The 60,948-nt window shown below is 34.0% G+C and overlaps 2 protein-coding genes across 2 annotated transcripts; one reads left to right on the top strand and one right to left on the bottom strand.

Annotated features, from left to right (window-relative positions):
- The first annotated feature begins 13,129 nt into the window (after window positions 1-13,129).
- On the top strand, window positions 13,130-13,865 carry LOC148780155 (uncharacterized). The gene has a single exon (XM_088848772.1). The coding sequence runs from the start codon at window positions 13,297-13,299 to the stop codon at window positions 13,549-13,551; it is 255 nt and encodes an 84-aa protein (XP_088704898.1). The 5' UTR covers window positions 13,130-13,296; the 3' UTR covers window positions 13,552-13,865.
- Window positions 13,866-24,703: 10,838 nt separating this feature from the next.
- On the bottom strand, window positions 24,704-40,808 carry LOC18446716 (aminoaldehyde dehydrogenase 2, peroxisomal). Its single transcript, XM_006856826.4, has 15 exons — window positions 40,605-40,808; window positions 38,278-38,420; window positions 34,845-34,925; window positions 34,600-34,748; window positions 33,160-33,252; window positions 32,926-33,049; window positions 32,733-32,798; window positions 30,478-30,544; window positions 30,030-30,106; window positions 27,026-27,139; window positions 25,952-26,029; window positions 25,719-25,870; window positions 25,554-25,614; window positions 25,188-25,294; window positions 24,704-25,108 (listed from the first exon to the last, which is right to left on the bottom strand). The coding sequence occupies exons 1-15, from the start codon at window positions 40,711-40,713 to the stop codon at window positions 25,018-25,020; spliced, it is 1,512 nt and encodes a 503-aa protein (XP_006856888.1). The 5' UTR covers window positions 40,714-40,808; the 3' UTR covers window positions 24,704-25,017.
- Between the last annotated feature and the right edge of the window lie 20,140 nt (window positions 40,809-60,948).

The raw sequence follows: 60,948 nt of genomic DNA, 5'->3' as shown, positions 1-60,948 counted from the left end.
TGAGTCCAACGGTCTAGATTGAATCTGAGCCGATCTAATGATCACGATTGCATTTCGTATTTTTAGTTTTCTCTATAAATCTAAATCACTTCAAATTTTGGATGTATATTCTTTAAAAATAAGAGAGTCTAATAAAAATTTTAAAATAATTATTTGTAAAAAATAAATTAACCAAAATGCCTTTGATACTTTTGAAAGTATTTTGGGCAATTTATATTTTACAAACTATTTTTTAATATTTTTATTAGGTGGGTCTTGATGAGAAGAACAAATGCTTAAAATTTTATATGATATAGATTTGTAGAAAAAAAAAAATTAAAATACGATCATGATCGATCAGTCTAAATTGAATCTAAATTATAAGCTCATAACTCATATGTAGTTGTGATGTAATGGGCACGCGCCAAAATTTTCCCTATTAAAAATATATAATTATAGAGAACCGGTCTCGTACGCTTTTTCAAATAAATTGGCGGGGTAGTGTGCTGGCATGCACGCTGACATAAGGCATTAGCTCAGGTCCACGAGAATATCGTGATGGTCCTGCAAATCTCAAGGCTACAGAGGGTATTTTAGTCATTCTCTTTTCCAACCGAATGGCCAATTGCTCTACAGATTCAACGATTTCTAGAAGTGCACAAGACTATTAGCGTAAAGAGCATGCTCCGTAGGAGCAAACTGTGCATATGCCACCTTGGAAAAGTCATGCTCACGAGGACTTTTTCCATACAAGATTTTGAAAACCACTTTATAATACCGAATATTTGTAAAAATTAGAATTTTTTTTTTAGTTCTCAAAGGTCTAAAATTTGATGATCTTTATATAGACTAGGGCATTATTTATCTCCGACACATGCATAAGGGAAAGTTTATATAAGGTTGTAATGTTATGATATAAAAATTAGGTGGATCTCAAAAATCTAATAGAAAAGAGTGTTTTTAAGTTAATGCGAAGTATAAAGAAATAAAAAAGAATTTCAAGTCTAAATATTAAGTTTATCTTATAACAAGTTATTTTGACATCTATTTTCAAGATTATGAAATGTTTATAGATCTGTTCAACTGCACAATTTTTTAAAATTTTAATATAATAATAAAGTAAAAACATAAATTTTCAATCAATTATGAGATTTTCAACATCAGAACTACACATTCTCATAGTTTTAAAAGAATACATTGTTTGTACAGTATAAGACATGCACCTTATAGAAACCTTACACCCCTTCTTTTTAAGATCGATGAGTAGAGGTTATATCCAAAATGAGATGTTGTGCCCGGGGACCTACATAGTGGGCTGGGCTTGCCCTAGCCTAGCCCAACCTATTCCCCTAAGAGCCGGCCTCAGCGGCCAAGCTAGTTCGGGTCAGGTAAAGAAAAACAAATCAAAAATGATGGATGAAAAAATAAGAGCAAGGCTGGGCCGGGGGCTATATTTTGTAGCCCATCCCCTACTTTTTAAGGGCTAAGCGGGCCGGGCCACGAGAACATTTACCAACCCTACAACGATTATTCTAGAAGTTGGGTGGAGGAGAAAGAAGCTACAGAGCATAGGGCCCATGACTTGCTTGGAAAGTGAGAAAAGAGGGGTTTGATTCTTTTCAACGCGAGAGGAAGGAAGGGACAGCGAATACACACTGAAACACGTTTTCTTGAGCATCTTTCTCTCTCCACTTTTTTGGGTCGTTTATTTTCTCTCTCTATTTATTCTTGTTCTTGCAACGTCTGCAGTGTACCTGGACAGTTTTCTCTGCAAAATCTCCTCTCAAATAAGCCATCTGCAAAATCTCCTCTCAAATAAACCATCCTGAAGCTCTGTTTCTTGGGATTTTTAGTGAGAGAAAACAAGCCTATATCTCTCTCTTGTGTTGCTTTTCTCTTTGATTTTTAGTGAGAGAAACCAATCAATCTTGTTTGTGGCCATGGCAAGGGAAGAGATGACATGGGCTGATCAGTGGGATTACAGCAATCCGGACCCAACTCAAGAAAAGAAAGACGAGAAGAAGAAGGGTGGTTCCTGGTTTTCATCAACTGATGCGAAGAAGAAGGTTGGAGATGGGTTCGAGAAGAGCAAGACTGTGGCCTCTGCAGGTGCGAAGAAGGCGAAAGAGGGCACCGTTTCTGGTATTCAATGGATCAAAGATCGCTGCAGCAAAACCAACAACCCTAATAAATAGAGTGGAATTTTGGGTCACCCCATTTTCTCACTCATTTGTTTACCCCTTGTTTCATGGATCATCAACTTTTCTCATGATATAGAATGTTGAATTCTTTTTTTCTTTTTGTAAATGGGGGGCTCTCTCTCTCTCTCTCTTTTGATTGTTTTGTTTTTGTTTTTCATATACATGATCATTTGTCTGTCTTTTGATTTCTCTGAGTATGTGAAATTTCTGGTTCTTTCTATGCTTCTTGTTTATCTGTTTTGCAAGAGAGTGTTGCTATGTAGCTTCATATGAAGTAAGTTTCAGTCTCTCTTTTCCTCGTGTTCCTCTTTCTTGGTCGCCTTTGAGCAATGTGATGAGCTCCTCCAGTCTCGGGCCATTTCTCGGGGCAGAGAAGGATGTGACGAAAGGGAATGACTACTTGCATTGGTTCCAATAGCCTCCATCTCTCGAACTCAAAAAGTATGCACATGTTTCCAGATCTTTGCTCTTTTAACCGTTTTTAGTTCCTTGTACTTTTTCATAACGATTGATTGCCTCATAAGAGAACCATCCGCATATTCTTTCTCATGCTTCTTGTGCATGCCTTTTGCAGTTTTAATTGCCTCTTGCTTATAGAGCAACAAAATAAGATATGCCTAACAATCATATTCTTATACTTCCATGAAGCGTATGCATCTGTTGTAGCTTGAGATGAATCGCTTCTAGGATGATGAGAATGGTGCAGAGTTAATATCTCATGCAAACCCTCTTCATAAAGCACATAGCCAATCTTGCGTTTTCATAAAGAGTAGTTTGTTCCATCGTACCTCTCGGTCCTCAAAATTTCAGAGATAAAAGTGTGTGCAGTCATCTTTATTTTCCCAAAACAAATACAATCTCAAATAGAAAAAATAAAATTTCTTAATGGCAGCAAGAAACCTAAACCCTAATACTAATGAAAGTTGAACAAGGTATTGAGGTGGTCTACTAAGCCCAATTGAGGTAATCTTCTATCATTTTTACTTTATGCGTTGTAGAATTTTATTTCTTATATCTTTCTTATTCTCAAAAGTATTGTGTTAATCCTATTTGTTAAATAAAAAAGTTATAATTAGTAGCAGGAAGTGAGAACCACTTTTATTTATTTATTTGCTTATTTCAAATGAGTTTTATTGTACTTGGATCTTTGTAAGTTTTCTATGAGAAAAAAAAATATAATTAAAAACTATATACATTGTGCTAGATCACCTTGTCCAACTTTCACCAGGTGTTGGACTCGGACCCGAACTTGCGAGTCCAAAATTTGGACCCATACCTGGACTCGAGGTCGAGTCTACCTGTCGGGTCCCAGATCAGGTCGGATCCATTGCCACCCTATGACTATGAGCTTCTTTCTCCTCTTTTTTTGCCATTTTTTTTGCCATCATATATCTATATTATTAGCAACATTTACAATATTGCACAACATTTATGAATCTCATATATACATACATTTCTTATTGTTGTACGTAATAACTGGAAATTCCTAAGAAACAAACATATAGGCAACATTTATGAATGCTCACATATACCTATAGTATTAGGGTCGGATCTCTTCGTAGTAAAAATAAATGGTCCCTTTGCATACTTCTGAGCAATGGTTTAAAAAACGGATCGGTGACCCGGATCGGGCTTCCAAAAAACAGATCCGGATCGGCGAATCGGCGATCCGGATCGGGAATCGGGTGAATCGGTCAGAATAAAGCTTAAAAAAAATTCGAAAAAATTATTAAAATTCATCATAAATATTGGTTTTTAGGAATTCAATAAAAAATGAGGGTACTCCATTAAGAATTTTCATATTTTGGAATGAATATGCGAATATTGATATGTTCTTTCCCTGCATGAACCGCCATTCAGCATTTAATTTACAGTATTTCGTGCTCATCCCTACACTGTTGCTGTTGGGACTCGATATGTGAATAATATGGCTGGGATAGGGTGGCCTCAGAATCATCATCTCTCTCGTTTTCTCTTTGAATAATATGGATTAAAAAAAAAAAAAACAAATTTTCAAAAAAATCGATCATGGATTTAAAAAAAAATCACAAATTTTCAAAAAATTCTATCATGGATTACAAAAAAAAATTCGATCAGGGATTAACAAAAAAAAATCACAAATTTTCAAAAAATTCAATCATGGATTACATAAAATTCGATCATGGATTACATAAAATTCGATCATGGATTACAAAAAATTCGATCATGGATTACATAAAATTCGATCATGGATTACAAAAAAAAACAAACAAAAAAAACAAAAAATTCAATCGTGGATTACAAAAAAAGAAAAAAATAGTTTGATCATGGATTACAAAAAATTCAATCATGGATTACAAAAAACTCTATCATGGGTTACAAAAAAAGCAAAAAACAAAAAATTCAATCATGGATTAAAAAAAAAAAAACAAACATTTCGATCATGGATTACAAAAAAAAAACAAACATTTCGATCATGTATTACAAAACATTCGATCATGGATTACAAAAAATTCTATCATGGGTTACAAAAAAAAAAAAAAAAACAAAAAAATCAATCATGGATTACAAGAAAAGAAAACAAACATTTCGATCATGGATTACAAAAAATTCTATTATGGGTTACAAAAAACCAAAAAATTCGATCATGGATTACAAAAAAACAAAAAAAATTCGATCATGGATTACAAAAAAATCGAGCAAGTATTACAAAAAAATCTATCATGGATTACCAAAAAAAAATAAAAAAAATAAAAAATAAAAAATAAAAAATAAAAAAAAAATAAAATAAATAAATAAATAAATTCCGTACGGAATCGCCGATTCACTGTTCGGACTCGCCGATTCCGTACAGTGAATCGGCGATTCACTGTACAGAATCGTCCGGTTCTCTCTAGAACCGGACTATTTCCGTTTTTTGGGCGATCCGGTTCCTTTTTCACTATTTCCGAGTCGAACCGGGCGAGTCCGGTTCGACTCGGCGTTTTTTAAAACGCTGCTTCTGAGTAAGGGTGGCAATGGACCCGTACCCGACCCAGACCCACCCGGTATACCGGACATGGGTCCGGGTATGGGTCCAACATTTGGACCCGACAGGTCGGTCCAGTTCCAAAACTTGGACCCGAACACTATTCGAGTCTAGGTCCGGGTCCGATTGGTCCCGACCCGTACCCAACCCATACCCATAAATCGTTGGAGATAAAATACTTTAAGCCCTATTCATTTGGGTATATTAAGGGTGGTATACAATACGACTCTCGGTGTCCTTTAACAATTAAATGAAAAATTAGATGGTTTGTTAGCTATTAAATAACAAAGTAGACGGCTTGAAATCTAATGGCGGGTGGTTGTGACCTTCTTGCCAATAATGCGGACATATGATGGTAAAAAAAGGGCAAAAGAAAAACAAAAAAAACTCATAGTGAGGGTAGACCCGACAGGATAGACCCGGGACCTGACAGGATAAACCCGACAGGTATGGGTATGGGTCCAATTATTGGACACGACCGGTTGGGTCTAGGTCCGAGTCCAATCGGACCCCATCCATACCCGACCCATTGCTTACTTCTGAGTAAAATTGCCGTGTTCTTGTGTTTGTGGGGGTAGTGTGCTAGCATCGCCCGCTGATATTTAGGATACAAGGAAGAGTATTGGAGGGCATTTTAGTCATTCTCTTTTTTAACCCACTGCCAATAGGGGTGGCAATGGGTCTGGTCTGCCTTGACCCGGACCCAGACGCGAATGTATTTGGGTCCAAGTTTTAGACCCGAACCCGACGCGTTGGGTCCCGATTCTGGTCGGGTCCATTACCACCCTCACATGAGCTTTTTTTTTTTTGTAGCCTACAATGGTGAACAACAGAGAACTGATTTTGAGGGGTGGGCGATTATATAGAGAGATAGACATTCAAAATCCAAAGATAGGGGTGAGTGATTAGATAGAGATAGACATTCAAGATCCAAAGAGAGCACTATGTCTCCGAGAGACTGAGAGAGGGACAATTGCAGAGAGGGAGGATGACGATGGAGTTTGGCCATTTAGTTATTATCATAGTAACAAGAAACTAAAAAACCAGCTGCTCTCTCTCTCATAGCATCTTGAGTTTGAGGGGGAGTGTGAAAAGAAAGTATATATTGTCTACCAAATTAAATGGAAGGTGCATATTGTAATCTATATATTTGAGAAGGGTTGATGCAATATTTTTTTGTATTTATGGTAAGTCTGGGTATAGTATAGGATCTATTTCTATTATTGTCTTCTGTAATTTGTCTATAAAAAATAAGGCTGTATATTCATATGTTTAATGAAAGCTGAGTCTTTTCAGAGAAACCTGAGACTCTTCACTGATGCAAGTATGTGACTTACGTTTTAGTCAAAGAATAAACCATAAAAACAAGAAACAAACTCTCGCTCTCTTTTGTAAAGGAATCCATTAATGCTCTCAAACCCAATTATCTCTCTCTCCAACCCTTCATTAAGAGTCTCAACAAAAGCATAAAAATAAGGGTACGGTTTCCATAAGGTTGCAACCTTAAACAATCCAACTAAGGTACACATTCAAATTTTATCATAATATATAATTTTGATATAAGATGTTATTAGGATTATCTCAAAATCTATTTTTATATCTAATTATAAAATTTTAAATTCCAAAAAATAAAATCAAATAGATCGATAAACATATGAAAATCTTGAAAATGGACGGTATAGATAATATGTTGTAAGATGCACTATTTTTAGGACTCAAAATCTTTTTATTTTTTATAATCATACATCTCGATGTCGAGATGATCAATCACAAGATTTTTCAACATTAAAATAACCTTTTCCGGTGGATTTTTGAGGTGCATCCGTAGTTCTACATTTTAAGGTTGCAATTTTAAATAAACTTTTTCCTAAAAATAATCACCCAAAAAAATGTAATATTTGTCATTGAATCTATAGTCCAATAAGCTCCTCTAGTATATCGAATCTGCAGAAAATTTTATGAATCTGCTCGAGTAGATACCACTACCTGGATCTTTGAGAGATGGAGTGTTGTTTTATCAGAGGCCACTGAATTACAACCCATAAGAGATAGAGAGTACCCCATATGAACATAATTCATATAGAATTATGTTCAATTTATGAAAATAGAAGTAGATTATTTTATATTCACGTATGGAACATAATTCATATAGAATTATATTCAATTTATGAAAATAGTAGTAGATTATTTTATATTCACGTATTTTAAATTCTCTACTTAGCAAATCTCGAAAAACACAGCAAAATTATTTTTTGTCAAATAATTTAACGTATAAACTCTCTGTCTCTGTCTCTGTAAATTACAACCCATAAAGAGAGACATTATGGAAACATAGTAAATTAATTTTTGTCATAAGAGAGATGAGATGAGATGAGGGGGACTGTGGTATATGTTACAACCCAAGAACAAACATGGCTATTCTTGATGATGGAAGGTGAAAGGGAACCCAGCTGAATTTACATTGGGAGCTATGTTTGCTCTCCTCCATATGTCGTCAAGAAGTGTAGTTGACTCCATGGTGTGTCATTACGATATAACACTGGATTATGATATGCTTACTGTTTTTTATTGCGAAAATTTTAATCTCAATCATGAGGATGGTTTCTGAAAAATCAGGATGGCTTGAAACCAAATTTCCAAAGTTAACTCTTATTACTCTGATAATAACTAAATGTAAATAGTTAATTCTTATTACTCTAACAATTCGAAATATAATAACAATAACACGTATAAATCCAAAAAATAAAAAAAATAAAAAATTCTTTTGCAACTAATAGATCATAATTCAGTTATCATGATAATTTGATACAGTCAATAACCAAAATTATAACTGCAAATATGTTATGACAATAAAAACAAAATAAATATTCTAATCACAATAAAAATAAATTGAGATGAACAAACACATAAATACAAAAACAAAAAGCATTTTAAAAAAAATTAAATTTAGCAAAACTATACCAATATAACAAAACCACAAAATTAACGGAGGAACACCCAAATCAAACCAACATATATACATGAAAGAAAGACATGTGTGATCTTTTACCGGGGAATACAATTTTTTTTTTTTTTCACCCCTTTCTTTTGGCAAAAGATCACTTACAGGTGGTCTTTATTATAATAAGATAAATTTTAAAATAAAATCAACATAACAATAAAACCAAAATCTTAACCACTTGATGCCATTGAAACAACTATGCACCATGCTTGAGAATAAAATATAAGATTGCAAGAAACAAAAGGAAGAGTGCTGGAGATTGTGTCAATCGGGTTTATTACACCCCACACCGAGTCACCACCCTTCGATGGCGCGAGATCAACAGTTTAGCTTCAATCTCGAATCGTGAAAGCAAATTTCGACTAAGCCACACCAATGGAACATGAACCCCTTTGATCACAAACTCAAACCCTAGGTGAATTCTCTTAGCAACCTAATTTGATAGAGATAAATTCTCTTTTTGGGTAAACCCTTAGCCATAAATCTATATTTGAGAGACAGAAGAGAAAAGAACTCCATAACCTAAACCTTTAGGTTCTTTCACAATATGGGAGAGAGAGATCAAACATGAGAGAGAGAAACTTTTTTAAGAGAGAGAAATAGAAAGATAAGGTGTAGAAATTTTTTGGTAGAAACAATCAATTTTTATAGGCTTCGAATAATATTAGGGTTTCTTAGGGTTTTCTCTGGCTTGCCTCTTGTTGTGATATTGAACATAGAAGAGGTTTTCAAGGGTGACTTGTGGGGTGAGATATCTGAGTCATCCAGTCCATAGATCGGTCATCAACATTATGGAAGGTGCACGAACCATTATCCCCCTTTCCTAAACTTTTTTTCCATCAATAGAAATTAAATAAATTAAATCTAATCAAAATATTGTGCATACCATAGAATAACACAAGTCTACTTAATCTTTCCACAAAATCTTTTAAAGATATATCAAGTCAATATTTAGTCAATATCTTTCAACCATATGGCCACATGTCATATCACCAAAAAATAGGAAAGAGAATAAGGGTGGGACGTGCCACCCAAGGGAAGCACTCATAGGCCCCACCTTCTAAAAATATGGCGGACCCATTTGTACAATGGGCCCTCATGATATTTTTATATATATAAAATTAATAAAAAGATTTTAGAATATTATTTGAATATTTAAACAATTGTAAAATCAATATCTTTAATTTTATAAATATAAAATTATAAATAAGATATCCAGAGGTTCATAAAAATTCAAATAATAATCTTAAAATAATTTCCATCATAAAACAAATACAATTAAATTAATTTAATGAGAAAATGATCCATATGGTTTAGGAATCAACAATCATGGGGCACTCTACCTTCAACTGTGGACTACGGACCACACTTGTTTTATCAGACCGACCCAGTGTTTCCCATGACCCACAGTCTAAACATGGGCTCATTAGCGGGTCACCAAAGTCCGGTCAATAAGCCAAAAGATCGCAATCTCAGTCTGTGGATTTCAGGTCCTCCCATAGAGAAAGTCAAGGTTACCAAGACATTATGCGACCACAGCTCTATGGCGCATAAGGGTATCTCTCGCACATTCATACGCTTCACCCTAAAAGATGGATTTCTGGCTTTTCCGAACGATCTATCGATATGCACGCCATGTGATGACACATGGATGAGGTTTTGGCCCTATCTCTATAAGCCACCATCACACGTAAGGGTCACACAGTCCCTCGGCTCACTCATCCGGGCAAATGCTCCAACCTCATCAAAGGTTAACTCATTAGAACCCTTTTCGGTTTGTCTTTTATGCTCAGGTAACATGGGTTTTTTCCAACCGACCGCCCTAGATCGTCAAGCACAGTCCGGTATCTGCAACCATCGTTTGTTTAGTATGACCCACGAGGGATCACACTCCCACTGAGTTTATGTTCCACTATATCATTTCATTTTACAAGCACTCATAAGGCCTTTAAAGGCCACATGAACCCAGCAATACACACATAAACAGGGAGAGAGAGAGAACGAATCACACCTTATAGCATAAAAAATAAAAAATAACGTACTTATTTTGAGAGGTTGAGAGGGGCACGTGAATATATGACTTCTAAACCTAATTAGGATATATAATATAGAATCTCTCTTAGCATGAGAGAGATATTTTAGGTAAAAAAATAGTAGGTATAGATTTGAAGATATAGGTGAGATATAAATTGCTCCTTTTCCTTAAAATATACGTGCACCTATCTATCTCCCTCTAATACGCTCTTTCTCTCTGTCTTATGCATACTCTCTCTCTTCCCTCTCTTACTCTTCCCTATTTTAAAATATATGCTATGTTCAGATATGGATTTAATATGAGAAGTTAGGAAATTACTCTTTCTCTTTTCCCCCTACAATTTATGTGTACTCTCTCTTTCTCTTCCCTTTCTTCCCCTAAAGTATAGATACTCTCTCTTCCGTCTCTCACTCTTTACTATTTTAGAAGATTGAGCATGAGACTCTCTTCCGTCTCTCACTCTTTACTATTTTAGAAGATTGAGCATGAGACTCTCTTCCGTCTCTCACTCTTTACTATTTTAGAAGATTGAGCATGAGACTCTCTTCCATCTCTCACTCTTTACTATTTTAGAAGATTGAGCATGAGAGAGATATTTTAGGTGATAAAATAGTAAGTATAAATTTTAAGATATAGGTAAGATATAGATTGTTTTCTCTTTCCCTAAAATATGCATACACCTATCTATCTAATATGTACTTTCTATCTCTTATACGTACTCTCTCTCTCTCCCCTCTCTCACTCTTCCCTATTTTAGAAGACATGCTATGTTCAGAATCTTCAGATAAATAATGATATAATATGATAAGTTAGGACATTACTCTCTCCCTTCTCCCTAAATTTTATGTGTACTTTTTCTCTTTATTCCCTTTCTTCTCCTAAAGTATAGGTAATATTTCTCTCTTCCTTATTTTAGAAGATATGCTATGTTCAGATAAGGATTTAATATGATAAGTTAGGATATCACTCTCTCTTTCTTTCCCTATCAAATTTATATGTACTCTCTCTCCCTTCCCTCTTTTACTCTTTCTTATTTTAGAAGATTGAGCTATTTCTTTCTCTCTTCCCTTAGAGCTATGAATGTGTCCTACAACCTCTATACAATTAGGGACCGTTCTTATTTTCGCCACATGTGTCCACCTCTCAACTTTGGCTTAATAATGTAGTATAGACTAGGACATTATTTATCTGTGAGACATGTATAAGGGAAAATTTTATATAAGGTTGCAACGTTATACTATATAAATTTAAGGTGCACCTAAAACATTTAGTAGAAAAGACTGTTTTGAAGGTGAAAACATTTTTTATTGGTCATTTGGACCTCGAGATTTACGGTATAAAGGGAAAAAAAATTTCAAGTAAAAAAAGCAGTAGTTCATCTTATAACATGTTATTTGGACCATCTATTTTCAAGATTATAAAGTGTTTATAGATCTACTCAATCGGCACTATGTTTAACATTTTAAATTTAATAATTAGGGTTGAATATAAAAATTTAATTTATCATAAGGTTATAAACACCGGAACTACATCTTCTGATAAAATTTAAAGATACATCTTTTGATAAATAGAAGGTAAATGTTCCCTAGAAATTGGAAGTTTTTTTTGGCCAAGAAAAAGGAAATTATTTAAGGAAGTTTTGAGTGTATATGTTTGACAACTTGCTGGGATGTTAAGGAATGTTAAAGAAATTCTACGTACCTGTATTTGACAACCTGTTGGAACATAAAGTCATTATTATTTAAATATATTAATAATTTTAATATAAATATATGATATCTATAACGTACTATAGCATATAATATAATGTATTTTATATTTATTTCATTGATATATAATAAAATACATCATATTACATAAAAATATTGTAATATATATATATATATATATATATATATATATATATATATATATATATATATATATATATATATATATATATATATAAAATGTATAATTATAATAATTTAAATAAATATATTATATATAATATATAATATCATAAATTATTTTATTAATATTTATTTGTATGATATGATATAATATAATATAATATAAATAAAATATAAATTAACAATATAAATATAAATATAAGGAGGGAGGCATAATACGGTTTGAGGAACCAAATTTCTATTTTAAGATCTATTATATTTTAGAGAACTTTTTTCCTATTATATTCTAGAAAACTTTTTCCCTCATGCACAAGGGAATAAGAAAGTTCTAAAAGGAAACTTCTTTACTGTCTAAGTTTTGTGCATCGAGCACGGAACTTGTACGTACACTAATAGGGATGTTCCTTCTTCCTCCCACTAAGTTCTTGTTATCAAACACACCCATTAAGTATAAGGTAGGCACCTTATAGAACCCTTATCCCTTTTTTTTGAGGTTTATAAGGTCCCATGAGACCCTATAAATTGGGGTGGGCCTGCCCTACCCCAACCTATTCCCCTAAGTGTTGGCTTTGGCCCTATCAAGGCCAAGCTAAGCCACGTGAGGTAAAACTAAAGAAAAATAAAACAAAAACAACAAAAATATAAGAGCAGGGCCAAATTGAATCCTGCCCGGGCCGGGCCAGTCGCTGAATCCAAGCCGGCCCTGTCTCAGCTTAGCCCAGCCCGTCCCTCGGGCCATTATTCCCAGACTCGGCCCTACATTTTTAGGGCTAGGCAGATCGGGCCAGGCGGGGCGACCCTCGAATCTTTGAAAAGATTATTCTAGAAAGTTCGGTGGATGGGCACCCTTTAAACGCCGACCAATGTTAAAATAGACTAAAACACGCTTTGTTAAGCATCTTTCTCTCTCTACTTTTTTTGGACATTTATTTTCTCTCTCTATTTATTCTCTACTTTTTTTTGGACATTTATTTTCTCTCTCTATTTATTCTTGTTCTTGTACCGTCTGCAGCTGTTTCTTTGTACCTAGACAGTTTCTCTGCAAAATCTCCTCTCAAATAGACCATCCTGAAGCCCTTCTCCTTGGGGATTTTTAGTGCGAGAAAACCATCCGAAACCTCTCTCTTGGGTTGCATTCTTCTTTGATTTTTAGTGAGAGAAACCAATCTTGTTTTGTGGCCATGGCAAAGGAAGAGATAACATGGGCTGATCAGTGGGATCACAGCAATCCGGACCCAACTCAAGAAAAGAAAGATAAGAAGAAGAAGGGTGGCTCCTGGTTTTCATCAACTGATGCGAAGAAGAAGGTTGGAAACGGGTTGGAGAAGAGCAAGACTGTGGCCTCTGCGGGTGCGAAGAAGGTGAAAGAGGGCACCGCTTCTGGTATTCAATGGATCAAAGATCGCTGTAGCAAAACCAGCAGCCCCAATAAATAGTGTGGAGTTTTGGGCCACCCCATTTCCTCACTCATTTGTTTATCCCTTGTTTCATGCATCATCCTCTTTTCACATGACACAGATCATTGGATTTTTTTTTTTTTTTTAAGTAAATGGGTGTTTTTCTTTTTGATTGCTTTGTTTTTGGTTTTCATATACATGGTCATTTCTCTCTCTTTTGATCGTTTCATGGATCATCATCCTTTCACATGATAGAGAATATTGGACTTTTGTTTTTTGTGTGTAAATGGGTGGTTCTCCCTCATCTGATTGTTTTGTTTTTCATATACATGATCATTTCTCTCTCTTTTGATTGCCCTGTTATGTGAAATTTCTGGTTCTCTTTAAGCTACTTGTTTCTCTGTTCTGTGAGAGACTCTTGTTTTCTTTATCCTTTTCTGGTTCTGTTTACATAATTTATATTAAATGTTTTTCCCTCTCTCTAGCTTTGCTAGGGAGTTTAGAGATGTGGAATAAGAGCACCTTAAACTTTGGGAGATTCAATTTTAACTGATCAGAATTGTTGCAGCATTTGCAGTATTTTTAGGAAATTTTGGCCCAGATTTATGCAATCGATTAAAGCAACCCGAGAAAGGGAAAGAAAGAAAAGAAAAGAAAAAAACAAAAGATAATCAAAAAAATATGATCAGGAATAATTCAAAATTACGTATAGCAATATATATTGATGAAGAAAAAATATATATTGATGAAGAAAAAAGAGTCGGGTAACCGAAATGGTGGAATTTTGAGGGAAGAAAGTTTGCATTGAAATTGTCAAAGAATGGAAAGGTCAAACTCGAATGGGAATTGTTGGAAACCGAAGCCCCTTCGGCTAATTAAAAATGGTAGGACCTAGGGCACAAGAAGTGAACTAGGCCCGGGAAATGGCTCGGCCATAAATAATTAAAACCTAGGGCACAAAAAGTGCCCTTAAGCTTGAAAATGATTAAAAAATTAGGGCTTAGAGCACAAGAAATGCCCTAAGCCGAAAAATGGCTCACAAGACATGGCCTAGCCTAGGCTTGGGCCGCGATTGGGCTGGTCTAAGCTGGCCGTTTTTTTTATTATTATTATTCTATTTTATAGAATTGTATTTGGCTTAGCCCGATTTCATCAGGCTAGGCCTCTACAGCCTAGGTAGGTCAGGGCCTATGTATCTTGCCAAATACACTAGTATACTTTGCCAAGAGGTAAACTATTAGCCCAATCGAAGCAAAATATACAACTATAGTAGTATATTTTGCCAATAAGAAAACCATCAAGGCTTAGGAAAAAGCGCTCGGGCTTAATTGATTAACGTTTGATGATTTGGAATGCTATGTCCGAGGCTCAATTCTTATAAAGCTCTATCCCGCATTGACTTAAAAAAGAAAAAAAAAACACCAAGGGTTCCTAGACCAAATGGATTATTACAATGTTCTTTGCCAATAGAAAAAGTAGAGGGCCTCTCCCTCGTTGACTCAAAAGAAAAAAAAAAAAAAAAACATTAAATGTTCTTAGACCAAATGGATTATTACGATGTCCATTGCCAATACGAAAAGTATTAGGTGGCTCCTCTGCACCAAATTATAAGGTGGGTCCATCACGTTGTTACAGGGATTTATTGGACGCAAAAACGCTCAAATCATCTCCATGGCATCTTAAGATCAATTAGTTAAAGAAAATGATTTGGGGGTGTGCAATGCATCCAATCCAATCAAAATTCTGTTGAAGACTGGATCATTCATTTCTATGGCTCCAACAACGCATGGAATTTTGAGAACAAAGCTACTTTGCTTGAATCATTGGTTACTTGACAAGTCCCAATTGATTGGGTGGTTTATCTTAGGCTTGGCAATGGGTCGAGTCGAACCCCGACATGGACCCACACTGACTAGGTCCCCCTTGGAAGCAGACCTGGATTTAACCTAATTGTACTTGAATCCTGGTTTAGAAATTAAAAATATATATAAATATATATATTATTTAGTAGGGAATACTTTCTATGTTTCCTTTTACAACATAGAAATTTTATCCTCCCTTATATCTAACCATCCATTTTTTAATGGAGGGCTAAGATTGCCCCAATCCTAATGTCACGTCTCTATACTATTTTATTTTTAATTTTTTTTCTATAAATTTTTTTGACATCAAATTTTGAACGTTTATTCCTCTATTAAACTCGCACAAACGAAAAATATAAAAAAAATATTTTCAATAAAATAAAATGACCAAAATACCCTTGAAATTTTTAAGGGGTATTTTGGTCATTTTTTTAATGAAAAATTGTTGTTAAAATTTTTTATAAGTGAGCCCTAATGAGAAGATGGCACGTACCAAATTTAATATTCACAAAAAGTGTATTAAAAAAACTAAAAATAAAATACTTTGAGACGTCGGATCTAAGATCAAACGGTGAGTGACTCTCTTGATAAACAAATGGACGGCTTGATGATAGGGGCAGGCTAGAACTTCTATGTTGTAGGGGGAACATAGAAAGCTTTCCCTAATTAGTATATACTTTATGCTAGGTCGGGTCGGATCGGGTCCACTTGACCCAACCCTATAAGGTCCATGTCGGACCTGGACCCAATGGACCCAGACCAAACCCAAGGCCAAAAAATAAATCTGGACCCAAACCTGGCTGGTCGACCCAACCCGGTTGCCACCCCTAGTTTACCTGCTCATGGGGCCGAATGAGACAACCACCAGGCATTACATTTCAACAATGGATGGCCCGAGCATGGGTTTGGGCGATCTAAGTGAACGCTGGGTTGGAAGTGCATAAATCAATTGTTAGACATGATAGGCGTGGGAGGAAATGGGGCTAGTAAAAAAATCAACTTGCTCTTTGAATTTGAAAATTAGTGAAAAGAGATCTTGTACTTAAAAAAAAAATTTGAAGAGAGATCTTCTTGTTCATGTCAATGTACTATTTCATGATAATATTTTACTTCTTACTGATGAAAATCAGTGTAAATAAGGCCCTTCAAGTAAATTTATCCTCAAGATACCTCAAGACAGAAGATGAAAACTTTATCTTGCATGTTTAATGCACAAGAGCAGCAAGATTACAAAGCACCAGAGTCCTCTTTTTGCTATAGAAATAAATTAAATTGAAGTGAGTAATCATGTGTAAGATCATGTGTATAAAAAGTGGGATTCAAATATGATTTACAAAGAAAGTATCCTTGCAAGTTATGGATTGTGAATTTGATGCCATGTAATTGTTCATTTCATGTGATTTAAAACCAACATGCCTATTGATTCTTTAGTAATCATGTAAATCATTTTTCTATTATAATTGTTTATGTAAGTCATTTGACAGTAGTCAACAACGATTAAAAAGTAATTGTCTCACAAACAATTATTTGCCTCTCGATTGTGGGTCACATTCCAAGCAACATGTGACTTTGCAACAAAAATAAAGTAAATAAAAGATCACAAAGCACCAGACTCATCTTTCTTTTTTGAGATAAAGTGAATAAAAGAGAGCCATGGTGTGCAAAATTATTTGTATAGAAAGTGGGATTCTAAGTTTATTTTATGGAGAAAGTGCCTCTTCAAGTTATGGATTTTGACTTTTTGATGCTTTGTACAGTACATTTCATGGCATTTTGAACAAACATGCCACTTGACTATTTAATAATCATATAAATCATGGATCAATTATAATTGTTTATGTAAGTAGTTTAATATATTCACAACGATTAAAAATAATCATCTCATAGAAATTTATTTGCGTCTCGAATCTCGATTGCATGCCATATTACAAGAAATATGAAACTTTTGCAACATCACATTGGTTGACGAGCATGCGAAAGAATGCTAGTCAAGCATGATACAACACCTGGCATGCAATAGCATATGTGCTCTTGCGATGCATAAGATACGACATCACATGATTTCAACTATTATAAGCGACGCTAATTGGTCAGTAAAATGGTTAACAGATTTGCAATAAAAATGAAGGGACCTTTCCTTTATTTTTAGTGTAAGACTAAAAATCCACTACTTTACTAACTATAATAATATAAAGTTACACTTTCAGTATTTTGAAATTATATCCAGTATGTTTTTTTGAAAAACATACTAACAAGTAACATGAATCATAGTACAAGACTTTGTGGTCTAGCCGAAGTACCAAAATAAGTGGTCTAAGCCCCCAAGAAACCTAGTTACACTTATCCATTTTTTATAAATATCTTCATGCCATATTTGATTACTTTTTTTGTCTAAAATTTTTCATGCCATCTTTGATTCACCTTATGAGGAAACAAATTCCTTTGAGCTTTTGAAACCCTAAATATGTCATCTCTTAAATGGAATAGAAGGATGTTCAAAGTCAGTCTTTAAGAATGAACTGATATGGACAAATATTTTTTAGTTATGTTCACAAGTGAATTTGACTTCACTATTAAGCGAGTAGGTCTATTTGGGAATTGAAACTTTTTCATATTCTGTCATAGAAAGAAAACAAAGTTTATATGAACTTAACAAAGAGAATCCAATCAAAAGCATCGAATACATCTCTATATTCACATACTTACCAATTTGGTGTGAATGCATGTTTCCCTATTTCAAGAAACCTAACATATTTGATAAAAAACTATATTCCCTAGATTTATGAGATCCTACTTTAGGGATTGTGAATTTGAGTTTGGATGGCCATGGAGTCTACATGAGATAAACTCTCTCCTAAAATAAAGAGAATAGATAGGTGGATCTCCAGTGGGTTGCGTCTTGGCTTTTGTTTATGAAAATATATTTGTAGAGAGAAAAAAATATGTATGAAGAAAGAGAGAGGAAAGGATGAGTTCTTGTAATTCTTTAGGTAGGTGTTGTAGACATAGAAAAACCTTGTTTTAGGACTTATAAGAGAGCTTGAGAACTTTTGTATTATATATGCTTACATGGCATTTTTTTAAATAGTGGAAGAGAAGTTTGTTGCCTTGTGAACGTAGGCAATTGCCAAACTATGTAGATCTTTATGCTTCACTCCTTAGATTTGCTACATTGATTTTTTTCCCTTTATTTTTTCCCAAACCTTGGTTTTTATGTTCTATAATTAGTATTAAAGCAATAGGGTTTGAGATTCTTGTTAGGCACAAGGTTTGTGGTAGATTGCAAATCTTTAAAGATAGTTGAAGTTCAACCAAATATGAAATCCCAAAATTTGATGGTTTGAATTTCTCAACTTGAAAGTTGAAGATGCATGTGATGTTGGTGAAAGATGGTTGTGTAACAATTTTAAATGAAAGAAAAAAGAAACCTGCAAAAATAGATAAATAGGAGTTTGATGAGAGGTATCCGTTGACCAAGGCAGATATTTTTCTAGCCTTGGAGGAATCTACTTTATTCAACATCTCATCTATTAATGGGCAAAAGATTTATAGGACAGGTTGGAAAACTACTTATGAAGGTAAGTCCCTTCCTAGTAAAATTCTTCTTTGTTGACAACTTTATAATTTCAAAATGAAAGACAATGCTTTTTTTACCAGGGCACTTCAATGAGTTTAACGCCTTAATAAGCAAGTTTATGGCGTGAAAATTGAGAAGATAAAACAATCATATTACTTTGTTATATGCCATAATTATAGGATGTGTTGATCATGAATCTCAGTAGCGGAGTCTCTTGAATTTGATTATGCTTTTTCAACACTTTTGCAAAGGACTCTAGGCAAATATTTTGGTCAGAAGTCATCTGGGAATGTTTTTATAGCATAGGGTAGATCAATGGAGAGACCTACATAAAGGGTTCATCCAAGTCCTGAGGGCGTAAGAAAGTGGAGTGTTGGGGTTGTAGAAACTTAGGGCATGTAAAAAAATATTGTACGGCACAAAAGCAAAACTAGGATGCTCCTAATCTGGTTGTAATCTCTCAAGAAAATCTAGTATAAAAAGTTAAGTTTTATGAAGATGGAGAAGTTTTGTTTCTGGAAAAGGAAGAGGTTTTGTTACTTGATTTAAGTGCATCTTTTCATATGACTTTTTATAAGGATTGGTTTTATAAATGCCAACCATGTGATGTAGGCATTGTTTACATGAAAAATAATGACTCGTGTAAAATGGTGGGAATTGAAGATCTATGAATCTAGATGTTCAATGGAGTAGCATGCACAATCTCATGTGTCACACATATTTTAAGGCTCAGAAAGAATATCTTATCCTTCGAAACTTTTGATGAGTAAGGTTGCGAGTTTACGGGTCATAATAGATATTTGAAATTTTCAAATGAAGCACTAGTGGAGCAAAAGGACAGTTAATAAGAAATTTTTAAGAACTTGTTGGAGATATGAATAGGCCGATATTGCATAAGTGAAGTTCGTCATAACATAGCATGCGTGTGGGCCACATTGATATGTTCGGACTCAACGTACTTCGCAATAAATACCTCCTCCCAGGTTCAAAATCTCTTAATTTAAATTTTTGTGAGTCATTCGTATTTGGATAACAAAATCGCTTATAATTTGTTTTATCCACCACTACAAGTAAGGATATTTTGGAATTGATTCACTCAAATATATAGGAATCGCATGTTGTCTCTAAAAGGGTGCTACATATTTATCAATTTTATTGGTATTTTTAAGAAAAATTTGGATTTATATATTGGGAAAGAAATTAGATGCCTTTCAATTATTTCAAGAAGTTTAATGCCCTAGTAGAAAATCAGAAAGGCAAAAGAGCATTAAGTGCCTAAGAGCTAACAATGAGGGAGGATTTTATTTTCGTAAATTTAATAACTTTTATAGTAAGCATGGTATTTTTAGGCAGTTGAGAATTCCGGGGATACCTCAGCAAAATGGAGTTCTTGAGAGGATGAATTGTACTATTATGGAGCGTGCTAGTGTGTGTTGAGCATTGCTGAATATTGCAATGTTCCTGGGCAAAAAGCAGTTCATACAACTTATTTCCTAGTTAACAGGTCTCCCAGTGTAATGATTGACTACAAGACATTAGAAGAGGTTTGGAAAGGCAAAATAGTTAATTGTTCTTCCCTTCATATTTTTTGGTGTGATATATATTCTTTGATTCAAAATTAGAAGAGAACTAAGGTGGATGCGAAATCCAAAAAGTATGTTTTTCTTGGTTAAGTAATAGTACAAAGGGGTATAGTCTACTTGCTGCAATAATATTATTAATTGAGATATTAATAAAAATTATATGCAAAAAGAAAAAAGATGAGCTAGATGCAAAAATTGTAGAGATAGAATGCACCCAAAAGTACCAGTGAGATGGTTCAGGACCAAGAGCCTAAAATTGTTCAAGAGCTTAAAGAATATTTAAGTGCGTTTGAACTAAGAAAATCTGAAATATTTAAATAGATTCATGTGAAGCTTAACAACTATGCATTGGCCTATACTTGTCTAACAGAGGAGGGTGAATCAATTTCTTCTCGCAAGGCATGTAAGGTCGAAGAAACTAATCAATAGAAAACATCTATGTAAGAGAAGATAGCCATGCAGAAAAATTAAACATGGGACCTCTTTGAATTATTGGAAGAGAAAAATGCAATTAGTTGCAGGTGGGTCTTCAAGAAGTAAAAAAGTCTTAATGATGATATTGAAAAATATAGAGATTGATTGGTTGTAAAAGGTTATGTTTAGTAGTCAAATGTTACTTTTTAATAAAATCTCTCTCATATGGTGTACATGAGCGTTGTTAGAGTTGTTTTGGCTATAGATATTGTTTTTGAATTTTCCTAGATGTGAAGCTAACTATTGTACATATTTTCGTGGTAGTGGTGATTGAAGCTTTATTATTTTATTATTGCATGTCGAGGATATAATTATTGCAAGAGAATATTGCAATACTTAAAGCTTAGTTGGTTAGAGAATTTGAGATGAAAAATTTGGGAGCTATTAATCAAATTATTGGGATGTGTGTATTTAGAAATAAGAAGAACAAAAAAATCTAGTTAACTCAAAAGAGTTATGTGAAAAAGGTGTTGCGGTGCTTCAATATATAGAATGTTAAACTATTTAGTACCTCATTTCTTGTGCATATGAAGTTGTTTTCATAACGATGTCCTACCTCTGTGCCTTAAGTGGCATAGTCATCTACAGTAGGGAATTTTATATTTTATGGTTAGCACCAAGCTGACATAATACAAGTAATGATAGTTGTGAGTAGACACATGGTAAATTCTAAGCATGATCATTGGAATGATGCGAAATGAATCATTTGTTATTTGAACGGAACTTGTAACATTGGTATTTATTACAGCATGATGGATTTGAAAGTTGTTAGGTATGTTGAAAAATCAGCCCAGTCAGCTCACACTCAGTCGAACTTACTCAGACTCAAGGAGCAGCCAAGCTCGAGTTGGGGGTCCAACTCAGAATCTTAAAAAAAAAAATTCAAAATTTTATAAAAACTCCAAAAAATAAAAAATCTATTTGAACTTCTTATTTATTTTTATGTTTTCTATTATTTTGACAAATATTGGAAAGTATTTTGGCCATGAATACTTATTTTTATATTTTTTCATCTTTTTGGAAAATTTTAAAAATACCCCCATCGCAAACTAATTTTTTAAAATCTATTTTTTCACTACTGTTTGTAACCACATCTAGACGTATTTCCTTTCATTTTTACATTTTTGTGCTGCTACAATACCCGGCCCCGCTCGGGCCGCTGGGGCATGGGCCGAGGATTTAAAAAAAGGTCCTAAGCAGTGGTTTAGAAAAATGAAATCTTCTAGAGGAGAAGACTTGCAAATGTAAATCATTCTTACGTATTATATCTAAAGAACGTTAAATTACCAATCAAAAAATATTAATAAAAAATTGCACTCATTTTATGCTGGGGTTCCATACCCAATATGCAAATGAGGGACCTCTTGGCAGCTTCGCACCTACCTACACTGGTACCATATCTGACTACCTCCAGCAGTACAAAGAGGTCATAATCACTATTGATCATTAGATTTAAAACCAAGTGATTAGGAGTGTATCATTAATTGAGCACAAAATTCAAAATAAAATTTCTCAAACTATGCAATACACCCAATCCATCGAACTTCACATCCGATGGATAGGAATGATTGTGAACCCTTGTACTAAAACCAAGTAGTATAGTATTCCATCCTTTTACATTAATGATCTATCTTTGCAGTTTTCACTATGATCAATAACATTTTAGCCCCAGCTAATGCATTCTGTCTTTGAAGTTTTGTATAAATTTGTAACTGTACATTCTCATTGTTCATGGAAAGAGTAGTGATGAAATTTTAGTTAACATACCAAAAAAAACAGGTGCTCGTGATCATATCTGTCTTATAAGAACATCTCACCGTTGACTAACACTCACTCTCTCTAAAAGCTCGTCCCTATCTAGTAAACTCTAATTACATTCAGTCACTCGTATTTCATGTGTACAAGAAAAAAAGAAAAATAAAAGATGAATGCAATATGGGTATTTTGTACTTCAGTACTTTGCAAGCATGAAAGATTCCCATGAAATACTAATGTTTCTACTACCCATTGTCATTTGAGCAACCGTTAGTTCCTTTTTTTTCTGTCTTTTTTCCTTTTTGGATTTTAAAAGATGAGATATTATTTTGTCGCGACCAAAGTTCGAAGGTAGAGAAGTACCTCTTCTTTAAAGAAAGTTTTAGGTTTAAATACCATGACTAGTACATGCATTTTTAAAAATTTCCTAGGGCAGCTTTGGTATACATGAAATATTTTCGTGAAATTATTTTCAAATGAATGAACTGCCCCATATCGTTAAAAGTAGGATTTCTTCACATCAATTAGTCACAATGCATTTTTCACACCAATTGGCAGCTAATAAATGTGAAAAAACTCCTAAACCTAATCATATGGGAGAGTTCTTTTATGTGAAAATACTTTTACGAAAATATTTTCACGTGTAACATGTCCCTACAAAATCTACGTCCCTACAAAATCTTCGATGAATTTACGAGCTTGTCCCAACAATTAGTATGATTTCATAAAACAATTAGCATATGTTTCTTTTCGAACATACATTGTCACCTGTTTCTTGTATTTTGATACGGTTTCCTTTAAAAATTGCCCAAAATTGGTTTCATGCCAGTACCTAGACAGCTCCAATCTCCAACTGTCGTCATCAAATTCCAGAAATGCCCATCAATTTAAAATCATTAAAAAGTATTGCACTATTCATTTTTTAATCAACAATCAAAATGTTATACCAACACTAATGCACCATATCCCTGAAGTTCAAAGTTAAACATGTTTGGGACGAAGTAGTACTAAGATGGGTGATCTCCTGAGAAGTCCTTGACACCTTTACAGGTAGGGACCACTATCCCCCACTAATTCACACAAAAGAACAAAAAAAATGCAACATGTCACACTGGGATAATATCCAGTGTGGATACATAAAAGGAATAGCCTTTATGGAGTACTACTTAATGATGTAATAACTCCATGGTTTTCATTTCTAGTAATAACTTCAACTTTGTAGTACTTCTTTTTTTTCTATCAAATTAATTCATAACCATTCCCAATGCTATTCTCTCAGATTTATCCTAGGAGGGCTTAGAGGGGCAGCAAGCTATAGAGATGGATCATGAAATTTATGCTTCTATTATATAATATTGTTAACTCCGCCTTGGCCTGCCCAATGCCAATCATGCTGGTCCCAAACCTCAGTAAACGGCTTGTGTTAGATAGGCAACTATTGTAAGACTTTGCCACATCTTTTAATGAATCTTGAACCTATAATAATTAATTAGGTAACATTGTTGTACACTAGCATGTAAACAGGAGCAACATTCATGTATTCTTTTTAACCAAGTTGTATTATGTTTTATGAGTCAGTAAATAAGGAAGTATTGAATGACAGATTATATCCATGGTCAAAAGTACTACCGCCATCCAAAACATTCATGAAGGGTGATCCACAGAGTAGATGACATCAGAACATGGCAGAGCCCAACTTATAGGGCCCCATTCTCTCCATCAGAATCCATCAATTGTACTGCGCAGAGATAATAAAAGTCATAAAGGGAGCTTTATGATCACATCGATTATTATATACACCCCCTTGCAAATAACATTTTAATAACTTCTGTTTACACAATTCAGATCCATCAGAATCAAAGCTTTTCCTAAATTCCCAATTTTAATAAGACCAGACTGCAATTGACATTGAGAAAATAGATGAACTAGGCTAGACACCATTGAACCAGAAACGCAACAAAGTTTGCATTCACAAACAAAAAGAGACATTTTGAAAGAGCTTGAAATAGCCAATCTGATGAACTCTAAAACTTGAAAAGATAACCCAAGGCTCAACTGACTAATATTGCAAAACTAGATTACAAACGACTTTAACATAGGCATCAGTTCAGGCCCTCCATTATTATTACTCATATAACAAAGTTAGAAGGAGAGGTACAACCTTCCTCAGTCATTCAAACGACAGAATATGTTCTGACATATGCTACCACGTTGCACACTGGCAATGGTAACATGCCATTGGCTTACTATTTCTTCAAAGTTTTGAGGGTGATGGATACCATCCCCATGGTTCATGTGATGTGTACGTTGTCACCTGCTTCACGTTCAAGTAGTTGTTGAGACCCCTACATACAACAAAGATCTGGCAGTTAGATTAGCTATGTGACCACTCAAAAGGTTAGCAATTGCATATGCAACGCTCACCATTCTCCTAGTTCACGTCCAAAACCACTTCGCTTGTTTCCTCCCCAAGGAGCTTGACAGAAGGTTGGCTGAGAACAGTTTATCCACATAATTCCAGCATGCAGGTACTGCAACAGAAAGCCAAGGCTATGATCGAGACACAAACGTAGAGGGGAGAGAGAGATGAAGAAAAGGAGGGGGTTGTTGCCCTATAAAGATGTTTAAGTTTCAATTATTTGAAAGAAGAACACATTCATATAACAATGACTCATAAGGACTTGTAGATCCCACAAATGTGATCAGATAAAAAAATCAGGCGTCTTGGTCTGAGTGGCAAGTGTGATTCTGCTCACTATTGTTTTACTAGGATGTATCTTGGATAAATACCTGTGATACACGGTCACATTGCTCCAAATCTTTTGAAAGCACAGCACCAGCCAAGCCATAACTGCAAATGGACCACAGATGAATTTCAATCAGAATTTCAGGTTACTATGCAGCTAATTTTTTGCAAAAATCTTATATACAAAATCCAAGGAAAGGTGAATTTACTCAGAATCGTTTGCCAATTCTATAGCCTCATCTTCAGTGCTAAATGTTTTGACACACAAGACTGGACCAAAAACCTCCTCTTTCCATATTTGCATGGAAGTATTCACATTTCCTATGATGGTTGGTTCAACAAAATACCCTTTCTCCAAATGCTGTAAACAAGACATGCTAGAAATGAGCAATCACTTGAAAGAGCACAAAAGCAAATAGACTGTATGTTAAAGGAATTTTACTTGAGGACGATCACCGCCACAGAGTATAGTTGCTCCTTCGCTCTTTGCTGTGGATATGAATTTCATGATCTTTTCATACTGCCATGAATCAAAGAGAAGGATTTTTGTAACAGACTAACAACGATCGACAGCCCATGCAATGTAAGGTCACACACTCGAAGATAATATATATTGAGGAGGGGGGGGGGGGGAGGGGGGCAGGAGTTTGGGGTGGGGTGGGGTGGGGAAGAGGGAGAGATTGGATAGAGATCAATAAGGGACTCGTGATGCACAACTGAAATGTATGCCGGATTACTTTAGCTTGAACATGTAATTAAGAGATTGTAGCCACCAAACAGGAAACCCATGTCACATGTGGTAATAATACAAGTGGTATAGTGTAAAAGAAGTACATGTATCAATTTAAGACAAGAAATGCAAATATTGGTACAACATGTATATGCCATTTCTTCCTGTTTGTATTTTACGAAACAGTTCCCATATGACAGTTCTCGATGGTTCAGGTGTGCCTTACAGGTGCAAAAGCTGTCTTCACGAACCAAAAGCTTTTCATACAATCCTATTTTTTCAATCTGGAGTTGTGAATACAGCTGATAAAAAGATGTAGCCTCCATGACATATCAATAAAAAGTTGATGAAAATGACCTAAAGCATTGTTAATTAATCTCAATCTGGAGTTGTGAATACAGCTGATAAAAAGATGTAGCCTCCATGACATATCAATAACAAGCTGATGAAAGTGACCTATGAAGCATTGTTAATTAACGCAATATGAGATTAATAAATATATTCAAGTGGTTATTAACAAAAAGAACTAAAAATTGCAAAATATATCCAAGCAAACTAATAAAAAAGAGTTTAAAAACAACTGTACTCAAGTCATAATTCCTTTCGCATATCAAAATAGCAATTAGCACATTTTGATGTACTGAAAATCAAACTAAATAGTTACAGTCAGAATGTCAGACAACTATGGATGCATCAATGTATTTAAATGTAATATAACTAGATCAATAAGGCACTGGTGACATTTAAGTTCATGATAGAAATCAACCAAGGAGGGTCAATTTTTACCTGTCCTTTACTCACAACAGGCCCAAGTCTACAACCATCCTGTAGAGGATCTGAAACCTTGATGCTTTTGGTCCAACCAACAAGTTTCTCCAAAAATTCCATTGCAATACTTTCCTACAGAAATCAAATAAAAAAATTCAAAACCATGCAATTAAATAAACACTAGGAAGAGATTCCTGAGAGAGAGAGAGAGAGAGAGAGAGAGAGAGAGAGGAAACAATCCACAGACCCATTCCAATATTAACAAATGATCACATATACGGTGCTCCCTTGGAAGTATAGTTTACTTCTACTCCCTTGGTCAAACGACCTATTTGGGAGGATTTTCTCAATCTGAAATTTTGGGAACCACTTAAAAATTACTAGAACTTTATTCTCAAAACAACAAAATTGAAATTTGAGTTTTCTAACACTAAGATCTCACCATCTAAAAATTGGATGGTCTCTATTCAATCTCGAGACATTATATTTTTCATGTTCATAGGGGGTACAATCAGGAAAAAAAATTTATTGAGGCTAAGCTATGGGTTGAAGAGGTTACATCCCCAAAATTTGCAGTCCTAAAATTAATTCTAGGTGGGATTTTACCTGAGAGAGTAAATGGACATTCTACTCTTGTGGAAGTAGAATATCTTTTGGCTTAACAAATTGTTCCCCTAGAATATGCAATTGCATGAACGCAGGAGGGTTCGCATTTGTTGCTTGCTCAGGTTAAAATCCAACTACTCAAGCTAGCAATACTCAGGAGCCATCTCAAGACCATCGAGTAAAACCACATCTATTATTGGTTCAAACATTCATCTAATGTTCGCTAAATTTTTATGGCAGTTTCAAGAAATTTATCACTCTAAACAAATTCACCAAGTGCCCCTAAGGTCACTCCAAAAGTGTTGAAATTCTGAAACTGACAGAGTCAGTCAACGAAAGGTGCATATATAGTAACTTCATAGCCATGCATTTGGTCATCTTATAGTTCGAAATAGAATGGAAGCATTCTTGTAGGTGTTAGTTACATAGTTTGAACCTTTCTTCACTGTGTATTTTGCTCAGTTTGAGAATGAATGTAAGACTCTAACATGAAGCTAATGAAATTTATTTTCTTCATGTTGCTAAACTCATGAAAGTTACCTTTTGAACATTTTTGTGCATCTGTAGCTCAAAAATCAGATAAACATAAGTGCAGACAAAGGAAATTATGCAATAAATTTCTGCATTAGCCTTTCACAAGAGCGATAATACCCTATGGATGTGGCAGGCATGTGTCATTGTGGATCTCCTAATCTGTTAGGGTCTTATTTCAAGAACCAGTTAAAAGTTAAAACAAATTAGATAATGTGAGTTCTGAAACATTTATGATCGTATAAATTTCTGAAAATGCTAAGAACTGTGTTTGTATATAACTCATCAGATCGGAAAGATTAACCAATATCAAATGAAATATGCAAAAAAACTGAAAGCAGGGATAAATTCATTGGGTTTGACAGCACCGCAAAGTCAGAAACGGAAACTTGTTTTTTTAGTTTCTAGCCAAGTTGAGCCCTACTCTTTACGCATGGGGGATGCCTCGACCATTTCAGTGCACAAAGCAATCTAGAACCCAAATAGCTAGTGCTGCCTGTAGCAAGAAGGGAAGCCTTTTTTTTTTTTTCTGAATGAAGAACTTCATGGACTCACCACCCAGGTGGATGACGACAGCAAGCGCTGTGGAGGCAAATATGCCATTTTATTTCCCTGAAGTTTGAAGGGAACCCCCAAACATACACTGATACATGTTTGAAAGGGATTGCGTGATAGGAATTTAATTCAAAACAAGATGGAGGTAAGCTGGGAGTCATTTTGTTTGTGTTGGCAATTGTTCTGGTCTGCCACAAAGCTCTTTGAATATATATATATATATATATTTAAGAAAAATATTTTCTAAGCTACTAGCTATAATGAATAGTATAAGCTACTAGCTCCCAGCCATCAGATCTTTCATCCCTTGGTTCAAAATTCATATCACTATTTTAATTTTAATCATTTTTCTATAAATCAGATTAAGATGAAATTTTGGGTGCATATACCTAACACCATTCCGCACCATATAAAAATATAAATTACTTTCAATAATTTAAAATGACCAAATTACCCTCATCATTTTTCAGGGGTATTTCGATCATTTTATATTTTAAGAAATATTTTTTATTTTTTTTTATTGTGAACCCTATTGTTTCGTATACACGTCCAAAATTTCATTATGATCTAATTTTTAGAAAAAGATTAAAATTCAAACAGTTATATGAATTTTGAACCACCCGATGAAGATCTGACAGCTGGAAGCTAGTAGCATATACTATTCATTAGAGCTAGTAGCTTAGGAAATCTTTTTCCATATATATATATATATATATATATATATATATATATATGGGATTGTATACAATGAAACCATTTACCTTTTATACGTGGTCACAATTATGTACAACCATCCGATGTGAAATCTGATAGCTTGGGTGTGTCAAGAAAATTTCTTTTGAAGTTTGAGCTTGGTCAATGGAATAAATGCAGCCATCTAATTTCACATCCAATGGTCAAGATTAATTATGACCACCTTGTACTAAAGATAAATGGTCTCATTATATACTCTCTCTCTCTCTCTCTCTCTCTCTCTCTATATATATATATATATATATATATATATATATATATATATATATATATATATATATCAATCCAATTCACAGCATATGCTCTCCAAGAAGAAGATAAATTGGCATCACAATACTTTATCAGGGAGAAAATACCAGGGAGGTTCTTTCTTAAAGTCTAAATCCACACTCATATGTTAAATATTTAGAGGGGTGAGGTTAAGCAAGTACCAAGGATATGTCATCTCAACCTCGAAGTTAAGCATGCTTGGGCAAAATTACCAATAGGTTGGGTAAGACTGCCGATACTTGTCTGACTTTCAATTATTTACATGCTTAGAATTTATACTGAAATAATGATTATAGATGTCACAGACCTGGACAAGAAGACGGGAAGTTGCACTGCAAATTTGACCATTTGTCCAAAAGCAACCAAACATTGTCCACTCAGCAGCTGTTTAGCGCAACAGGAACACCAAACAATAAACATAGGAGAACAATCAAGAATTCATACCCATCAAATATAAAGAATATTCTATGGATAAGACACATATGGACAATGCAAATTGAACTGCAAAATAAATTCTCAAAAGGTATCTCTGTTTTCAAAGATTTGTAGATCATCAAGGATCAGTTGTAGAAAATTACAATAACTAGAAGTAAGAAGGTAGGTTTCATTGACTGTTACAACTATAAATGAGAACTGAGGGAAGAAAAGAGGAGGTCAAATAAAGCATGAGTTTGCAGCTTTATTTCTATATATATAGGGGTAAAAAAAAAAGGAGCTTTCTGCAAATCAAAATACCTAGATCTTCAGAAAAGTACCTTTCTCAATGTCCACACCCTGGAATACTATAATTGGGCTCTTTCCTCCAAGTTCCAAAGAAACAGGCTGTCATGCAAAAGTGACTATGAAATCAGACACTAGGAACACCAAAGACATGCAAATGTGGTTTCTTTTTTTCTTGTTTTTCTTTTTTTGGATAGTTAAATGTGGGTTTCACTTTCAATTTCAAATAAAATGTGGGTTTCACTATACAATAATAAGATGACATGGGGGATGCAACAATATATATTCATCTGAAAAAATATATATGGAAATTCACTCGACATCATAAGAATTGACTGGACCTATGTTCAATAGAAAGAATAAAAGGATAATGGATCAATTCAAGCTTGGACGAATCCACACCAATCTCATTCTCAATGTCTGGTTACAAAAGAGTATGGAGCAGATATTGCAGCAAAAAAGTGCAAACCGCATGCGATGCTTTCAGGTTCAATTGAACATTACACAAATAGGGAGTTAACTATTAGACCTCATAAACATATAACCAAAGATGAGAAAAAGAATCATCCCAGTTCTTTCCAAGAGTGAGCAGTCACTTAGACAATAGAGACATAGAGAAACTTTGAGCATCCAGACATGCCTATTAGATGGTCTTTGCGTGTGTAACAACACAGTACCCGCATTACATGTTTATTGGAGATATCTTGATCCTGAATACAATTTTGCAATCATGAATACTATCGTAATGCGTATTACTGCTATGTCAGTGTGGATATGCACAGAATGAGTATCCATACAAGGGCCTGCCTGGATGTATTAATAGACCAAGCATCACCACTAGTAAAATTATTCATTCATTCGAGCTGTCCATGCAAATTTCAAATAGTGTCGGATCTATCACTAAGTTAGGTTTCATAGTTAGAATTCAGGCTGCCAGGAGATCAACGACATAGTTCAATATCTGGAACTCCAAATGAAGATATTGGGTTGGTTTCTCATGACAAAGTTGATGATGCCAAAGCAGGAAAAATCACCATCTTTAAACGACAATCTTGGGATCTATCAATGGAAGTTTATAAGAATGTAAATAGTTTTATTTTGGAAAGTGTCTTATCACAATGGTAGGTGTTTCCAAGGAAATGTTTAGGTTTTTCATGACAAAGTTTGTCATCTTTTGATCATCTGGGTCCATGCTATATAAATTTGCAAAGAAGTATCTTCCACATAATTGAAACATGGGTTTAATATTGTGGTTTAATTTTCAAAACTTCTGACGCTGCAGGGACTAACTCTTTTCCAGGTACACTTCCAGTTTCCTTCAGAAAGGATTCCCACATGAGACCCACTTTGACAAGAAGACGGAGTGTCCATACCAGTGCTCAAAAACGTGGAGATTGTTGCCTAGGTGGCTAAGATCCCTGGCCTCCTAGGCAGTACCTAAGACACCTAATATCAGGAGGAGCTGGGAGTATGCCACATCATTGTAAACTCTTCCTGTCTTTTGTGCCACATCAATGTAGTCTCTTCCCTTTTCTCCCTCATGGCACATCATCCTACTCCATTTCCCTTGCCCTTTTGTTACACATCATTGTACCCTCTTGCCCTTTTGTCCCTTGTGACAAATCATCATACTCTCAGCCCCTTTCTAGCTTCATATCACATCAAGCAGTACCCCCTTCCCCTATGTAGTTTACAAATCACATCAAAGCAGTAACATTCTTCTTCTTCTTCTTCTTCAGGCGGGCCGAGGAGCCAATCTACTTGATGCCTTGGCAACCTAGGCAGGAGCCTAGAGTCCCGTCCACTCTGAGCACCCGCCTAGGAAGCTCCTAGGAGGTGCCTTGCCCACCTAGGCAGGAACCTAGAGCCTCCTCCACCCTATGCCCTGGCCTGGCCCTAACCGATGGCCTTAGAAGCCTAGGCCACCTAGGGCCCAGGCAGCCAATTTCTTCTACATTGGTCCATACAGGAAAGAAAAAGATTATCTGAGTTCAAATACATTGTCAAGTGAGAAATGGACGTGTACTATCTTCTGGATCCATATCCAGTGGGATGATATTGCGGATATACGTAAATTGGCTGAATTTTCACGACTCTCCTATTCCAAAGTTATGCACTACTCATATTATTTGGGTTAAAACAGATTGAAAAAGATTACATGGTTCACATATATCAAACGCTACTTATGAAAGGAAAATTTGGGGACCAAAGAAGCTGCCTCTAATTCTATGAACATTGATAAAGAACAATCAACAATGCACAAATAGATAGTATTATGCTCCATGGTCACCTTAACCAATTGAGCTGCAGCAGTCATGATTGTTCTGCCCGTCATGGAACTTCCTGTAAAAGCAATCTGGCAGAGGCCATGAGGAAGAGTTAAAAATGCAATAATCTAATAGGAGCATATAATAATGACACAAAATAAAATTAAATACGTTTGTTCCCTATAAGAAAATCATCCTACAAATAATAATAGAAACCTTGCCAACATGAGGGTGAGATGACATCGGAGCACCAGCTTCTGCACCCAGTCCAGTAAGTATGTTTAGAACACCAGGAGGAAGTCCTACTTCCATGCATATTTCAGCCAACTCCAAACATGTTCTGGAAATAGAAATAGGAAAAATCCTAGTATACTATATTACAAAAACTACAGAAAAAAAAGAAACTATAATAACCTGAACAACAAAATATAATTTTATCAAATTACTTACACAGAAGATAGTTCCGAGGGCTTCAAGATGGCTGTACACCCAGCTGCAAGGGCTGGAGCAACCTTCCATGAGGCCATTAGGAGAGGATAATTCCTGGAACAAATAAAGAATTTCGATTACTTTTCTGAGAACTCCATAAACTATATAACATATAAAAAACTTGGTACTTCTACAGTGGAGAAAATCTAATTTGATGTACATGACGCATAAGGAACCCCATAAATCAATTTTGCAGAAAACAGGATATTGCAACAGCCACAGAGATTAACGGCAACTTCATCTTTCCAGAAAATATAACTGCTACCTTCCCTACAGTTGAAGCAAACAGTTTCCAAAGAACAAGACAACCACAACCAATTTGGCACTTACTTTCAAAAAGCATCCCTACCGATACCAACAGCAAACAAGAAAAAGAAGGTATAACCATTGCCACCACAGAAATTTATTCTAGTACTCTTTATTCATTTCTCCTTTTCCCTAGAACGTTTGCTTTGGACATTTATTTTAGTTCAACTTAACAGACACTTTAGAATATCTCTGTTTAACAACTGTAAAGACGCTTTAGACTATATGTGTTTATCATCCATGAATCGTTACGTATTTGGCTATAACTTGCAAAGGGAAATGCACACTGTCACTTTGTAAGTCTGACATGCATCAACATTGTTCTTGAGAAATGAGGGAGTCTCAGTTGAAGCATAGACCCTCGATTCATAGGCAAAGGTCCAAGTTCACGTGAGTGGACCTCAGGCAAGGAAACTCTCCTGCCTTGCATACCTCTCCAATTGAGGGGTGACAAACCTTACCAATAACGACTTTCCTCTTGACTATTGGAGAGGCAATCAACCCCATGACCATAGCCCCAGAACCATGTGATAACTCCAGGCACCAAGGAATTTTATTCCAAAAACATACTTTTTTTATCTCTTTCAAGTGTTGCTAACTTGCAATCCGAAACAAAACAAAGACAAAAAGAACATAAAAAAAAAATAAGAATAAAGAAAATCAAAAAGACATTTAAATGGGTTACTTTACAGTTCTTACAGCAGATTGCTGCAATTACCTCATAAGTACACAAGTTCTACTTAACAAAATCAAGGATAAGAAGCACAGCTATCCATACACATTTGAAAAAAACTACTAGTTTCATGCTTGTGCAATGTGCAATATACATTGCCCAACAGGTTCATTTAGAAAGTCAAGGAACTAGGAGCAACAAGCTTCCAGCTATCTCTATTTAAGGCTTCTAGATTATTAAAATTGGTAATTAGGAAAGAAACCACTCAAAATGCATCCATGCATATTTCACCAGAAAAAAAAAAGGAAAACCAATGCAAAAAGAACTCAGTAATACCATCAGTTAGAAAAGAAAAAAGAGAAGAAAAGAAAAAAAATAAAAACTAAACAAAGGAGGAAGATTTCATATAACTTTTAATTTACCATGGAGTAATTAGGCCAACAACACCAATAGGTTCTTTAAGAATGTGACACTTGAAATTCTCCATTGGAAGAGATACTGGAGCCCTTTGTTGTCTATCCAAAGCTTCTCCAAGATCAGCGTAATATTCAAAACATCCAGCAACATCATCCTGGAATAAAATAAAAGGCAGCACATAAGGTAACTGTTTAGATTCAAGATTCAAACATCGATTCCTGGATGAACCTCCAAAATCTCAGAAGCATACAATGTCCCAGGCCGCTTCTTCCAGTGGCTTCCCACAATCAAGAGCTTCCAACTTTGCCAGTTCAGTTTTACGGTCCTTCACCTGTAACAAGAGATGCACAAATTTCTTCATAATGTGGTTACAATGTTATCAAAACATGAAATAAAACCAAAATATGTTGTAGTTCACCAAGGTATGGCAGGGGTTCGTACTAATAATTGTTTGTGTAAGGGAGAATGAGCATCATAAAAAATTTAGCTGCAATTAGGAAGGGACTCAAGACAGTTCCACAACACAACGTCTTGATTTCCATTCCTAACATGGGTAGGGGACCCTTTCCCCACCGATCTACCAAAAAGAAAAGCTGCAATACTTTAACAATAGAGTTTGGATATCGTACTTTGTATTCACTTTTCTATTGTGTTACACTCCTCTTCTGTCAGGTAGTAATATTCCCAAATAAAGAAAATGAAACACCTATAATCCCAATTAATAACAAGCAACAAATTCTAATGCTTCCTATTTTTGTGGTGTTCAAAACACAAATTAAATTACCATGTGCAATCAACTTTTCACATAATAAAGAAAAGATGAATCCCTCTAGTTCCTGAACCAACCATAACATCAATCACCATCCATGCATGAACACTACCTTCAATTTTTTTGTTTTGGTGATCGTTATGCTTCTACCTTCAATTTTTTTTTTTTTAAGGCTCACAACCTTCAATGTTGATATCGATCTGTAGAAGATTTCCATTCCTAAAACAATTCACTTGATTATGTGCCCAGGTCAACATACACATTTTGCAACAAGAACAAACTGGTTATTCAAAACATTGGAAGATTGGCACAAATTGTTGGAGGAGCATTGGTAATTTAAGTACATGCTCTTTAGGAATATAACTCTTCTTTAATGAGCACAAGAGAGATAGCTACTAGGGTCAAGAGGAAAAAACCTATTTGCTGCCTTTTTTATCTTACAGAAGTAATATATGTGATGACGAAATTATATCACGCTAGTAATGGACATTTTCTCAAAAGCGAGGATGATAGTTGCTGCAAGGATCCCTGTTGAATTGCTTAATGACATGAAATTTTAAGAAATAAAATGACTCATCCATTAAATTGGGTAGTTATCAAAATAAAACAAGTATTTGCTTGCTAAGCATATAAAAGAAAAGAAAACTGATATCACAACATGTACAAACTGCCATTTAGAGTACATATAAAGAAAAACACTCGTTAAGTACAGTACAAATTTACAATGACAAGGAATACGTCTTCTAACAGCAGCAGGTCACTCCTCATCCAATATTTCCCCCCCTGCTTGCCTCCTACGAGATCTACCTAGTAGAAGGAAGCAAAGAGCCCAGAAGACCATAGAGCCTAAATGGAAGATGTCCTAGTCACCTAGAGCATCTATCTAGTTAGTTACTTTCTTCTTCTTTTTTTTTCTCTTTCTTAGGGAAGCCATTTGTTCAAGTCATAGTTAAGGGAGCCGTATGGGTAGGGTGACGATCCCGCTCTGAAACCTCGATCCTACAGTTCCTGCAAGGGAGTAGGGATCCCTTTTTTCAATTTTGGGATCTCGCTCCCAAAAAAAGGGGGGCCATGTTCCATCCATCAATGGAATCCAGTTCCATTTCGAAATAGATCCCAACTCCCATCAACCACGGCCCAAGGTTTTGGAACATTAAAATCTTGGGTTCCATGTTTGTGGGTTCTACTTTCATTAACAGATAATATCAGGTTAGAGATTGCCATTGTCTGAAGTTCCCATTATTTAGGAATCATAAGTTCCATGATGTTAAAATCCAGTCCCTTTTGCACATAGCATGAAGTTCCATTATTTTGGATTCTTAATTTGAACTAGGCATAGTCTAGAGTGACTCATTGTTTTATTAAATCCTATTGTGTACACCATCCCTCTTAGTTGTGAGAATATATATTTCATTTAAAATATTATATTTATGATGCCCTAGTGTTTGATTATTGTAGTGAGATGAGAATATATGCTGTCATTTCAAGCTTTAAAAAGCTTCCTTACATCAGTCAGAGAGAGAGAGAGAGAGAAGTTCATCTTGTCCTCTTGCCCCTTCGGAGAGCTAGAGAAACAATGGAAGCAGAGGAAACCATATTCAAAGAACTTGAGTGGTAGGATTCTGGGTTGCCGTGGACTCAGAGGGAATGGTGCATGCCAAACTTGTGTCATGGCCTGAAGATGTAGTGGTCATAAGAAAAACCAACGTATAGAGCTATATAATTAATTCGTTGACCGTTGTTATTCACACAAAAATAAATAAATCCATTGTGGGAGGGGGGCACTTGATAAGGGATCCCTGATTAATGGCACTTGCGGACCTTGGGGCCAATAAATTTGAAGATCTTGATTCCTATACTTTAAGAATCTCAATATTACAACAGGAGGAACCATGTTATATGACATACTTAAACCTCAATTGGTTGACCAAGGGAACTCGTACTAGCTCTACTTACAACCTCATTTTTTTAATAGTAGAGCTTAGATTCCTGCTAATCAAAACATCGAACCCATTGACATCGGATCTCGCTCCCATAAACCTAAGGATCTTGCTCCTTATCATGTTCATTGTACCGGCGCCGATCTAAACCCCAAGAAGCTTCCACTATAGGGAGGTTCGGCGAATCCCGAATCGATCCCGCTCCCATCTCCAACAACTATGGTTCAAGTCTACCAAGCTTAATTGGGAAATATATAGCTTGTGAATTAAAATAGTGGTACTATTTAAAAAGATATATGGCAAATGCAATGCCAACACCAAGTAGTCCAGTTATTTAAAAAAGAAACAAGTAGTCTCATTTGGAATCACATATCTCTTTATCTAAAGGTGATGGGGAGATGTCACATAGGTGGCTACATGCATAACCCTGCTAACCTAATCACCCGGGAATATGGGGAGAGCAGATGGAAACTACATTTCCATAGTAAGAGGATAGCCACTATCTAAGACACCGCATTATCTCTAAGTTATTCCCATGATCCTATTTGATCAAATAGACAACCTAACCTTATGATGATTAGATCCCATAGTTATTGTATGAGTTCAATCCCACATCCCTAAAGAAATACACGGATCCACTTCAATCTTAACAAGAAACCAAATCGAAGTAGATTGTCCAGCCCGGTATCAATCCCATCAATAAAAAGAGAAAGTAGAAACCATAAAACCAAACTAAAGTACAAACGAGTCAATCATCTAGAATCCTCTCTAGTGCATATGTATACCCCCGGAAATCTAGCAATCAAATAGATGCCCCAACCATCCATTCTCAACAAAATATTCACCATGCAAAGCTTCAACCTAGTCAATAAAATCTAGGAAGAAGCTAGCATAAATGGTACGACTGTACATTCCAATTAAATTAGAAGTTTTAAAGACATGAATCTTGGCATATCCCATGAAAAAAAAGGCACCTTTGAAGCTATAGCACGCAGATACTTAGCACGAAATGCCCCAGATGCACGGGCCCAACCAGCCCCCTTATCTCTTGTGAAAGCCCTACGAGCAGCAGCAACAGCAAGTTCAACATCCTCAGCAGTAGCAGCAGGAATATCTCCTGGTGATAAACACAAGCCAAGAAGTTACCCAATCAATCACCAAGTAAGTATTTAGAGGAAGAAGTCTAATCATTATGCAGGTCTCAGATAGAAGCAAAATCTCCCAAATAACTCTAGTAAGTAAAACCCAAATCAAATAGAGCTTCCACTTACATATTAAAAGCATCTTGTTAGGTTTGGTGATAGTCAAAATAACCACACTTATGTTTTCCTCAAAAGATTAAGGGTCTTATGGTAAAAAACCGACCTACTTGGGTTGCAAGAAAGAAACCGTAGTGAACTCCATATAAGGGAGTCAAGGAAGACATAATCGCATCCCTTTTGGGTCACCCATTTGGAGTCATGGAAGGGGATCTCCAAGAGAGAGACATAACCTCCAAGTGTGAGGTTCTATCCCATGGGGTTTTGGGTTCGTTAAATTTCCACTTCTAGAGTATCTCATTTGCTTTCAAGGTTATCTTTCTTGCAGCGGTGCAGTAGAGGGAAAGATGAGGTTGATTGACGATGTTGTTATATCTGGAAAGTGGGTTTAGAAGGGAAGATCAATGAGATTTTTTTGCTAATGTTCAGAAAGAAGTATATCTCTTGTAAACCAAAACTATAATCTTCATTGTGATAGTGGATTTGTACTTTCTAAAGCCGTTGACATAGCCTTACAAGGTGAACCACCTAAATATTTATGTTATTTTGGGGTGCTTTAGGTTTTTCTTTACACCCAATTCGTGGTTGTATTCATTTATTTCGTATTAGCCAATTATGTACACGATCTTGAGTGGGATCCCAGTATTTGGGATTCCTGGTTCCGCAAGTTAGAAGTTCTTGAGTACCCTACAATTGGTATCAAAACATAAGGTGTATCAAGTTGGAGAATTGTTTGGTTTGGTGAGAATGAAAATCACCACACCGATGTTTTTCTATTATGGTAAAAAGAAGAAAAGGGGCTCTATTAGGGAGCAAGAAAGAAACCCTAGTGATCTCCCTATAAGGGACACAAGAGAGACATAATGCTCACCCTTTGGGTCATGAGAAGGGATCTCCAAGAGTGAGAGAGAGAGATGGGTCCCCAAGAGAGACACATGACCTCCCAAAGAGAGATGGTATTCCCATAGGGTTTTAGGTTGATTAAATTTCTACTTCTAGAAAGAGAAAGTATCTCTGTTGCTCTCAAGTTATCTTTCTATACTAACTTGATTATTGGTGTTGCTCAGTGAGAGCAGGTTTAGAAGTTAAGATCAGTGAGGTTCTTTGCTGATATTTAGACAAATGTATATTTCATGTAACCAAAAATTGTATTTTCATTATGATAGGGGATTTCTACTTGCGGAGGCCATGGATATTGCCCTAGAGATTAAACCACGTAAATATTTGTGTTATTGTGCTTTTCGTCTTGCTTTTTTCCTTGCACTCATTTTGTGGTTGTATGCATTTATTGTACATTTAGCTAACTATGTACATGATCTTGGGTGGGATCCCGGTCATTGGATTTCCTATTTTTGCAAGCTAGGGGTTCGCAAGGACCCCATACATCATAAAGGTGAAATTTACTATTGTCCAGTAAATCCATGCTTCAAGTGTAATCAAATTATATAAATAAATTCTTATTGACAGATACATATTTTATAAAGCAAGTTTAAATTACCGATTCAAAACAGAGACCCATTTCAGAAGCACTTGTTTGACCACATATGCACTCTTCCCCCATAGATAAGCTCCGTAACTCTGGTAAATGCAATGGATTTATGCAAAATAAAAAAGGAAAGAAACTAAAGCCTATTTTACATCTTGATTCGAGGTCAATTATGCATGAAATTCCTATACACTTGATGTACAAGTGTCGCAGCTCTACATGTAACAACATTTTCTGTTATGATTTTTCACAGATAGTTCGAGAACAATTACAAAGAACTTAAAAATTATAGAGAGGACAAAAAGACTCCAAAATCAAAAAAAGAAAACCCACCACAGATCACAATTTTATGAATTCAGGGAGAAAGTGAAAGATCAAAAGTGAAATTCTATGAAAGAAAGTTGGAGACCAACATTTTCTGAATCTACAATTACCCATTTAAGGAAATTCCAAGCTGACTCAGAGGAACCATAACATAACATCATGAAGCTAAAATCAAGTAAAAGCATGGCCACTGAACCTTAAGTTCGTGCTATCTGAAGAAAGAAGAACAAACCTATGATTTCTTCAGTTGCAGGGTTGATGACGGGCAACCGCTTCCTCTTAACAGGCTCCTTCCATTGCCCATCGATGTAAAGCATCCGAGATGGCACACTAGCTGCCATACTGTACACCGTTCCCGCTGCTTTCTCTCTCTAAAAAGTATCAGTCTGCTATGGTTTTAAGAGAGATGACTCTGCAACAACCACCAGGCCGAAATAATGGCTCCAAAATGAGCTTCTTACCTAAATAGAACGGAGAGAATGGTGGAAGAGTGTCAAAGGTTTGATGAAATTTTGATAAAGAGGTGCACATGCATATGATGCATTATTGTAATAAAAAGAGATGATTCATGAAATTTGTTGAAATAAAGGTGTTCGGTATTTTTACTTTATTGGGAGGGGTGGCAATGGACCCGGCCAACACATATTGTAATATGTATATTTGAAAATGGTAGATATAATATCGTTATATTTATGGTAAATCTGAGTATAATATATGATATATTTTTATTATTGTCATAGGTACTTTGTCTATAAAAGATAAGTCTGTATATTTATATGATTAATAGGCATTAAGTTTTTTCAGAGAACCCTAAGACTCTTCACATGATGTTATAGCGTGTCCATTTCTCATCCCTGAAGCGCTGCCGCCGATTTTCAAGTCGAGTTTGTTGCTCACCCAGTCAGTTCCCTTATATCGAGTTGTTTTGACTCTCTGTAAATTCTTTCAAGATTTTTTCGCTCTTCCATCGGATCTAAAAAACATTGTTCATATCTTGTTCTCCTCTCTCAACTAATAGTAATTTTTCCTTTCTTTGTTGGTCTTTGGATTTTTAGGGTTACTGTTTCGAGTTTCCCTGGATTTTGTCTTTATCATTAGATATGATCAATGCGTGATTTATGTTTGTTATGCAAATATTAATCATACAAATTGTAATATCTCTTATTCTTCCTTTTTGGGGTTTAGATCTATTTGTGTTAAGCTCTCTTGTTTTGGCGAAGTTGGTATTTGGGGTTAGGGCTTTTGAAATTTTTTGGGGATTATTACGTTCTGAAAATTTATCCCTTTTGGCATTTCCAACGAATAACTTTCATTATATTGTTGTTAATTTGATCCTTTTGACCAGAATTTTGGATTTAGGACTTCGGTATGGAGAATTGCGAGGTCCGCTATAAATCTTAGGTTTTCTTTGTGGAAAAAAAAAATGAAAATGCCCACATTTGAAGTCGAATTGATCCTCATAAAATCCTGATCTACAAAAAAACCCTACATCTAAAAAAAAAAAAAAATGAGTCCACTGGGTCACCGGAAAAAATGAGCCCAGCAGTTTAGATTGAATCTGGGCCGATCTGACGATAACGGATGTCTGATAGTTTTTGAATTTTTTTTTTTTTTCTACAAATCCAAATCACTTGAAATTTGAAGTGTATGTACAACAAAAATAGTTGAATTTTTGAAAAATATCAAAAAAATATTTTACATTAAATAAATTGATAAAAATACCGTTGAAAAGTTTCGGAGATATGCTGGTCAATTTGTTTTTAGGAACCTTTTTTTTTATATTTTTATTAGGTTGGGCTTGATGAAAAGAACATAAGCCTAAAATTTCAAGTGATTTTGATTTGTAAAAAAAAAATTAAAATTCAAACACTACCAGACATCTGTATTCGTCAGATCGACCCAAATTCAATCTGGGCCGTTGGGCATATACTAACTAGTGGGCTCACCCAAACTTTTTCCTAAATATATATATGGAAGATGCTAGGGGGAGCCCACTAGCTCACATAATAGTATAAACCCAATGGCCCAGATTGAATATGGGTCGGCCTGACGGTCGAGAGTGTTTGAATTTTAATTTTTTTTCTACAAATCCAAATCATTTGAAATTTTAGGTGAATATTCTTCTCATTAAACCTTACTTAATAAAAATATAAAAAAAATAATCCACAAAATTAAAAGTGATCAAAATACCCCCAAAAATTTATAGGGGTATTTGGGTTATTGTTTTTCATGTAAAATATTTTTTTAATATTTTTCAAAAATTCACCTATTTTTTATCAATACACGTATAAAACTTCAAGTGATTTGAATTTGTAGAAAAAAATTAAAATTCAAACACTATCGAGCATACGTGATCATTAGATCGGCCCAGATTCAATCTGGGCCATTGGGCTCTTTTTTTCTTGTGAGCCCAATAGCTCACAGAAGCCTTTTCCTAAGAGGTGGTTCTATTCGACAATGTTCTAAATAGATTTTTCATTTTAATCTTGGGGTTTTCCCTGAGTCAACTGGAAACAGTCCTTGCACCTTTCAGCCTTCCTGGCTAACGGTGGTCTTTGGGTCACAGTGACTTGTAGGGATTTTGACCAGATTAAAATGTGTAAATAGGTTCCGTTCACCACTGAATATAACTGGCTTTGATACCAAAAGTAATAATTTAAGGGTATATAATAGGGAGGAAATTATAATAGATAATATAGAAAAACAATTACAAAACTGGAATATTCCGAAGGTCCCTACTAATGATATATACAAAAAATGAACTTTTGAATTTAAGAGTAGTTTTTCAATAAAAACCATTGAAGAGACTCTTTCTGTTATGAAAAACCAAGATAGCTTTTAACTCCTATCTACGAGAATGATTAAAGATCATATTAAGAGGGGTTTTAACTATCTCCATATTGGTCTTGTATAAATAGCTGTAAAACTGTTAACCAGAACTCGTTCAAATAATTCGGTTTTACAGAACTGGTTTAAATAATTCGGTTTTACTTTGTTTAAGAGATAGTAGGCATAGAAGGTTCAATGACTCTCTTCTAGGAATTGTTGAATCAAGTGTCTGCAATGGACCTATATACTTTAACTATTTTCCAAATTTCTCTGTATCCTTATCTGATCCAAACTTATTAAAAGTTTTGACTCTTAACCTTAAAACCCAAGGTTTTGATATGGATCCTAGATCTCACTTAAAATATAGGGATTGTATACAATGAGATCATTTACCTTTGAGACAAGGAGGTCACAATTACTCACAACCATTCGATGTGAAATTTGATAGATTAGGTGTGTCACAAAATTCGAGAAAATTTCTTTGAAGTTTGAGCTTAGTCAATAGAATAAATGCAGCCATCTAATTTGACATCCAATGGTCAAGATCAATTGTGATCACCTAATACCAAAGGTAAACTGTCTCATTGTATACATTTCCTAAAATATATGTTTTAAATATTAAAATAATTGATTTTGAACTCTAGGACATGTGCCCCTCTCTAATCGGGTTCTACATAGTTATGCCAATTGATATTCTACCCCCAATTTTAGAGGATGTAACCTCTTCAACCCATATATTAAGCTCAATGAATTTGGCCTTTGTTTATAGAATTTGTTATAAAGTTATGAATACTCTTTATCCTAATGCAAGACAAATGGATAAAAAAGGACAAACAATATTTTTCCAAACTAACATGGAAAAATCCAATTTGGTTTTACCAAAATCTATATCTTGTAAACATGTAAATTTACCTGAAAATTGATTTTTGCAATTAGAGACCCGTTTACCAACTCCTAAAAATACCGAGTCAGAACAAACTGTAGAATATCCTAATGGAAAAATAGAAATCAAATTTTCATCCTCCAGAAGAACAAGGATAAGTATTTCAAATATTGTCTTTTCGAATATGGTTCCGAAAATTCCTTCTAGAATTCTTCCTAGAAGTTCAACTTCTTTTACACCACAGTCTAATTATTTTTCAAACCTTTCACACAGTTAAAGTAGAAAGCATTAAAGTTATTCATCCTGCTGAAATTAGCTTACACTTGAAAGGAGAAAAACAAGAAATAAAACCTTACCTTTCAAATTTTGACCAAAAGATTCTGAGAACCAGATGGCTAAAATTGAAGTCATACCCCACATAATAAAGTAGATTAATTATACAAATCTCTTCCTACAGACCATAGGAAAATTATTTTGGACAGTATTAACTTGGGTATTGTCACACCCCAAGAATTTACAGTACTGTTATTCCTGAGATGTGACAGACACAACATATATACATCTATTGATAGGACAAATTTACAGTGGCGAGGTCTTACATAGTAAATAAAGAAAGTTTAAGCAAAACTACAATATCTTCCCAAAGTTGATCTTGACGAGGACACAAATGAAACCGCAGTCATCCTGAAAAATGTTTACCATAGTTTGATGAGTTTGGCTACTCAGTAAGTGATCATCATAATCCTAAAAATAATCATGGTTGAAAGATATCAATATTTTTCAAAATGAGATCTATTAACAGAAATGCATCAACAGTTTTACTTTCAATAAATGCATAATTTAAGTATAATCCGAGTAATTGAAATGCTTATAACACTTTTAACGGCGGACAAAATTTAAAGGATTTCACAAAATACCCTACTGGCGTCCCAAGTAGGTCACCTATATACCCCATCAGCGTCCTGATAGGTCCACTTAATTCCTATCGGCGTCCTAGATAGGTCCACTTAATCCCTGCAGGTCCACTTATACCTCACCGGCGTACCGGATGAGTCCACTTAATCCCTACCGGCGTCCCAGATAGGTCCACTTATACCTCACCGGCGAACCGGATAAGTCCACTTGCATACTTAAATTATTTCTAAATCTCTTTAAACATTCGAAAGCAGCAATATCATGTACTCAACGTATCACTGAAACCATTAATATGAATTTCACTTAAACCATTAATAACAGTCACTCTCTATAATATTTCAAAAATAACCAATCAAATATTTTGGGCTCAAATTTAGAAAGGTAGCAGTTTGTAAAGGCATTCTAGCATAATTGCCAATTTAATATGTATAGAAAAACTCTTATAAAAATTCAAGAATACGGAATTATCACAATTTATGGAATATCAATTCACAAATAAACATTTTACAACAATACTATAATCAATTGTAAAAATGTCAATTTTTAAATAATACGGCAGTCATTTGCACATGAATTTTTCAATGTCTAAATATTCAAAACAGTAGAAAGAAATATCACAATTTTACTAAAAGCAGAATTATCACAATTTTTTCTAACAATAGACAAGAAAAATAAATAAATTTATTTTTCTAATTTACAGCATTCAAAATTTCTAACATAGATAAAATATCACAATTTTTATTAAAAAGATTATTTTTCAAGATAATGAGGTCACGTGCGCATAAAATTTATCGCGCCTAAAATTCATGATAATAAGCAGAAATAATTATTTCATTTTATTTTTAAAAAGAATGGATTATTTTTTGAGACAATGAGGTCACTTACACACAAAACTGATAAAATAAAGATCCTAGACGGAAATATCACTATTTATTAAAAACAAACTATTTTTCAGAAAGACGATGTCACTTACCCACAATTATTTGAAAGGGAGCTTCCGATAAAAAATTTCGGTTCGAGAGAGAAGTTCACTGTGTTTCAACCTGAGAGAGAGATCTCAAAATTTTGTTTAAGGGTGGGAGTGCTCACATCCCTTATTTAAATTCTTATAACGTATTATTATATTATTTTCTTACTCTCTACCTCATACCTGAGGTGTCGCGTTAAAAGCAGACTTTTATCGTACGAAAACCACGTCCGCTAAAGGACGCTGCCAGCTGCAAGCAGCAGGAAGCAAAAGCGGGCAAAGGAAAAAAGTAAAGGCAAAGCAAAAGTTAATCCAAAGCAAAAGTTTTTGAAAACAGTGACGGTCCCCAAGGACCATCATACTCAAACAGAACATCACCTATTTATAAGCATATTTTCTCCTTTTTTTTTTTTTTTTTTTTTAAAATTTTAGGATTGTTACACTCTTCCCTCCTTAAAGAAATTTAGTCCTCTAAATTTGTGTACCTGATTATTGAAAAATATTTTTAAATTTCCTAAAAATCTTAAACCTATTGCTCTGATACCATAATTGTCACACCCCAAGAATTTACAGTACTGTTATTCCTGAGATGTGACAGACACAACATATATACATCTATTGATAGGACAAATTTACAGTGGCGAGGTCTTACATAGTAAATAAAGAAAGTTTAAGCAAAACTACAATATCTTCCCAAAGTTGATCTTGACGAGGACACAAATGAAACCGCAGTCATCCTGAAAAATGTTTACCATAGTTTGATGAGTTTGGCTACTCAGTAAGTGATCATCATAATCCTAAAAATAATCATGGTTGAAAGATATCAATATTTTTCAAAATGAGATCTATTAACAGAAATGCATCAACAGTCTTACTTTCAATAAATGCATAATTTAAGTATAATCCGAGTAATTGAAATGCTTATAACACTTTTAACGGCAGACAAAATTCAAAGAATTTCACAAAATACCCTACTGGCGTCCCAAGTAGGTCACCTATATACCCCATCAGCGTCCTGATAGGTGCACTTAATTCCTATCGACGTCCTAGATAGGTCCACTTAATCCCTGCAGGTCCACTTATACCTCACCGGCATACCGGATGAGTCCACTTAATCCCTACCGGCGTCCCAAATAAGTCCACTTATACCTCATCGGCGAACCGGATAAGTCCACTTGCATACTTAAATTATTTCTAAATCTCTTTAAACATTCGAAAGCAGCAATATCATGTACTCAACGTATCACTGAAACCATTAATATGAATTTCACTTAAACCATTAATAACAGTCACTCTCTATAATATTTCAAAAATAACCAATCAAATATTTTGGGCTCAAATTTAGAAAGGTAGCAGTTTGTAAAGGCATTCTAGCATAATTGCCAATTTAATATGTATAGAAAAACTCTTATAAAAATTCAAGAATACGGAATTATCACAATTTATGGAATATCAATTCACAAATAAACATTTTACAACAATACTATAATCAATTGCAAAAATGTCAATTTTTAAATAATACGGCAGTCATTTGCACATGAATTTTTCAATGTCTAAATATTCAAAACAGTAGAAAGAAATATCACAATTTTACTAAAAGCAGAATTATCACAATTTTTTCTTACAATAGACAAGAAAAATAAATAAATTTATTTTTCTAATTTACAGCATTCAAAATTTCTAACATAGATAAAATATCACAATTTTTATTAAAAAGATTATTTTTCAAGATAATGAGGTCACGTGCGCATAAAATTTATCGCGCCTAAAATTCATGATAATAAGCAGAAATAATTATTTCATTTTATTTTTAAAAAGAATGAATTATTTTTCGAGACAATGAGGTCACTTACACACAAAACTGATAAAATAAAGATCCTAGATGGAAATATCACTATTTATTAAAAATAGACTATTTTTCAGAAAGACGATGTCACTTACCCACAATTATTTGAGAGGGAGCTTCCGATAAAAAATTTCGGTTCGAGAGAGAAGTTCACTGTGTTTCGACCAGAGATAGAGATCTCAAAATTTTGTTTTAGGGTGGGAGTGCTCACATCCCCTATTTAAATTCTTATAACGTATTATTATATTATTTTCTTACGCTCTACCTCATACCTGAGGTGTCACGTTAAAAGCAGACTTTTATCGTACGAAAACCACGTTCGCTAAAGGACGCTGCCAGCTGCAAGCAGCAGGAGGCAAAAGCGGGCAAAGGAAAAAAGTAAAGACAAAGCAAAAGTTAATCCAAAGCAAAAGTTTTTGAAAACAGTGATGGTCCCCAAGGACCATCATACTCAAACAGAACATCACCTATTTATAAGCATATTTTCTAATTTTTTTTTTTTTTTTTTTTTTTTTTTGAAATTTTAGGATTGTTACAGGTATTTACCTGGAATTTTGGTTATTCCTCCTTTTTTAAGTATATACCTTAGCCATTTAAAAAAATTTACGTTTGTTTTATGTTGTAACATGAATTTATTAAATTTTATATGAAAGATGTCTTTTAATCTTTCATTAAATTCTTGAAGGAACCATTATCTTATTTGTTTATTTTCATCAGAGAGAAAATCATTTTTAACCCACTCTTTATCTATGGTAAAGTTATCTTGAGTTTGGATTGTCAGAATTTCAAAATCGAATTCAAACATAGTAGGTTCTTCTTGCTCAGTTTGAGAAGAGCTGGGAGTATTCACAGTATAGACTGGGTGTTGAACCTAGTTCTCTATTTTCCTTAAACTTTCAAGAATAATTCCATCATTATGAACCCTTTCATAAACTAATAGGATAGAAAATGTCCTAAACACAATAAAACCTCAATAGCATGAGAAGAAAAAAGAAAATGAAAAGGTGGCAGTTTTATTCAAACCACTTCCTAGTATAACGACAGAAAAATTCAACCTACAGGGAATCAAAAGGAAAAAAGATAATAAAGAATTAGTAAATGAATTGGTCAAACAATTCGAAAAATTAGATATAAAAGGAAAATCTAGTGATGTACAAGTCCTCCAAGAAGATAAAAGTTTTTCAATTCTACAGATATTTGAAATAGAAAAAGCTTTTAAATCAGAAAGCTTAGAAATTAATAGAATTGATTATGGGAGAAAAACTAGGCCGGTTGCACCAAAACCAAAATGTACTACCCTTGGCCAACTCCTGTAGATCTTCAGATAGAGGAAGACCTAATTACCAGTTCAATATAAAGTAAAAAAGAAAATAAATGCTCTTGAAATAGACTTTGGGATAAAAAAACAGTTATGCAATATCTTATTAATTAAAAGGGATGAGTCTGATGAATCTTTTGACTTTGATGAAGATTTTACTTATCGGAGAAATAAACGATGAAGATTTAATTTTTTCAAGCTCAGACTCTAAAACAGATTCTGAAAAAAAGAATAATATAGATTGTCATTGTGATTTCTTAAATACACTCACAAAAAAGAAAGTCTTATCATTGATTTAATTGATAAAATAAGTGATCCCGAGGCTAAAAGAGAAGCCTTAATGCATTATATCAATTTGACCAAGGAACCTCTAGTTCTTCTAAACCTTCTCTTGTCCTTACTAGAGAAGATTATAGTTTTACGGATATCCTAAAAAGAGTCCAAAATAAAACTCAAGTCCACAAAGAACTTACTATTCTTAATTTAAAAAATGAAATAAATGAAGTTCGAAATGAACTTGTAACTCTAAAAACCAGAGTACAAATTCTAGAAATGGCAGCCACTAAAGAAGTAAGTGGTAATGAGAATGCCGAAGAAGAATTTAATGATCTAATACATGATTATAATCACAATCTTTTACCACCCGAAATAGAAGATACACTCCCTAAAGTGATAAATGACCCTCAAACTTCAAAAATTGCAATATGCTTAGAAAGTTAGGTGATTATAAATATGTTAACCTCTTGGATAAAGTGATAACCCAAATATGGTTTACCACTGTAAAAATAGTGGTGCAAAAAGAATATACTTTTCAGACCACTGCTCTTATAGATTTAGGAGCAGATCTAAATTGCATAAATGAAGGTTTAGTACGAACCAAATATTTTAGCAAAACAACACAGGTACTAAATACTGCTGATGGTAGTAAAATGATAATAAATTACAAATTGTCTAATGCAACAGTATGCAACAATGGTACATGTTTTAAATTTCCATTTATAATGGTCAAAGGTTTAAGCCAACCTATTATTCTTGGAACTCTTTTTTTAATATGTGTTATCCTATCAAAATTGATAATACTGGGATAGAAGCTGGTATTGAGGGACATGAAGTAAAATTTGACTTTATTGATAAACCCAAGGTCCATAAAATAAATAACATTAACAATAAAATCTCTACTAAAGAGAAATTCCTCTTCTGTCTAAAAGAAGAAGTATAGCATAAGATTATAAATGAAAAGTTAACTTACCTCAAATACAAGGTAAAATCAATAATTTAAAAAAAAATGTTAGAAAGAGAAGTTTGTGTTGACATTCCTAATGTCTTTTGGAATAGAAAGCAACATATCGTAGAACTTCCTTATGAGCCTGGCTTTAATGAACAAAAAATTCCAGACTTATACAAATGAACAGTGCGCTTCTGGAAATTTGTAAAATTGAGATACAAGAACTTCTAGATAAGAACTTTATTAGGAAAAGTTCTACATCCTGGAGCTGTGCAGCTTTTTATGTGGAAAAAGTTTCAGAAATTGAAAGAGAAGCTCCTCGTCTTATCATAAATTATAAGCCTTTAAATAAAACACTGAGGTGGATCCGTTATCCTATTCCAAATAAAAAGGATCTTTTAGACATACTTGTTAATGCCTATATTTTCTCAAAATTTGATTTAAAATCAAGGTATTGGCAAATCCAAATAAAAGAAAAAAATAGGTATAAAACAACATTTAATGTCCCTTTTGGACATTATGAATGGAATGTGATGCGTTTTCGTGTTAAAAAATACCCCTTCAGAATTTCAGAATATTATGAACGGTATTTTCAATCCTTATACCAGATTTATTATTGTTTATATTGACGATGTCCTTGTTTATTCTGAAAATATTGACCAGCATTGGAAACATCTGAATATCTTTTATAAAGCCATAAAGAGTGCAAGTTTAGTTGTTTCAGTCAGGAAAATAAATCTTTTTCAAGCTAAAATAAGGGTTATTGGACACAATATCTTTCAAGGAAGAATAATCCCTATTGACAGGGCAATTGAATTGGCTTCCAAATTTCTTGATATCATTAAAGATAAAAAAGAATTACAAAGATTTCTAGGATGTCTAAATTACATCTCAAATTTTTATAAAGATTTGGCTCTCGATGCCAAACCTTTATTCCAAAGGTTAAAAAAGAACCCTCCACATTGGACTCATGAATACACCATGACAGTTAAAAAAATAAAACTTAAAGCCAAAGAATTACTCTGTTTAGCCCTTTCTGATCCTACAGCTTTCAAAATAATTGAGACAGATGCTTCTGAACTTGGGTTAGAAGGAATTCTTAAACAAAAAGCCCAAGATGATGAGCAACTTATACGCTTTATATCTATAGTTTGGAACTCAGCTCAACAAAAATATTCTATTGTCAAAAAAGAAATTTAAGAAATAATCCATTGTGTGACAAAATTTTAAAGTGATTTGCTTAACAAAAAATTTCTTATTCGAACTGATTGCAAATCCGCTAAAGAAATTTTAGAAAAAGATGTAAAAACCTAGTCGCAAAACAAAATTTTTCCAGTTGGCAGGGAATTCTATCTTCTTTTAATTTCGATGTTGAACATATTCAAGGAAAAGATAACCATCTTCTTGACTTCTTGACTTGAGAATTTTTACAGGGAGGGAAGGAGAAACCAACATCAACCAATGGACATAGTCCCTAGCCCAGGGAAAACCCTGGCTTCAAATAGTCTCAGCTCGGGAAAATATTTGGCTTCAAAAAGTTCCAGCTCAGGAAAATACCTGACTCCAAATAGTTCTAGCCCAGGAAAATCCCTGGCTTCCTTATATACCCCAAATGTTTTAATAAGAAAGCAAGCTCAGGAGATTAAACTATCTCCCCAACAATCCCCTTTGAGTACCAATAATCCAAACCAGTGTAGAACCCCATTTCTCGAAACAGCATATATACCGCTGATCATAATAGAAAATGAGCACAGGGAAAAAGACCCTATGGAAATAACAGTTTTATACTTACGCCACCTTCTACATCCAAATATGGGAGATAGATATAGAGAATAGTATGAAACAATATTAAATAGAAATCGGGTCGATGTCAATAGTACACCATTATAGAAACAATAACTCGGAAATAGCATATTCAAAATTTTAGATACATAAAATCATTTCTTATAGAGACTGGGGTCTCAACCCTTTAAAACCAAGGGTATTGAATACCAAGGATTTAAAATTAAATCCTATCATTATTTCGAACATATTAAGGCATAAGATGAAGTATTTGTCTACCAAAATACTAAACATAGCTGGTATGTACAGTTTCAAAGAACTAAAACAACAGAATTCCCAAATTAGTTTAAAAGTTGGTTCTTATTATGGGGATCAGTAAGCCAGATACTACCTAAAAAATTACAAGTATCACAGAAAAAATTCTCTGATTATAATAAGAATAGTCTAAAAAAAGACTACTACATTTATTTTATAGCCTTATATCAGGTCCTATGGATTTTAAAATAGTCCTACCAAATTTTTGAAGATAATTAGGATCGATGAGATTATATTCCAAAACTACAAAGGCAGATTTCAATTAAATGGTGGGATGCCTACAAAAATGATTCTCTAGAGCTAGAGAAAATTTATATGAAGGCCATTCCAAATTTTGAGCCACATTCTGACATAGGATTCTCTGAATACATTTCACTAATGCAACAAAAGAATCTAACTCTTTCAAAAGCTGAGATTAGAACAAAAACTAATCTTTGCCCTTAAAGAAGATGAAGTTAAAACACCCACTTTATTAGAAAATGATGACCCTCCAAACGGAGACGACTGCGCGGGAATATTTTCCCCAGTAGATTGAAGAAAAGAACATGGGAGGGACGATTCTAGATTATCCAGGACACGTGTCCCCAGAGAAAACAAAAATGCTCTACTGGAAAAAGAAATTATTGCCGATAAGACATTGTAGAAGAATCTTTTGCTTTTTCTTTTTAAAGTACATCTTTACTGTTACTTTGTCGGTACGTTACTTTTTCTTTTAAAGCATATCTTTTATTTTTACTTTGTCGTTGCGAATCTTATCTTTTTCGGTGCGGATTTAAAAAAACTTGAAGTCCACCCTCCCTCTTCTATAAAAAGGAACTCAGACTAAAGGATAAGACACCTTCAGGTAGAAAAGTTGCAGAGCATTCTACAATAAGTCTTCGTAAATGTCTTAGGTTGAGTGGTTTGTAAGAGTGTGTTGTGTGCCGTGTGCTTTGTAAGATCGTGCTTCTCTGTACATCTTCTGGTTATCTATTATCACGACTACTATCCATGTAAGTGCCTTACCCTGGTTATCTGTTTTTATATATGAATTATATGTTTTTTGTCTATTACTCTCTTTTATTATTATCTACCATCTTTGTATCTTCTTCCGCTACTTTTGGTGTGTATGTGTGTGTGTATATATATATATATATATATATATATATATATATATATATATATATATATATATATATATATATATATGCGCTAGGGTGAGCCTACTAGCTCACAGAAAAAAATGAGCCCGACGGCCCAGATTGAATATAGATCGATCTGACAATCACGGATGTCCGATAGTATTTTAATTTTAATTTTTTTCTATAAATCTAAATCACTTAAAATTTAGAGCATGTGTACATAAAAACTAGATGATCTTCAAAAAATATCAAAAAAATATTTTATATGAAATAAATTGACCGAAATACCCCCGAAAAGTTTTGGGGGTATTTTGGCTAATTTTTTCACGAATGTTTATATATATATTTTTATTAGGTGTGGCTTGATGAGAAGAACATACACCTCAAATTTCAAATGATTTGGATTTATAGAAAAAAAATTAAATTCAAACACCACTGGACATTCATGTTCATTAGAACGGCCTAGATTCAATCTGGGCCATTGGACTCATTTTTTCCTATGAGCTAGTGGGCTCACCCTATTATCTTCATATATATATATATATATATATATATATATATATATATATATATATATATATATATATATATATATATATATATATATATATATATATGGGTCGATCTGACGATCACAGATGCCTGGTAGTGTTTGAATTTTAATTATTTTTCTACAAATCCAAATCACTTGAAATTTGGAGTGTATATACATAAAAAATAGATAAACCTTCAAAATATTTAAAAAATATTTTACATGAAATAAATTGACTAAAATACCTCCAAAACATTTTGAAGGTATTTTGGTCAATTTATTTTTTACGAATTATTTATTTTATATTTTTATTAGGTGCCAGCTTGATGAGAAGAACATACACCTAAAATTTTAAGTGATTTGAATTTGTACAAAAATAAAATAAAATTTAGCCACTACCAGACATTCGTGTTTGTCAAATCGGCTTAGATTCAATCTGGGCCCTTGGGTTTATACTATTCCATGAGGTAGTAGGCTCACCCAAGCTTTTTCCATATATATATATATATATATATATATATATATATATATATATATATATATATATATATATATATATATATATTCTTATTCTGCCCTTCTAAAGAACAACCTTTTTTCCTTTAAAAATCAGCCATTTGCTCAGTCTCAACCATATCTGTTAGTAAACCCTTCTGAAAAATTTTCCAAAAAAAAAAAATTCAAATACTGCCGGACATCTGTGATCGTCAAATCAACCCAGATTCAATCTGGGACATTGGGCTCATATGTTCATATGAACTAGTGGGCTAATCTCATCTTTTCTCTATCTCTCTCTCTCTCTCACACACACACACACACACACACACATATATATATATATATATATATATATATATATATATATATATATATATATATATATATATTATTGTTCTGCCCTTTTAAAGAACAACCTTTTTTCCTTTAAAAAATCAGCCATTTGCCCAGTCTCAACCAAATATGTTAGTAAACCCTTCCGAAAAATTGTCAAATAAAAATAAAAATACCATGAAAACAGTTAGATCTTAAATATTTACCTTTCTGTCATATGAAAATCGCCATTTGAAAATGGCCTCTTAAAAAATGCAATATCTGACATCATTGCCTTCCCTTTGAAATCAAACGGCCATTGAGTAATGGCCTCTGAAAAATCCCTTTGAAATCGGATGTGAAACTTGCCTCTGAATCCACCTTTGAAAAATAGCCTCTAAAAACAATCGATCTGCCCAATTTGAAAAATCGCCCCTTCGTCTGCTTTTGCCTCTGGATTTTAATCTCAGGTTCAGATCTGTTAGAAATCTTACCCCGCTACTTTGATATGATATTGTCTTTGACCCTCTGAAACCCTTCTTTCTAAAAAACCAGCCCCCCTGCCTAAAAAAAAAAAAAAGGATTATTTTGTTTTTATCTTTGCTATGTCTCTTCTTGTTTATAAGATGGAGTATGTTACTCTATTACTCAATCATGTTCTTTGACCATCTGAAACTCAACCTAAAAAAAAAAGAAACCCTCTGAAAAAAAAATTTACGATAGAGTTTGCTTGTTATGTTACTCGATCATGTATGTTTCGATCTGAGCAGCTGAATCTGTTGACTATTCCAAGTGCCATTCTATTTTTCTCGGTTGTCTCTATTGTTTTTATATCTTCGGTGAAGGTCTGAAATTTATTTGTTCTTGGGGCTTGTTGATCTGCCGTTGCTTTTTATGCTTGTTGATCAAGCAATCTGAGCATGATAACCATTGCTTCTATTGGTCAAGTTATGCACCTAAAGATCCAACTCATCATTTCTGCAATTAGTATTCAAACTCCAGCTACTCTCTCTCATAGCATCTTGAGTTGGAGGGGGAGCGTGAAAGGAAAATATATATTGTCTATCAGGCCAATATAGAAGGTGTATATTGTAATATGCATATATAGGATGGGTAGATATAATATTTTGTATTTATGGTAAGTGTGGATATAGTATAGGATTTATTTCTAGGTATAATATAGGATTCATTTATATTATTGTCATATGTAATTTGTCTATAAAAGATAAGTATGTATATTCATATGATTAATGGACATTAAGCCTCATCAGAAAAACCTGAGACTCTTCACACTAGGATTCAGGTATGAGTCCAATATTTGGATCCGACGGGTAAGGTTCGGTCCAAAACCTAGACCTGATCATTATTCGGGTCTAGGTCTAGGTCCAACTGGACCCAATCTGTACCCATAAACTGTTGGAGATAAAATAGTTTACTTTAAACCCTATTCGTTTGGGTATGTTAAGGATTATATACAATAATAACTCATAGTCATCTTTAGCTATTAAATGGCAAACAAACGGCTTGAAATATAATGGCGGGTGATTGTGACTTTGTTGACAATAATATGAGCATATGAAGATTAAAAAAAACAAAAAAGGGTAAAAGCAAAAAAGAAAGAAGCTCATAGTTATAAGGTGGCAATGGACCCGAGACCCGATGGGTAAAATAATAATAATTTGTTCATACTACAATGTCAAGCCAAACACTGTTTTATTTTTTATTTTTTTCTACAAAACCATTTTTAATGAAATTTTGGGCGTCTCATCATAAAATTAGGGTGAACCTGGAAAAAATAAAAAATAAATATTTTCCATTAAAATAAAGGACCAAATGCCCCTAAAATTTTTAGGGGTATTCTGGTAATTTTCATCAAAAGAAATTTTATTTTATTTTTTATTATGTGCGGCCTTGTCTGATCTATGCATGCCCCAAATTTGGCTTAAAATAATTTCTAGAATCAAAATTAAAAATAAAAAATTCGTAGCCATATGATCAAAATCTAACGGTTAAGAGCTAGCTTGTGACATTGTAACTCAAGCCATCTCAGCCATCTACTCAGATCCAACAGCTGAGATCAGGGGTCACATATATTATATATGAGTGGGGTTCCATAGAAACATTTCCCTTAAAAAAATGCATTGTGACATATGATTTAAGAAGACAGTGCTAGGCACAAGGATGGGACTGCTCTGACCCGATCAGGCAACAAAAAGATTTTTAGGGCCGGACTAGGGCCATGGCCCCTTGAGCCCGTACAGGGCTGGGCCCAAGGCCTATTTTGTTATTGCGCGGAAAGCTGAAGAATGAGAATTTTACATAAGGACAATTTACCATTGGTAAAAGAAGGTTTCAATGAATTTTGGCAATTAGACGTGAATTAAGTCGCAGTTGTCCAATTGTATTGCGTGTTTGATTTCTAAAATATTTCGATCAAGAAGCCGAAAATTACAGGTTTTGTAGGACTTGCATGTTTGATAATAGGAAGTGCTATAGTGAAAGGCACGTGTGGAACTTCAAATTTTCAGAAAAGTTGATAAGGGTGCTTCTATGACCCCAATGGAAGACCAAGTTTAGAAATGGCTTATGGACTGCAGCATAATTTTTTAATTTGTTTCTTATGCCTTTTTATTTTATGTATTTTTTAAAACTAGTATCTAAATGAAATTTGGAGCGTTTGTGCACCTCATTAATGTGCATCTCAAAACAATATAAAAAAAATTAATTCGAGCAAAATTAAAATAAATAAATTACCCATTTTCGTTATTTTATTTTAGAATACTAATTTTATATTTTTAAAGAGGTGAGTAAGGTCTAGAAGAATAATGACCCCAAATTCAGGTCATTATAATATATACATGAAAAAGATAAAATTTAAATAGAGATGTAATATATTGTCCAATCAAGATCGGAATCGTTTTAGTTCAACTACAATGTAGATTATTTGGTTATCTTAAATATATTCACCTTATAGTCATTCATTTTATTTTATTTTTTCCCAATATAAGATCAAGATGAAATTTGAAGTAGGCATGTGCCTCAAATGGGCACCTCCATAATAATAATAATAATAATAATAAATAATTTAAATAAAATAAAATAACCAAAATACCTCTCAACATCTAAGGGTTATTTCAACTATTTTATCTTTGAAACTTTTTTTTCACACTTTTTGCCGGTGCACGAAGGTGGGAAATAAGGATGTCTAAAATTTAATCCTAATCTAATTTATAAAAAATAAAAATGTGGTCACAACCGTCTATTTTCTTGTGACCTACAAACCATTATTTTTTTTCTTTCTATATGATCTAGAAAGTGCAATTTGTTAGACCTACTATGGATGAAGTTAGATTTGCGCGTATTTTTAAGGAATATACAATCTCTTAAATGGAGATCATTCATGGGTAAAATAACAAAAATTTGAAAAACTAAAAATGTTATCTTTTGAAGGAAATATTCAAACCATTGATTCTACTTCATTAGTATTATTATTATTATTATTATTTTTGAGAGACCACCATTTACTCTTTGGATGGATGGTTTATGCATCGGGGATGCAAATATAGGAATACATCCCTCGAAGCATACAACAAATTTCTAATAAGGTTGCAATATTACTTGCTGAAGTATGGCTGCAGTAATATGCATTTTACACCGTCTTAAAAGATATTTTACTTTTTTATACTGTTTTAAAAGACATATCAAATCTATACTATTCAACTAATATTGACGGGGTAGAGCATTGCCACCTTACTTCCTCAAGTCAGGTTACCACCTTATACAAAACGCCCACATGTGTGTGTGAGTGAGTGTGTGTATTGTAACATTTTAGCAATATTGTAGTTTTTAGTCATATTGTTTTTTAAATATAACCAATACTTTACAAAACTAAAATTTTAACAGCTTTTGCATGTTACGAACCCACGTATACAATATAAATGACCCCCATTGCCCAATCTCCGATTTGAATGGAGGGCTGAGATAACTTAATGTCTTGCTTAATACAATTTTATTTTTTATTTTCTTTACAAATCATTTTAACATGGAATGTGGTGGGTTCCCTTTGGGGCGTACCTAGCAAAAAATAAAAATAAAAATAACAATATTTCTCAAATAAAAGATATGCTTGCAAGTTCCCTGGGTAATTTTGTGCCTTTGTTTTTATAAGAAGTGTATTTTTCTTATTTTTGTGTAGCCCTTTGTGAAATTATAATTGAAGTTATTCCAACAATCCATTCAAATAATATCGATGTGAATAGGGGTTGCATATATTATGTTTGTAGGTAACCTTGCAAGATTTCTGCAAGATAAAGGAGAGAGGGTTAAAGGACATAGAGCTAAACACTTAAAAGAGAAGCATTAGCTCACTTGGCCCTATTTAGTAACTGAGAAATATGTTTTTCTGGATAATCTCTGAGAAATTGGAAGCCCAAGGAAAAGGTAGAAGAAGAAATTTTGCAGCTGGAAACTGAAAACCCTCGTTTCGTAATGAAAGCTCAGGCTAGAGGGAGAGAGATTTAGAAGGAAAGAAATCATGAGGTTAGAAAAATAAAAAGAGAACGAGGGGGGTCTCGCATTCCCCCTATTTTCCTAAGAGTGTGTGCTGCAGTTTTCGCCAAAATTAAGGAAAAACGTGAAAAACATGGAGAAATATTGGGCTCTAGGTTTCCATACTTATTCCCATTCTCAAATATGGGAAATGCAATAACTGAGGAAACTTGTTATTTTCTCCTATTTTTCTTAATTCCCAAATAGTGACTTGAGCTTCTCCTTATTACAGGATAGTGTTGCCCTTCATTACAGGCGTTCATCCGAAAATTGTACGGCACACGCTTACTTAGTTGCTCTAAGTAACGCATCTCTTTTATATAAGTTTGCAACCTTATACTATAAAGGTAAGGTGCATCTCTAAACTCTTGTAGATAGGGGTATTTTGAAGTTAGAAAACCTCCCAAATGATTATCTTAACTTCGAGATGTGTGCATAGGAAGGGAAAAGAAAATAAATTTCAATTTTTAAAAATAATATATTTTATAATAAATTATCTAGACCACCTATTTTCAAGATTTTTAAGTGTTTATAGATTTGCTCGATGTGCACTATTTTTACATTTTTAATTTTCACAACAAGAGATAAAATAGACTTTTCAAACCCTCATAAGATCATCAATAATAAATGTACATCTCTAAGAAAATTTTAGATGTACATCATACTTCTACCATATAAAAATGACGCCTTATACAAATCTCACTCTTGAAAAAAGGAAAAATATTCGTTTACTTTCGTAGTTTTGAGGGTATTTCATATCACAGTTTTGAGAGCATTTCATGTCATAGATTTGAACGCATTTCACTGGCATTTTGGTCCCCGTCAATGGTAGTGTATCAAGCAGGGTTAGAAACGGGTAGGGTGTCCTGACCCGATTGGCCCATGATATTCAAGATTGGGTTGAGAATTCTATTTATTATATATAAGGACAGTACACTATGAAACCATTTATCTTTGGTTCAAAGAGATCACAATTATTTCTGAAAATTAGATGTCAAATTAGATGGTTTAGTGTGTTGATTTTAAAAAATAAATGCATGGTCTAGATTCATTATTGGTGGGGACTTATTTCGACCATATATAAAGCGCAAAATGAATTTTATTTTTTTAGGGTTGATTATTGGGATTAAAAAAGTGTGTGCAAAAGTGAAGGTCATACAAATGCCACAAACATAGTTTTCTAGAAGTATGGTATCATTACATTACAATGACATGATATATCTATATATATAGTTATGTTAGAGTGCTCATACAATAGAACAATTTATAATTGTACTCAACAAATTTTGCTCACTTGTATACCTTATTTTGTAATATAATATTTTTTTAAGTAACAGTGTATCTGGTCATTAGTAAGAGGTGTAACATCATCTACATGGAGTATGACATCACCCACTTAGAGCATTAAATGTCACTAATGTGCTCCATGTAGGTGATGTTATATCATACCCTTCTTAATGACTAAAAATACTTTTACTAAAAAAA

The sequence above is a fragment of the Amborella trichopoda genome, chromosome 10 (assembly GCF_054954075.1).
Source record: "Amborella trichopoda isolate Santa Cruz 75 chromosome 10, AtrichopodaSantaCruz75HAP2 v2.0, whole genome shotgun sequence".
NCBI classification, from domain to species: Eukaryota; Viridiplantae; Streptophyta; class Magnoliopsida; order Amborellales; family Amborellaceae; genus Amborella; species Amborella trichopoda.
This window is presented reverse-complemented; position numbering and strand designations above follow the sequence as displayed.

Bases quoted from the DNA above. Each gene is read 5' to 3' on its own strand.
- LOC148780155 (XM_088848772.1), top strand. From the start codon at position 13,297: ATGGCAAAGGAAGAGATAACATGGGCTGATCAGTGGGATCACAGCAAT.
- LOC18446716 (XM_006856826.4), bottom strand. From the start codon at position 40,713: ATGGCAGCTAGTGTGCCATCTCGGATGCTTTACATCGATGGGCAATGG. The intron at 34,749-34,844 runs GTATGCTTCTGA...ATTTTATTCCAG, and splicing joins AAGAAGCGGCCTGGGACATT to GATGATGTTGCTGGATGTTT. The intron at 32,799-32,925 runs GTTTCTATTATT...GGCCTCTGCCAG, and splicing joins CTCACCCTCATGTTGGCAAG to ATTGCTTTTACAGGAAGTTC.